The sequence below is a fragment of the Gossypium arboreum genome, chromosome 10, assembly GCF_025698485.1.
Source record: "Gossypium arboreum isolate Shixiya-1 chromosome 10, ASM2569848v2, whole genome shotgun sequence".
Taxonomy (NCBI): Eukaryota; Viridiplantae; Streptophyta; class Magnoliopsida; order Malvales; family Malvaceae; genus Gossypium; species Gossypium arboreum.
Window position 1 is genome coordinate 124061377 of NC_069079.1, and position 72089 is coordinate 124133465.

The 72089-nt window shown below is 33.1% G+C and overlaps 4 protein-coding genes, 1 long non-coding RNA gene and 1 pseudogene across 6 annotated transcripts; 5 read left to right on the forward strand and 1 right to left on the reverse strand.

Annotated features, from left to right (window-relative positions):
• The window catches only part of LOC128282171 (uncharacterized), a 3332-nt pseudogene extending 1867 nt beyond the window's left edge, over positions 1-1465 (forward strand).
• A 14014-nt stretch (positions 1466-15479) lies between these two features.
• On the forward strand, positions 15480-16340 carry LOC128282469 (uncharacterized). The gene is made up of 2 exons (XR_008272748.1): positions 15480-15669; positions 16026-16340. It is a non-coding gene; the product is annotated as an uncharacterized LOC128282469 (long non-coding RNA).
• Positions 16341-25853: 9513 nt separating this feature from the next.
• Positions 25854-27621, forward strand: LOC108488188 (3-ketoacyl-CoA synthase 19-like). Its single transcript, XM_053019812.1, has one exon. It carries the CDS (start codon positions 25986-25988, stop codon positions 27366-27368), a length of 1383 nt encoding a protein of 460 aa, XP_052875772.1. The 5' UTR covers positions 25854-25985; the 3' UTR covers positions 27369-27621.
• A 9038-nt stretch (positions 27622-36659) lies between these two features.
• Positions 36660-38644, forward strand: LOC108487067 (60S ribosomal protein L23a). Its single transcript, XM_017791292.2, has 4 exons — positions 36660-36770; positions 36876-36915; positions 37697-38060; positions 38342-38644. The coding sequence occupies exons 2-4, from the start codon at positions 36900-36902 to the stop codon at positions 38424-38426; spliced, it is 465 nt and encodes a 154-aa protein (XP_017646781.1). The 5' UTR covers positions 36660-36770; positions 36876-36899; the 3' UTR covers positions 38427-38644.
• A 13056-nt stretch (positions 38645-51700) lies between these two features.
• On the reverse strand, positions 51701-53583 carry LOC108488643 (ankyrin repeat-containing protein BDA1-like). 2 transcript variants are annotated; one of them, XM_017792935.2, is made up of 3 exons: positions 53065-53583; positions 52796-52974; positions 51701-52682 (listed from the first exon to the last, which is right to left on the reverse strand). In XM_017792935.2, the coding sequence occupies exons 1-3, from the start codon at positions 53375-53377 to the stop codon at positions 51750-51752; spliced, it is 1425 nt and encodes a 474-aa protein (XP_017648424.1). In that variant the 5' UTR covers positions 53378-53583; the 3' UTR covers positions 51701-51749. The 2 variants fall into 2 exon arrangements, with proteins under 2 accessions (XP_017648424.1, XP_017648423.1); XM_017792934.2 differs by having other exon boundaries at positions 52796-53583.
• A 16008-nt stretch (positions 53584-69591) lies between these two features.
• LOC128282172 (uncharacterized) lies at positions 69592-71148 on the forward strand. Its single transcript, XM_053020337.1, has one exon. The coding sequence runs from the start codon at positions 69592-69594 to the stop codon at positions 71146-71148; it is 1557 nt and encodes a 518-aa protein (XP_052876297.1).
• Positions 71149-72089: the final 941 nt, after the last annotated feature.

Genomic DNA, 72089 nt, shown 5'->3' on the forward strand with positions numbered 1-72089 from the left:
TAAATACAGTGACCTAGTGGCAGAATTGATTAAAGAATTCGAAGAAATAACTTTTAATTACTTCCCACGAGAAGAAAACCAGTTAGCTGATGCCCTGGCCACGTTGGCTTCAATGTTCAAAGTGAGCAGAGAAACTGAAATAATGCCTCTTCAAATGAGCATATATGAAGTCCCTGCCCATTGTTTCAGCATTGAAAAGGAGCCAGACGGACGGCCATGGTTCCATGATAACTTAGAATATATCAAGAATCAAAAGTATCCTGAACAAGCAAACGAGAACGACAAAAGAACAATCAGAAGAATGGCAGCGAGATTTGTTCTTGATGGGGACATCCTGTACAAAAGAGGAAAAGATCAGGTGCTCTTGAGATGCGTAGATGCTGTTGAGGCTAGAAAAATACTTGAAGACATCCATGAGGGAATTTGCGGGACACATGCCAATAGTTTCACTATGGCCAGGAAGATTATGAGACTCGGATATTACTGGCTGACGATGGAAAGCGACTATATTAATTTCACACGAAAATGCCACAAATGTCAAATTTATGGTGATAAAATTCATGTAGCCCCTTTGCCTCTTCACGTCATGACTTTTCCGTGGCCTTTTTCTATGTGGGGCATAGATGTTATAGGGCCAATTTCCCCAAAAGCTTCTAATGGACACCGATTCATTTTTGTGGTTATTGATTACTTCACAAAATGGATAGAAGCTGCATCGTTTGCCAATGTGACGAAGACCTTAGTTTGCAGGTTTTTGAAAAAGGAAATCATTTGTCGATATGGTTTGCCTGAAAGAATCATCTCAGATAACGCCTTGAATTTGAACAACAAGATGATGAAAGAAGTGTGTGAGCAATTCTAAATAAAACATCATAACTCCTTACCCTATCGCCCAAAGATGAACGGAGCTGTTGAAGCAGCCAATAAGAATATTAAAAAGATTATTGGGAAAATGATCGAGACATATAAAGACTGGCACGAGAAGCTACCATTTGCTTTGTATGCATATCATACATCTGTGCGGACATCTACGGGAGCAACTCCTTTCTCTCTGGTCTATGGAATGGAAGCTGTGCTACCCATCGAAGTTCAGATCCCCTCTCTACGAGTCTTAATAGAATCAAAACTAGAAGAAGCAGAATGGGTTCGAGCTCGATATGACCAGTTAAACCTTATTGAAGAAAAATGTCTGCAGGCAGTCTGCCATGGACAGATATACCAGAAGAGAATGATCGCAGCCCATGACAAGAAGGTATGACCAAGAGAATTCCACGAAGGAGAACTCGTGCTGAGGAAGATTCTCCTAATACAAAAAGATTTTCGAGGAAAATGGGCGCCAAATTGGGAAGGTCCATACGTCGTAAAGAAGGCATTTTCGGGCGGAGCTTTGATCCTCACCGAGATGGATGGGAAAGAGTTACCGAGTCCAGTAAATTCAGATGCTGTAAAGAAATATTATGCTTGAAAAAGGAAACCAAGATGAAAACCCAAAAAGAGCATATAAAAAAAAAAGAAAGAAAAAAGGGTGATCAAGGTGAAAAGGGCGCCTTGATTAAACACAAAAGATTAGGATGAAAACCTGAAAGGGCATTCTAATGAAGCAAACCCGGGCTTAAAGAACAAGGCGTTTTGAACGGTGGGTCAAATAGTGAGACTACCGTATTTGAAGCATTTCTGAAAGCTCGAAATCTTTTACGCAAGAAGCATGCTCGAAAAGATTCTTGATTGAGGAATGTGGAAGAGTTCATGCATTGAATATCTAGAGCATTTGTATTCGTTGAATGCAATCCCTTTTCTCTTTATGACACTCTTTTACTATCATTGGTTAATTTTATTTGTTTGCTACATTTGAAATGAATAAATGTGAGGTATCCTTTTGTCCCTACCTGACCATTTTCACGCATCTCATTATGTGATTCATTTACATGATAAATAGTGAAATTACATACTCTAAACAAAAGAAATGTTAAGCATTACCTGGATGAAAATTTGATAAGCACAAGAGTCTCAAAGTAAGAACAAAGTTCAATCGGGGGCAGAAGAATGATGTCTGAGAAACGTTGAAAGCTTGAAGACAGGTATAAGGCCTGAAGAGAAAGTCGAGAATCAAAGCAATGAACACAGATCCTCAACAATCGTGGCTAAATGGACATACGACAAACATGCTTAAGGAGCACTGCATAATCATGTAGGCATAAAAGCATTTAAGACAAACATGTGCATATCATGATAACATCATACATGGCATATATAGGTACTCCAACAGAGCAAGAAATCTTGAATGAGAGTCACACTGAATCAAAGGAAAAGACACCCGAATTCTACCAAAGGACAGGTTTTGGTATTTTGATGTTTTTAATTCATGTTTTTCAAGGAAACTCAACTCATATTGCGAGAGATGAGTTGAGCCTCAAGACACGTTGAGGTATTTTTAATTGTTGTTTTCAAAATCAACTCATATTGCGAGAAGTGAGTTGAGCCTCGGGGCACGCTGAGGTATTTTTAGTTTTAAATTGACTCATATTATGAGAAATGAGTTAAGCCTTTTTATTTTGTTTTTCAAAATCAACTCATATTGCTAGAGGTGAGTCGAGCCTCGAGTCACGCCGAGGTATTTTCAATTTTGTGTTTTAATTTCAACTCATATTATGAGAGGTGAGTTGAGCCTCGGGACACGATGAGGTAATTTCAATTTCGCTTGTCAAGAATCAACTCATATTAAGAGAGGTGGGTTGAACCTTTTAATTTCTACTTTTTCAAAATCAACTCATATTGCGAGAAATGAGTTGAGCCTCGGGACACGCTGAGGTAATTTCGATTTCTGTTTTTAAAATTCAACTCATATTGCGAGAAATGAGTTGAGTCTCAAGACATGCTGAGGTAATTTCAATTTCTATTTTCAAAATTCAACTCATATTGCGAGAAATGAGTTGAACCTCAAGACACATTGAGGTAATTTCAATTTCTGTTTTCAAAATTCAACTCATATTGCGAGAAATGATTGAGCCTTGAGACACGTTGAGGTATTTTCAATTTCTGTTTTCAAAAAATCAACTTATATTGCGAGAGGTGAGTTGAGCCTCGGTTCACATGCTGAGGTATTTTCAATTTCTGTCTTTCAAAAAAATCAACTCATATTGCGAGAGGTGAGTTGAGCCTCAGATCACACGCCGAGGTATTTTCAATTTTCGTTTTTCAATTTCTGCCTTTCAAAAAAAAATCGACTCGTATTGCGAGAGGTGAGTTGAGCCTTGGCTCACGTGCTGAGCTATTTTCAATTTCTGTCTTTCAAAAAAATCAACTCATATTGCGAGAGGTGAGTTGAGCTTCAGATCACACACTGAGGTATTTTTTTTTTTCAATTTATATTTTTCAAAAATCAACTCATATTGCGAGAGGTGAGTTGAGCCTCGGGACACGCTGAGGTAATTTCAATTTTTGTTTTCAAAAATCAACTCATATTGCCAGAGGTGAGTTGAACCTCGGGACACGCTGAGGTAATTTCAATCTGTTTTCAAAATTCAACTCATATTGCGAGAAATGAGTTGAGCCTCAAGACACGCTGAGGTAATTTCAATTTCTGTTTTCAAAATTCAACTCATATTGCGAGAAATGAGTTGAGCCTCAAGACATGTTGAAGTATTTTCAATTTCTGTTTTCAAAAAAATCAACTTATATTGCAAGAGGTGAGTTGAGCCTCGGTTCACATGCCGAGGTATTTTCAATTTCATCTTTCAAAAAATCAACTCATATTATGAGAGGTGAGTTGAGCTTGATCACACACTGTGGTATTTTTCAATTTATATTGCGAAAGGTGAGTTGAGCTTTTTAATTTCTGCGAGAGGTGAGTTGAGCCTCGAGTCACATGTCGAGGTATTTTCAAAATCTGCTTTTCAAGATAAGTTTCAAAAATCAACTCATATTGCGAGAGGTGAGTTGAGCCTTGGCTCACACGCTGAGCTATTTTCAATTTCTGTTTTTAATGTCTGTTTTAGAGAGTCAATTCATATTGCGAAAAATGAGTTGAGCTCAGGATCACATGCCGAGTAGAGAATAAAGATTGAAGCTGAATGAAGACGTTAGATTCTGTCTCCTTAAAGTTGCAGTAGAGTTGATCGAGGGCATCAGATCTTGCCTTTCTGAAGTCGCAGAAGAAAAGACCACAAACCTTATCTCACTGAAGCGATAGAAGAGAAGATTAAAGTTGTAGATCTCACCTTTCTAAAGTTACAGTGAAGTAGATCGAAGCCATAAATTTCATATCCTTGAAGTTACATTGGAATAGATTGAAGCTACAAGGCGTATATCATAAGATGCAATGGAGTGAACCAAAGCTACAAGATGCGGTGGACTGAAAAGGGACTAACTAAACAAGAAGAGTTCTAAAGCAAGTCAAGACCTAGCAAGACCAGGCAAATTTGGTCTTCCTTGAAAGTCTTTGCTCTATTCCTGTTGCACGACAATGAGCAAAGAGGGGCAGCTGTAGAAGCCCAAATTGCCCGGGCCCGATTTCATCAAAACCCAACCAAACCTCTAAACCCACTAAAACCCTTAACCCATGACCCATTTACATCTACCCAAACCCATTACAAAACCCAAATATTAAACCCAATTCAAAAGCCCATTAAGCCCCCCCAAAAAAAAAACCTAACCAAAAAAAAAAGAAAAAAGAAAAACCTAACCCAAAAAAAAAAAACCTAACCCAAAAAAAAAACCAAGAAACCCTAGCCACCTAGCCACTTTCCCACTTGCCCCATTTTTCCTCCCATTTTTGATATCCATTGTCTACCACCACCACCTACAAAATAGAAAAAGAAATAATAGAAAATCATGTAAAAGATGGCTATAAAAAGCCATTCAAAAATCATGTAAGGAGAGGGGATTTTTACAAAGATTGAAAAAAAAAAACACAAAAATCCCTTCAAATTTTGAACACAAAAGAAACATCAATAAAAAGGTTGCATCTTTTTCTTTTTTCCTCTCCTTTCGAATCTTTCTTTTTTCTTTTTTTATGTTGTTTTTTTTCTTTCTTTATATATACATATATTGTTAAAAAAAAATTTACCTTTTCCGCCACCGTATGCGGTGGTAAGAATCAAGCAAGACGACCGACGATCGATCGGTGACCGCCCCCCTGGCGGATTTCCTTTCCCCTCCTTCTCTCTTCTTTCCCCTTCTTTTTTTAGGTATTTTATATATATTATGTATATATTTTTAATGCCATTAGTTATATATTTCTTATGTATATATTCTTAAATACTATTATATACATATATATATATTTTAAATACCATATTGTGTATATATTATTATTACAAATTATTACTATTGCTAGTATTATTATAACTATTATTATATTAGTGTATATTTTATGTACATATATATATATATATATATATATTTGCACATATCATTATTTTATATTATTGTTGTAAATTTTTATGTATATATTTTATGTACGCTTTCCTAATATTTTCTTTTATTGTAGATATTATTATTATTATTACATACTTTTATTATATGCATATATATATATATATATGTATTTTTATGTACATATTATTATTTTATATTATTATTACCAAATATATCATTTTTCCTATTTTATTATTAGTACATGATTTGTTTTTATTTTGTAAATATCATTATTATTGTTATTCTAATATTCTAGTATTCCATGTTAATATTTTTCATTAATGATATCATTTTTTAAGTCCTTTATCTATTTTTAATTTCTCACTTTAGGAATATTTTTCTCATGTTTTAATTAATTTCAAAAATAAGGCAATGTACCGATTTAATATTAAGCCATCGATTTCATCGCTATGTTGGGTGAAATTAAATTGGCTTGTGTTAAAAAACAGGACACCCTTTCTAAAATCGAAAACTAAAATTATCATTTTCAATCGGATCACGATTAAATATTATATTGAACTCGTATTTTTGAAAATCAAGTCAACACATGTTTATGAGATACCAATTTTGGGCGTCGCGAGGTGCTAATACCTTCCTCGCAGAATCGACTCCGAACCCCAATTTTTCTTTGGACTTTCACGTAGACCTAAATTTGGCCTTCTTTTTGTTTTAAAATAATTTTATTAGGTGTCCGATCACACCTATAAAAAAGGATCGGTGGCGACTCCCTTTGTTAATAAAATCGAAAGTTGGTTTTCAAATGTTTAATAAATCGCCACAATTAGCGACCAAGCGAAACTAAAAAATTTTTTTTTACGTCGCTACACATATGTAATGAAAATATACGCTAATATATAAAAATAACAATAATAAGTAACAATAATACAATAATAATAGCAAAATTAATATTACAAATTTCATTTGAGAGAAAGCGACAAAAGGATGAAATTGAGATCGAAATAGAATTTTTGGGGCGAAATTAGAAATAAAATAGGACATAGGGCCAAATTGCAACGCGTGTATGACTTAGAGGGATCAAGAGCGCAATATTCCCAGTTATTAAAACGCTGCGAAGTAAAAGGGACTCAATTGTAAAGTGTAACAAATTTTAAGGTCAAATTAAAAAATCAAAATAAACTTGATTGAAGAACAAGAAAATGCGGAAGGGCCAGAAGCGCAATTAGCCCTTCCGCTATAAAAACACGCGGATCCTAGCGGGTAGGGTCGGGTCGACCCGATCCAGGGCAAAACGACGTCGTTTTATGCCTTGGATCCCAAGGTCAAAACGGCACCGTTTCACTAATAGTATAAAAGTCAAGTTTTTTTTTTATTTTCATTTCAGCTGTGTTTTAAAAAAAGAAAGGGGAAAGGGTTTAGAGGGCTCTGGGCATGGACGATTTTGGACGATCGGACCGCCATCCGTCTGTCACCGGCGACCGCCGTATACGACGGCCGCAAGTGCAAAACCGACCCCTTTTTAAACCCTTTTGTTTCCCCCACCCTAGATCTGTAGTTAAAGTGTCCAAAAACCTCAACAAAGCCGACGGAAATCAGGAGAAACCTTTCAGTTCTACTCTCTGATCGCCCCAAACGAGGTAAGATTTGATATCTTTTGTTTATCTATTTAAGGATAATAGAAATAAAGAGGAAAAGGAACAAAGAAATCACCTTTCCGTTCTATTGCTTCTCAATATTAGTTGCTTTTGTATTGATTTGCTTTTTTTTGAATATTCAAAAAAAAAAAGAGAGAGACTGTTACAATCGTTTTCATTCATCTTTATAGTCGATTTTGTCACACTGTCTGCTTTCTTTTTGTTGCTGTTGCGTGTCCTTCTTGTTTTGCAGGTGGAGCAGGCGGTGGATGTGGGCAGGTGACCGGTGTTGGAGAGTTGGTGGCCATGGCAGACGGCAGAAGGCTAAAGACCCTAGGTGCGGCACACCTAGGGTTTGGTTGCTAATTTGATTGGGATGGGCTAGGGTTTGTGATGGCTGTTGGGCTAGGCTTAGTGGGCTTTTGAATTGGGTTATTGTTGTTTGGGTTAGGGTCGGTTAGTTGTAATGTATTTGGCTGATGGGTTATTTTGTTTTGGGTTTTATTGGGTTTAATGTAAATGGGTCATGGGTAAAATTGGGCTATAACATATTCGAATTAGAAATTTCAGTTATTGAACTAGAAGTCTTAAATTTTGATTTGATCAAAAAAATAATAATTTGAATTCAAACCCGAATTCATCCTAAGCTAAATTGTTTATTTACTCGAATTAATTTAAAATAATTTGAACTCGAAGAGATTAGAATCCAAAATACTTCAAATCCATATGACCTGATTTGTAAAATCCAAACTCAAAACAGTTCAAACCGAAAATGCTCCGAAAATTTTAAAACTTTAATTAATTTGATTCAAATTCATCCACCCAATTGAAGACAAATCTACTTGAATCTACTAGTTTTTTCTTATCTATGAAAGACTTTAAAATTGAAAATAACGGATTAGGTATTGTTAAGTGTTTTTCCGTTGTGTCTCATTGAAGGGGACAATCAAGTATTTATACACATTGTTACTGTTCATGGAATTGACGTTCTTAGTAGGTTCTATACATGTTGGACACATGTACTTTTGGTTTGTCTGATGGACTTCGTGGCCCCCACATGTAAACTCTTTGGGTCTATGCAAACTAGAACCGTGGACTCCCCGTGTGAGCACTCCTTGACATATGCGAATTGAGATTGCGAATTTCCCTTGCTAAGCCCCCATTATAAGGCCTGCACACATTCATCTAGTAGAGCCCAGCCGAGTCACAGGTAGACAACTTTAGACTTTATCTACATTTTAGGTTGGTGATCATAAAAACATAACAGGTCTAGACTTACTCATGAGTTTAATAACCCACTCAATTAAGATAAATGTGAGCATGACATTTTTCATCTTGGTCAGGTACGTCCGGCGTGAATTAAAGATTAATGACAAAAATATATAAAGGTTAATAAAAGATTATATATTTTTAATAGTTTATTATTTTATGAATAGCAAAATGGGTTGCTGGGTCGAACTGAATGTTGCCTCAACTTAGAGTTTTTTTTTCAATTAGGCCCTATTTTTTTTAAATCAGGCTCAATCCAGCTAGCCCATGCACATGTCCACAACATTTAAAGGAAATATGTGGAATAGTTGGCAAAATTTTCATCCACCATTAAATCATCAACCACGGTTGACCAATTGAAACTAGTAGTTTCTTTTGAAGTGTCTCCTTAAAATTAATTGAGTATTAATTTGTTGCTGCATTACTTGAAATTTACGAGTTTGAAATGTATAATGTTCCCTCAATGATTTGGGTAATATATGGACATAATTTTTTACCATTACTAGATAAGTGTGAAATCGAAACCAAAAAGAAAATCCAAAAGTCGTTGAAAATAAATGTTAATTGTAAGCTGCAACTTGAAAAACAGACTTAAATTTCAATGGATGAAAACGAAAAGTTTAGGGAGTGTGGGGGTTGGCATTTAAAATTCAATGAGAAGCTGAAAAGTCAGATGAAAATTAGGTGATGGGATAAATGTATGGCGGCTTTGGTTAACCACTGACTGAACTGTGACATTTTAGTGCATAAACCTCAGCCTGAACGTATGAATCCACAATGCCTTGAGCATGAAGTAATCTCTATTTTCTTTCGTATTTTATTGAAACAATGAATTTGTTTTCCTTAAAAATCTGGGTATACTATATAGCAATTAGTCAAATCAAGTCTTTTATTAACAGTTGACTGAATATCTTTTAATGGAAAAGCAGTGGAAATTAGCCAAAGAACTGTCACATGATCTAGTTGAGTAGTCATTAATGATGTCTTCAAACAGAAACGAAAGGAGGGGAATTCGCTAAAAAGACAGTATAATTCAAAGCAGAAAATAAATGACAAAATGAACAATATGGCTATGGGTTTGCGTACGTTGATAGTACTGCAAGCACTGTTTTTGTGTGTTTAAAATCAAACATAGCGTGATCGTCATTAAATGTGTGTTGGCCAAGCAACTGTTCTCTGTAATCATTTACAACCATTTATATATATCCAAAACTTTCTCTATGAACCATTGAATTGTTATCAACTAATCTATAACCCATATTGATGGATGAATATTGAAGATTTCGGATATTGAAAACACAACCACAACACTATAATCTCAAACTAACAAATCACTACATTTTATGCATGTAAATCTGTAAAAATATCGTGAAAGTAGTTGTATTTAAAGTTTGATTGCATTTTAGTGTTTTTTTTTTCCTAAAAGGAAGGTTCTATGTGTTTGATAAGTATACTTTCTTTTTTTTTTTTTACATTACTGGTTAAATTTTAATTTTGGTTCTTCTATTTTTTATATTATATAGAAAAGGCTAAATTTTAATTTCAATCCTTATACTATATTCAAATTTGAGATTTAATTTTATAAATTAATTTTAACATAATTTGACATATCAACATTTATAATGTCATTAGTTAACCTAAATATTTTATTCTAATTAAAATGCTAACATAAATTTTAATAAATTTTAAAACATTAAATATTTTTGTTAAATCCATGTCTATTATAATGTTATTTTTTGTTACATGATTATCGAGTGAGTATTTTTAAATTCTAAAATGTTACGCCAATAAAATTGATATAAGAATTTTAACGATGTTAACAATTGAACTTGAAATTTTAATTTCTAAACACAAAGGACTAAATTATTAAAAATAAAAATATAGTAATTAAATTTCAAATATACACAGAGTTTAAAAAGTAGAAGCATATTATAAACTTTAAATTTTAATTATTTAGTTCAAAAACAATTAATACAACACAAAACTGGATAAGAAACCATACTAATGTTAAAGAAAAGATCCTACTTATCTTAATTATCTCATGTCAAAAAGTCAATTAAGTTCATATATTAAATTCACACCCAATTAAGCTATTGTCGTTAATTAAAATAATTAATTAAATCTCTCCATTAAGAGTGCTTATCATTAACCATGTTGACCGTTAAAATAAATTGGGGACTAATCAAACGGTTACATGTAGTTGCTTTTGGTTTAGTCTATTATTTTTCTCATACAAAATGATTAAAAAATCATAAAAATTATAAAAAAAGAAAATATTAAAATTAATTTAAAATTATTAAAATATAAAAATATAAAAACTTATGAATATTATAAAATATAAAAATAATAATAAATTATAAAAGGAAATTCATAAAATTAATAAAGTTTATTTAAAATATTTAAAGTTAAAAAATGTATTAGAATTCTTTTTTGATATAATGCTTAGAACTACCTGTAGCCCCTCCCTAACCCATAAATAGGAGGATAATGTGCTTCAATGCACTCAAACTCACATCCTCTTGTATTGAAAACAATGGTCATGCTAATTGAACTAAGACTCAATTAACTCGTATTAGAATTCTTTAAAAATAATAATAATATTGTTACAATTTATTAAAAAATATTAAAAATGATATAAAGTTATAAAAATTATAAAATAAATCATAAAAAAACTTGAATTGGATCGGTTATTCCCAAATTGACAAGGGTATTGGACTAGGGAAAGCCATTAGATCGGTTGACCTAGGAATTGGGTAGTTAAATTGATTTTTTTATTTTTAAATGCTTTTTTCAAACCAAAATTTCATTATCCAACTATTAGCATATGTCAAAATGAAATATTCTAACCAAGGTTTTTAGTACCAGACGGTGGTCAAACCGATCAAGCCACCCGTTTTTCAGTTCAATTGATCTGCCTAGTTCAATTAAATAAAAATTAAAAAAATAAAAAGAATAAAAAATTGGTTCAACCGTCCGGTTCCCAATTCAATCGATCTAATGGCTTTCTCTAGATTGATACCCTTGTTGATTTCGATCTAATTGGTCCAACTGACTAATTCGATCTAGTTCAAATTTTTATGATTTTTTTATAACTTTTGTAATTTTATATAAATTTTAATACCTTTTATGATTTTTATAAAATTATAAAATATTTTTATAAAAATTTTAAATATATTTTATTAATTTCATAATTTTTTTATAAATTTTTATAAGTTTATATGAATTAATTGATGTTGATCAATTTTGCTTTCATCTCATAAAAGACATTGATGTGAACAAGTACTTTATATCCGAAAAAAAGTCCACATTAATCTAATAGGTAATGTGACATTTAAAGACGTCTCTTACTTTTTATAGGATTGATTGTGATAATGATATTATTAGGTGCAATTTAATAAGTGTTGAGCAAGTTGGGAAAAAATAGTCGAAGGGTTAAAATACCTTCTTAGCCCTAATACTTCGGCAAAATTAGAAATTTAAAATCTCTACATTTAAAAAGTTACAAAATTATTATCATAAGTTTTTTTCAATCAATATTTGTTTAACTTAGCATGTTGATTAGGTTACCATCATATAATTTAGTATGTGATTGACGGAAAATAATCATGTTAAGTTGACAATTTTTTACCGAAATTATTAATGATGTTAAATAATTAGAGTAAGGTTCTAAATTGGAAAAGTAATAAAATTTGTTTTTTTAACTTTTAAAGTATAAGGATTAGATCTCAAAATTCGTAACGATACACGTTAAAAAAAAACAACTTGTTTCAGCCAAACCAAAATAAAGTCAATTTGAGAAGATTTCGAGTAATTAATCCAATTAATTCAATAGATAAGTTGAATCAAAAATAATTTTTTTTAAGGATCTTACAAGTATATTAGGAATGATTACCTCAATCAAATTAGTATAAAACATAAATGGATTGAAATTTAAAATACATTTTAGATAGAGTTACACGTTGTGGGATTTAGATTTAAAATAAATTCAGGTGAGAAAATATTGTAACACCTCGTTACTTGACTTGATTGTCAGGTCTGAGTTATAAGGTGTCACATTCGTTACCGAAGCAATTATGATTAAATTACATTCATTTTCAAACCGTTAAACATTGAAATGTAACTGAAACAAGTGTATTAAACAATACATAATCATTTTAGGGTCTTATACGAGCTTACGAAAGATCTTTTACTAACCTGAGCTCGAAATAGGACCAAATAATAAGGATTCTAAAATTTTGGGTTGACGTTGCGACACTGAGGGTTTCTTGTCACGATGCAACTCTCTATTTGGTGCTCATCGCGACCTTGAAGCAACGACATCTCCACAAGGACTTTGTTCTATTTCTCGTCGCAACATCAATGGTTCATCGTTGTAATGTGACTCATTGTTTCCAAAAAGGATCAATTTGAAACAAGTTTTAAAAACCTGTATTAACATGAATAATCTCAATCACAATCAAACAACATATTTACAATTGCATATGAGACAAAACATACCAAAACTGTACTTCAAAATTACATTACGCAGCTGTAGCGACGTAAAATTTTAGCTTGGTCGCTAATTGAGGCGATTTACTGAAAATTTGAAAACTGAAGTTTGATTTCGAAATAAAGAGGGAGTCGCCACCGATCTTTTTCCTAGGTGTGATCGGACACCTTATAAATCATCTTTTAGAAAAGAAAATTTATTCTTGAACAACAATGAAGGTCGGGTTTAAGTCTACGTTAAAATTCAGAGAAAAATAGGGTTCAGGAGTCGGTTACGCACGAGGAAGGTATTAGCACCCCCGTGACGCCCAAAATTGGTATCTTTATTAAACTCGTGTTGTCTTGATTTTCAAAAGTACGAATTCAATTTGACATCTAATCATGATCCGATTAAAAAGTGAGAATTTTTAGTTTTCCGTTTTTTTAGAAGGGTATTCCGTTTTTTACACGAGTCGACGAATTTCACCCAACATAGCGATGAAATCGAAGACTTAATGTTAAATCGGTACATTGCCTTATTTATTGAAATTAATAAAATGAATCAAATATATATTTTTTAAAATAAAATAAATAAATAAAAAGAAATCATAAGTGAATAAATGGTACAAATGATGATATGAGGAGTGACGAATATGAACATATAATAGAAGAATGCTATGATAAAGATAAAATAAAAACAATATTTATAATAAAATATAAATAATGATATGCTAATAATATAATAAGAAAAACAAGCCAATACAGAATGGGTAAGAACCGAATTGGAAATACATCAAGCAAATAATAAATACGACAATAATATTAAAAACAATGACAATATATGTGATATTAAACATGGTAATAATATTATTAAACACGAAATAGAGACTAACATATATATATAAACATATAATAATAATAAGTGAAGTGACGGAAACATAATATTAAAACACTAATAATGTTGCCTATATACATACGTATATATTATTATATATATAATAATAGGTATTAAAGGTGCATTAATAGTACTGAAAATATGTACATACTACATATAGAAAAGATAATATTAAAAGTATATACATAATATAAAGTTAAAAATAATATAAACAAATATATAAATAATATCTATTAAAAGAATATACACATAATATATGCATGTATTAAAATAATAATAATAATATTTAAAAATAATTATTAATAATGTTACATAAAAGTATATATATATAAATATATATGCACGTTAAAATATTAATTGAAATTAAAACTAATACTAATAATAGAAAAAATATAATATAATATAATATAAAATAAAAAACAATAGTAATAATACTAAGATCAGTAATAGTAATAATTATAATGAAAGTAAAAGTAATACTAAATACGACAATAATAATAACAATAATAATCAATAAATTAAGTCAATTAGTAATAGAGTAATAGATAAATAATCCTGAAAAGGAAAGTGTATAATATAATAATATTAAAATAAGATAGTTAAAAATACTACTATATGAATACATATATATACATATATAATAAAAATATATATATACTAATAATAATAATAATAATAATAATAATAATAATAATAATAATAATAAGAGTAATAATATTGAAATCCAAAAAGTAAATATAATATATAAAAATATTAAAATAAAATAATTAGAAACAATACTATACATAAATAGCATATATATACACGTATAATAAAATATATACTAATATTAATAATAAATATAATAGGGTAAAAATAGGTATAAAATAATAATAGTAAAAATAATAATAATAAAAATAATAATATGTGAAGGTTGAGAGAAATAATAACATAATAATAAAATCCAAGTTTTAAAATTATAAAGGGATATAAATAAATGGCAAAACAAAGTAAAATAAATGTATGTAAGGAAAAAGAATAGATAAATAAATATAAAAGAAATATAATAGTAATAGTAATAATAATGCAAAGCTAATTAATTTAATAATATGATAATAATAATAGTAAAGTAAAAGAAAAATAATGAAAGGAAATACGGGAAATATATATAAAGAAATGAATAATAGATGGATAGACAAATAAATAAATACTAGTAGCTTAAAAGTGATAAAATAACAAATATTTAATTGAAGATATTAAAACAACAAATATTTAGAAAGTAAGTATTAAAATCCTTAATATATATGTGAGGGATATAATATAACAAATAGATGAAGAAATAATATGATAATAATAACTATAATAACCGATGGAAAAAACAAAGAAAATAAAAATAAAAAATAAAATTAAAGGCATAAAATACAGAATGCAAATAAAGTGAAAATAATAACCATTTAAAAATTAAAGGAAGATAAATAAATAAATAAACTAGACAAAACAAACATACATATAAAATAAGCTTTAAATTAAATAAAGGATTAGATTGGGATTAAAATAAAACTCAGAGTCTAAAACATAAGAAAATAGATGAATAAACAAAAAAGGGACCAAAATGAAATACGTGCAAAAGTGGAGGACCGAATTGGCAATATTCCCCCATCATTAAAACGGTGCCATTCTAATAAGTACTAAAATGTAATTAAAGTAATATTTTAGGCGAAATTTAAAAGTAACAATGAGTTGATTTGAAAGGACTAGAAAGGAGGAGGGACTCTTTGCGCAATTTATCTCAAAAGCAGAAACATGCTTGGCCTAGGGTTTGTGACCCCGTTTTATTAGCTATTAAAACAAAAAAAAAAATCATTTTGAATGGCCATCCATTTTCTACAAAAAATCAAAACAAATCCCCAACCCCCATTCTTCTATCCTTCATTTGGAAGCCAGATAATCTTAACCCACGATTGGAAGAGGAAGTTCTTCCTTTGTTCCCTTTTGGCTCAGTCCCGGCGATGGAGAAGGAGACTCCGGCGACGTAACCGTAAGGCGATTTAGGTAAGTTTCTTTTCTTCTTCCTTTTATTTTAATATATATAAAAAAAGAAGAAACAAAATAAATAATGCTTTAAAAACCGAAAATAAAAGAGTCACCTTTAGAAAATTTATTTCTCTTTTTCGATTGATCGTCTCTGTTTTTGTATTTTCTTTGTATTTGACTGCCTTTTTTATTTTTCCTTCGATCTCTGCTCTCTTTTTTGTTAAAAATCTTGTTGTTTTTTTATTATTGCAATACAATGTTTTCTTTTTATTCCCAAAAAACCTCCTCTCTTTACATTGATTTTTAGTGGCTTTATAGTCGATTTTACATTGCTTTGGCTACTGTTTATTACGTGTTCGTCCTTCTTTTTGCAGGTGATGGAACAAGAGTAGGGCTGGTAGAGGCAGGTGGTGTCAGAGAAGCATGGAGGTTGGCGATGGCGTGTAGGCAACGGTGGCAGAGTTGGTGGCCGGTGCAAGTGGGAAGGTGGCTAGATTTTTTTGTTCTGACTAGCTTTGTGTTTTTTCTTTTGGGCTAGGGTTTAGGTTTAGATTGGGTTTGGGCTTGTTTAATTAATGTTGGGTTTGGGTTGGTTTGTAATGGGTTGTTGGGCTAATTTGGGCTCCTACAGCAGCTAAGTTTCAAGTTTGACCATTTTCGATACAAAACCTACTTAAACCTTAGATAAATGCCATTTACAATTGAAAGGGTACTTTAACCAACCTATTTAACATTATTCATATATGTTCAATTTCCAACTTGATCTCTAATGATCATATCATATAATACAATTAAGATTTAAACACAAATATTTATATAATCATGCCATTCAATTCAATTTTGGAGTCTACCGACTCATCCATATTTGTTTTGACCCCCATGCCTCGTTTCGATGAACTTACAAGTTGGAACACAAACTTTTTTCAAAATACAAACCATATTCGATTATACCATTAATTTCATAACATTACTAATTCCATTTTCAGCATTATAATCATATTTATAGTTTATAACCCTTATTAGCCTGACTCAGAATGGGACGAAACACACTAGACTGGCATCAAAGTGCATTATCATATAAGTTGAAATAAAGGAATCTAGCACATAAAGTGCATACTGGTGCACAAAGCGTATATTAGCACATGAAGTGCATCCTACCACGTAAGTGCATAAACTCGTACACAATCCAATCCTATGGCTTGCCAACTATAAATGTACTACTGAGTCTATTGTTTAGTGTACGGTTTGGCTAATTTAAGCTCTCATAATCTCAAATCTATAAAAATTACAAGAAAAGACCTTGATTGCACTTATAGTTTTATAGCTGAAATCTTTAGGGCACAAAAATGACGGTTTCTCTTTTATTTTTCTTCTTTGGCCGGTTGGAGAAAATGAATATTTCATCTCTCCTTCCACCAATTTCTATTTATATTATGTTTTACTTTAATTAAACTAGTTTAATTAAGTTGAGCCTTAATTATTTAAGCTTAATCATTAATTAAGTTAAGTAAATGGCATCATCCATCATCTCCCACTAACATATATTTAAAATAGTATATTTTCTATTTTAGTCCTTTGGTTAATTGCTATTTAAGTCCCCAAGTCTTAAACTAATTAAAATTATAGTGATTAAACTTTTACAATTTAGTCATTGAACCTTAATTTCTCACAAATTTGGCTAGATTACTTAACCAAATTTTAATTCAGTAATACACTAACTCTATAAATATCCCTATTTAATATTTACGAATTCAGTTTATAGAAATGAGATTTTGAAATTGCCTTTTCTGATACCACTGAAAACCGGGTCATTACAAATACAAACTTCATACATAATAGAACTCAAATCTAAAACATCAAAATTTCAATTTTATCATTTTAGACAAAACTTCATCTGAAAATTAAAACAAAATTTAAATATTAAATATAATACTTAACAAAAAATTACATTTTGTCACATCCATGATGTTAGTGGAAGAAAATATTTTAAATTTTTTTCTTTAAAGATGATTTGAAGCTTGGAAAAACAAAACGTCATCATAAGAATATTAATTAAAATTGAAAATAAGAGGTATTTCTATAATTTCATAATTGATTTAGTGATTGATTAAGAGTGACATCAACTCACTAAAGTATTTAAATATAAGTATTAAATAAGTATTTCGCTAAGTGATATGGTTACAACTAAGAAATTATATGAATCATATCTCATCACACTACACCAAAATAGACTTTTCATGACATTTTAAAAATGTCATGAAACAACACCAAGATGTCACTAAAAAGAATTTGAATTTTCATGACGTTTTTGGTAAAACGCAAAAAATGTCACGCATTTACTGTAAAGAATGTATTTGTGATGTTTTCACAACACTTCTTCTTTCGTGACAATTGTAAACGTCACGAAAAGTCACAAAACGTAATGAAAAACTACATATTTCCTTACATTTCAAAATGCCATGTTGACTAATGAAAATGTAACAATAGGTGTAACGCCCCAATTTTCGGGAATCCTGTGAATGTTGGCATAGGTTTAATTATGTTAGTGGGCCTCTAGAAAGCCCAAGCTTAAGATAAAACCCGGCAATTTTAGTTAATTTTTGTTCTATAAGAAAAAGGGGGTGAAATTATGAAATAGGACCTATGTGAAAATGTTTGAAAATGCTATAGGCTAAATTGAAGTGACCAAATAAATAGGAGTGCAAAATAGGAGGATTTGCATGACAAACCTCCCATTTTACGTGAAGTGGCCAGCCATCATGTTGTTGTAGACAAAATGTACACTTGATATCCATAATTTATGGTACAAATTGATACAAATTGATAATAGGTTAGGTAAATATTCCATGATAATGGGTTAGGTAAATGTTTCATGATAATGGGTTAGGTAAATGTTTTATGATAAGAATTTTATATCTTTTGTATTAAAGAATTAAATGGATGAAATATGAAGTTTTATTAAAAGAAAAAGGGGTGAAAAGAACAAAGCTTTGTCCATCTTTGTTCATCATAGCTGAAAGTTAGAGAAGAGAAAGGAGAGGAGAAAGCTCTTGAGTATTCGGTCATTAGGAGGAGGAAAATTGAAGGTAAGTTCTTGGTACCTTGCTTCTATTTTGAGGTTCATGAGTTCTTCTTGATTTTACCTTAACTCTTGAAGTATATTTTGATTTTTAGTTGTGTTGTGAGCATTTAGTCATGAATTAAAATGAAGGAAATGGTTGTTGTTTCATGTTCTTTTGATGAAAAATAGAAGATAGGTGAAGTTGAGCCAAACAAATGAGCATGCATGTGCCTTAGATGTTAAAGGGAAAAATCAGCTAACATGTTGTGCTTTAAAATGATGAAATGGAGATTATACTTAAGTAAAATCATAGATATGTGATGATTGATTGGTGATATACATGTTTAAATAACAAGCATGCAAGTTAGGTGTGAAAGAGTGATTTGGTAATAAATCTGCTTGGGACAGCAGCAGTAACGTGACTTTGGAAAATCACCATAAATTGTGGGAGAAGAATTAGAAGCTGAATAAATTATGTAATTAAAGCTTATTGAGTCTAGTTTTAAATAGAATAAACGAGAACATATTTCGAATTCTGTAAAATGAGAAATTTGATTCGTAATGAAGAGTGGTCAGATTAGTCAAACTGTGAAACATGGGAAACTTTAAGAAAAATCTGGTATTGATTGGCCATACCAAAAATTCTGAAAATTTTATGGATAGAAGATATATGAGTCTATTTTCAGGGAAAATTAACGACACTTGATTTGGAGTTTCGTAGCTCCAGTTATAAATAATTTAGTGACTGTTGCTCAGGAAGACAGCTTGCAGTGAAATTATGATTATGTGGTAAACATTGACAAAAATTTGTTAATGAGTTGCTTATTGTTTTCTTATAAGCTTACTATGATCTGTAGGTGTGGTTGGCCGAATATGGTATGGGGTTAATACGTAGTTTGTGTTTGAATAGTTAGATTAACGTGTTAGTAATCCAATTGTAGGCGGTCCATGTGTGGATCTCACAAGATATCGTCATAAACAATGTGTGTAACTAACACCCTTTTCTTAGTCTAGATCGGCAAAAGTCGAAAAGCGAAATGCCGAAAACCGTATTTTGTAGATTTGCGAAAAGCGAATGCTCGTGAGGTAAATCGATTAATGTTTTGGTAAGTTACAATGTTTGGACCGCAAAGTGCATGATTTACGTGCCCTCGATATTTTTGGGCCTAATGGGCCAAAATTAGAATGATGAATAATCAGCCCAATTCGTAAGAACCCTCGACGTGATTCGTAGTACGTGAAAGGTAGGAATATGCATAAAACCTTAAAATAGATAAATTACTGAAATACCTTTAAAAGTGAAAATTTACGCTTTACCCCTAGAAGATAAATTACCAAATACCCCTAGGGTTAAATTGACTTAAATGAATGTTTGATTTGTTGTTATTTATGCATGCCATGTTGTTATTATCGATGCATGGATGGGATATTGACGAGGAAGTCTTGAAAGTGACTTGTCCACATCTTGGAGGCTTTGCCTCAATTTATCGTTAATAATCGAAAGCGAGAATGTTTAATCTGTGGAGTGTTAAATTGGGTGGGTTGAGCTATCCCACATGGAGTGTATGGTGGTACGGGTGGAGTGTAGTGGTTGGTGGGTTGAGTAGTCTCCCAAATGGGCTTGCATATGTTATTGATGTTGCATGTATTTTGAAATGGGCCTATGGGCCATACTTATTATCTGAATAAGGGCTAAGGCCCGGTTATTGTAATCTGAAAAGGGCTCGGTCCAGACCACTTATTACTGAATGGGCTTAGGCCCAATAGGCTTGAGCTGACTTGGGCTTTGAATGGGTTTTCCTTACACACCGAGTTTCCCCAAACTCACCCCTTTTATTTTCATCCACGCAGAAATCCCCAACCATAGTAGGCTTGGAGTGTGAGGGAATTGAGTGGCCACCCGCTCAAAGTTTGATTTTCTTCCGTGAACTGGACATCCTTTTAATTATGTTTGAGGTTTTGAGCTTTTAAATGTAATAAGGCCGCTTATTTATTTTTTGATGGTTTTTATATGTTTTATTAAGATAGGTAACATTTAAATTTAACTGTTGAAATTGGATAGCTTTAGGGCGCGTTTTCAAAAACAGTAACTGATTTCAAAACAACACGAAAATCAGCAAAGCTTCCACAATGAAGATGTTTTCCAAAATTAATCTTTTTTCCTAAAATGGGCTTAATCAAATTGGTTGCCTGAAAACATACATGACGTTAAGGTGTGGCAATGGCGGTGTGCATGTCTAGGATTGGATCCGAAGAGAGCATGGTACTTAAGTAGTCCGATGGACTCACCTCCTCTTTTTCCAGCTTCCTACCTGGTGCACAACTTCCATTCACCTTAACCCTTAATGAATTAATCTTTTGAACATCAAGTACGATTTTCTGGACTTAGAATGGAATTTTTTTTTACGTTTTTGATGTGGCATGCCGGATTCGGCGATAACTTCTGGGCCGGGTTTGGGGTGCTACAATAGGTTTGTACATATAGTAAATCGCCATGGAAAATTAGGGTGAAACATCATAAAAAGTTTCCATTTTGTGACTTTTCGTTACGTCCCTAAGCGCCACAAAAAATGGAGAGAAACTAACATATTTTTGTCTACTTGTGACATTTAAAAATGTCACCAAAATTTTCAAACAAAAACTTTCGTTTTTTTTTATCAAAGGTAACTATAGTTACAAAAGTGTCATGAAAACTGTTACTTTCTGCGACACTTATTTTTTGAATAAAAGGGAATGAAAAGAAAAGAAAATGTCACAGAAAATATTCAGAATATAACTATCAAAAGTCCCCAAAAGTCATAATGCAAATAAAATAATGAAATGAGCACAAATACATAAAGTCCACCTTACAAAAATTAAAATCAAGTACTAAGGTTCAAATACTAAAACATAAAGCTAAAATAAAAATGAAACTTTTAGTTGAAATTAAGATAAAATCATACATGTGATGTAGCACCCCAAACCCGGCCCAGAAGTTATGGTCGGATCCGGCATGCCACATCAAAAAGGTTAAAAAAAAGTTTTCCATTCTAAGTCCAGAAAATCGTACTTGATGTTCAAAAGATTAATTCATTAAGGGTTAAAGTGAATGGAAGTCATGCACCAAGTAGGAAACCGGAAAGAGGTGGTGAGTCCATCGGATCGCTAAGTACCAAGCTCCTTCGGATCCAATCCTAGACATGCATACCGCCATTGCCACACCTTAACGTCATGGATATTTCTAGAAATCGATTCGATTAAGTCATTTTAGGAAAAGTGATTAATTTTGGAAAATACTTTCATTGCGGAAGCTTTGCTTGTTGTCGTGTTATTTTGAAATCAACTGTTGTTTTTGAAAACGCGCCTAAAGCTATCCAATTTCAATAGTTAAAATAAGTATTACATATCTTAGTAATACATATTAAAAACCATCAAAAATAAATAAGCGGCCTTATTACATTTAAAAGCCCAAAACCTCAAACGTGATTAAAAGGATGTCCAGTTCACGTAAGAAAATCAAACTTTCGAACGGGTGGCCACTCCAATTCCCTCACGACTCAAGCCCACTATGGTTGGGGATTTCTGCATGGATGAAAATAAAAGGGTGAGTTTGGGGAAATTCAGTGTAAGGAAAACCCATTCAAAGTCCAAGTCACTCAAGCCCATTGGGCCTAAGCCCATTCAGTAATAAAGTGATATCGGGCGAGCCCTTTTCAGACATAATAAACGGGCATTAGCCCTTATTCAGATAATAACAAGATGGCCCATAGGCCCATTTCAAAATACATGCAACATCAATAAACATATGCAAGCCCATTTGGGAGACTACTCAACCCACCAACCACTACACTCCACCGTACCATCCATACACTCCATGTGGGAATAGCTCAACCCACCCAAATTTAACACTCCACGATTGCAGCCTTTTTCAGCTCGCTTATCATAGAATTGAGGCGAAGCCTCCAAAGATGTGGACAAGCCACTTTCAGACTTCCTCCGTCAATATCCCAATTCCATGCATCGATAATAACAACATGGTATGCAAGAAATAACAACAGCTTAAACATGCATTTAGGTCAATTTAACCCTAAGGGTATTTCGGTAATTTATCTCCTAGGGGTAAAACTGTAAATTTTTCACTTTTAAAGGTATTTCAGTAATTTATCTATTTTAGGGTTTTTCATGCATATTCCTACCTTTCACGTACTAACGTAATTACGCATCGAGGGTTCTTACGAATTGGGCCCGTTGGCCTATCATTCCAATTTTGGCCCATTAAGCCCAAAAATATCGAGGGCACGTAAATCATGCACTTTGCAGTCCAAATTTTGCAGCTTACCAAAACATTAATCGATTTACGTCACGAGCATTCGCTTTTCGCAAATTTACAAAATACCGGTTTTCGCATTTCGCTTTTCGACTTTTGCCGATCCGCATTAAGAAAGAGGGTGTTAGTTACACACATTTTGCGACGATATGCCGACGAGATCCACACACGAACCGCCTACAATTGGATTACTAACACGTTAATCTAACTATTCAAATACAAATTACGATTAACCCCTTACAATATTCGCCAACCACACCTACAGATCATAGTAAGCTTATAAGAAATCAATAAGCAACTCATTAACAAATTTTTGTCAATGTTTACCACATAATCATAATTTCACTGCAAGCTGTCTTCCTGAGCAACAGTCACTAAATTATTTATAACTGGAGCTACGAAACTCCAAATCAAGTGCCGTTAATTTTCCCTGAAAATAGACTCATATATCTTTTATTCATAAAATTTTCAGAATTTTTGGTATGGCCAATCAATACCAGATTTTTCTTAAAGTTTCCCATGTTTCACTGTTTGACTAATCTGACCACCCTTCATTACGAATCAAATTTCTCATTGTACAGAATTCAAAATATGTTCTTGTTTATTTAATTTGAAACTAGACTCAATAAGCTTTAATTACATAATTTATTCAGCTTCTAATTCTTCTCCCACAATTTATGGTGATTTTCCAAAGTCACGTTACTGCTGCTGTCCCAAGCAGATTTATTACCAAATCACTCTTTCACACATACCTTGCATGCATGTTATTTAAACATGTATATCACTAATCAATCATCACATATCTATGATTTTACTTAAGTATAATCTCCATTTCATCATTTTAAAGCACAACATGTTAGCTGATTTTTCCCTTTAGCATCTAAGGCACATGCATGCTCATTTGTTTGGCTCAACTTCACCTATCTTCCATTTTTCATCAAAAGAACATGAAACAACAACCATTTCCTTCATTTTAATTCATGACTAAATGCTCACAACACAACTAAAAATCAAAATATACTTCAAGAGTTAAGGTAGAATCAAGAAGAACTCATGAACCTCAAAATAGAAGCAAGGTACCAAGAACTTACCTTCAATTTTCCTCCTCTTAATGACCGAATACTCAAGAGCTTTCTCCTCTCCTTTCTCTTCTCTAACTTTCAACTATGATGAACAAAGATGGACAAAACTTTGTTCTTTTCACCTCTTTTTCTTTTAATAAAACTTCATATTTCATCCATTTAATTCTTTAATACAAAAGACATGATATTCTTATCATGAAACATTTACCTAACCCATTATCATGAAACATTTACCTAACCCATTATCATGGAACATTTACCTAACCTATTATCATGGAACATTTACCTAACCTATTATCAATTTGTATCAATTTGTACCATAAATTATGGATATCAAGTGTACATTTTGTCTACAACAACATGATGACTAGCCACTACATGTAAAATGGGAGGTTTGTCATGCAAATCCTCCTATTTTGCACTCCTATTTATTTGGCTACTTCAATTTAGCCTATAGCATTTTCAAACATTTTCACATAGGTACTATTTCATAATTTCACCCCCTTTTTCTTATGGAACAAAAATTAACTAAAATTGCCGAGTTCTATCTTAAGCTTGGGCTTTCTAGAGGCCCACTAACATAATTAAACCTATGCCAACATTCACAGGATTCCCGAAAATTGGGGCGTTACATGTGATCATGAAGATTGAAGGGTAAAATCATGAAAATTATCAACCAGATTGCAATCTAGAGTCGCGTCAGTAACTCAAACATTAGATTGATGAGATGAGTGATCATCATCGTGTTGTGATGGTAGAAGGGTAATTGTTCCTGATGACATTTGTGTAGTAACCTTGGCTTGGAGATCACAAAACTTTAGCCACAAAATTGGTGGAGGGGGAGTCTCTTTTGTGTAATCAACTTCTAAAATCAATTTTTATTAGTATTTATTATGACTAAGATATCTTTTATGTCCATTTTATGATTCATGAAAATTAATCTTTTGGGGAAAACAATTTTCATTAACGATCATAATTATAGTACAAACACAAATAAATATATGAGTAACCATAACATATAATTGAATAATTAATATAAAGCATAATGGATGGAGAATAAGAAAGAATTGAGCAATATCCATCCATGGGCATACACACATGTTGGGACTAGAGATCCACATATCGTGAACATGAGTGCTTAATAATCTAAGATATTTGCCCTAATCAACAACACAAAGGCATTATTGGCCATATATATATTGATTTAACTAATTCACAAATGTCATGTTTAAGCAGGAGTGAAGTTAGAATTTTTTTGAGGGGGTCTTAGGTTAAGTTATACATTTTTATAAGAGTTAAAATGTGATTTCACATTTGTATTGGTTTATATCTTTACGTTTTTTGAAAGAACTAAATCAAAATTTAACATTTTTTAGAGGTCACACTATAATTTTACCATATATTATGATTTTATGAATTTGGGGGTCTAATTTGGATGTCTAAAGCATAAATTCTTTTTTTTTGGGGGGGGGGCATAACCTGTGCTCCCTGTCCTTTCCCCCTTGGTTCTAAAATACATATTAGACTACCGATTAAGTTTTAATTCAATTACATCAATGCTCTTACAATAATTAAGAGTACTTAGTTTTGAGTGAATTTTAAGTGTTTTTTTCCTCTAATTTAAAGGTGGAAAGGATTATGGATAGAAATAGTATTTATATTAAAAAAATTACATAGGACCAAAGTGTTTTTGTTTTAATTGAACTGGTTTCCCAGCCAGGTCAGATTTGGATATCGTTTTCTTTTTAATATAAATAGACATATATCCAAGACATATATCCAATCCACCAAGAGTATACCAACTAGTATATTTCTCTCAATTTCTTCACATTTCTGGATTTTATACATAAACATCCCATCTCCATCACATTCTCAAGCCTTTTCAATGGAGTTTTTAATGGAAATATGTCTCCTTTTCCTTTGTGGCTTCATTTCTCACTTTGTTAACATGATTTTCCAGAAGAGAAATCAGCAATGCTATATGATGGGTTATGAATGTTTCAAGGCTGCCGATGACAGGAAGCTCGACACTGATGCGTGCGTGAAAGTTGTGTTGAGGAACAAGAATCTTGGTCTGGACCAATACAGGTTTCTTTTAAAAACCATTGTTAGTTCCGGTCTTGGTGAAGAAACTTATGGTCCAAGGAATGTTATTGATGGTAGAGAAGAGTTTCCTTCGGAAAACGATGCACATGCCGAGATGGACGAGATCATGTTCAGCACTCTAGACACTCTGTTCGAGAAAACAGGAGTTTCCCCGTCGGACATCGACATACTCGTCGTCGATGTCTCGTTGTTTTCACCAGCACCGTCGTTAACTTCCCGGATTATAAACAGGTACAAGATGAGGGACAACATTAAGTCCTTCAGTCTCTCGGGAATGGGATGTAGTGCAAGCATGGTTGCAATCGATATGGTGCAGCAGTTGTTCAAGACATACGAGAACCAGTTCGCCATCGTTGTGAGCACCGAATCAATCGCTAGGCATTGGTACTGCGGCAAAGAGAAGTCAATGATGTTATCGAATTGCCTGTTCCGTAACGGTGGGTGTTCAATCCTCTTAACAAACAAAAGGAACTTGAGGGATCGATGCTTGTTGAAGTTAAAGTGTGCCGTAAGAACCAATATCGGATACGATAACGAAGCATACGGATGTTGCATACAGGTTGAAGATCCAAAAGGTTACCAAGGTTTCCTCCTTACAAAAAACTTAACAAAAGCTGCTGCTAAAGCTTTTACAGGGAATCTCAAGCTCCTATTGCCCAAAATATTACCAGTTTGGGAACTGCTTCGATATGCAATATCAACTCTCCGGAAAAAATCAACCAAAGGCCAAAATTTAAATTTCAATTTAAATCTCAAGTCTGGGGTTGACCATTTTTGTCTCCATCCCGGTGGAAGGGCAGTGATTGATGGGCTTGGGAAGAGTTTGGGACTTAGTGAATATGACTTAGAGCCAACTAGAATGGCACTATACAGATTTGGAAACACATCAGCAGGTGGTTTATGGTATGTTTTGAGTTACATGGAAGCTAAGAAGAGGTTGAAGAAAGGTGATAAGATTTTCATGGTGAGCCTTGGAGCTGGGTTCATGTGCAACAACTGTGTGTGGGAGGTAATGAAGGATGGTTTGGAAGATACTAGGGTTTGGGAAGATTGCATTGATGAGTACCCTAGAAAAAACCTGGTCAATCCCTTCACTGAGAAGTATAGTTGGATCAATGATGAGTGCTTGAACTTTGTCAGGCTTGACGATCAGTTCAATTAAGGAAATTGCAGTTCATGTTTTTCTTTAAGGAATTTTAAGCAAGTTGCAATTATTTGTGTGGATATTTGACAGGCAAATCTGAAAGATATCCCTGGTGCTTACAAATTCATGTTTGGTTTTCTACCTTTCGTACTTTTTTTTTATAGTTGCTGATCAGTTGTTCTATCAAGCTAGCTATTAGGTCGGTCTATGTATTCTCCAAAAGTAAAAATATTGTTCTCCTTAAATAAATAAAATGATTTTACCTATACAATTGCATAAAATTAAAATTAATATCAGATTTTTAACCCATTAAAAAAGAGTGAGAATATATATGCCACCAATTTGCTTCCACGTGAACTTGGAACTTGGAACTTGGAACTTGGAACCAGCTTTCCATTGATTATTCAACTTGAGCCAACTTTACTCGTTTTATACAACTTTTAGACTAATCGTTGAGCAATAAATTTATGAAGCTTAAAAGGCCGGCAGGCAAAATTTTTAATTTATTTTTTATATTTATAAATTAATATTATAATAAAATAACACTTTGAATTAAATGAAAAATTTTCAATTAGCTTTTTATATAAATAAATAAATTATGAATTAATAGTAAAATTATAATTTAACTCCTTAAAAACAAAAAAATTATGTTTAATTTCTTCAAAAATGATGAAATTATAAATAGATATTGTCGTAACCATTTTTTTGAAAAAACGGAAATCGACTTGGGTTTTGGAAACGAAAATGAAAAATGGGGAGTCGCCACCAATCTTTTTGATGAGGTGTGATCGGATCACCTTAAATTAATCATTTTAATAAAAGTCAAGATTTACTAAAACGATAATTTTTGGTCTACGAAAAATCAGGAAACGAGTTCGGGAGTCGGTTACGCACGAGGAAGGATTAGCACCCTCGATACGCCCAAAATTGGTACCTAGTTGATTAATTAATGTCTTAGTGTTGAAAATTTGAAAACTTGAAAAAATTTAAAATACGATCCCTCTTTGTAAAAAAGGCTCAAATGTTAAAGACCTTCTCGTCTCAAAGTAATAAATATCATGTCCAGTAAGTTAGGACACGACATATCGAACTTTGAGAATGAGCTTGCCTTTATTTAAAAAAAAAAATTCGTATATTTTAACCCCCTTTTAAAAGGATATTCTGTTGGTTAGGGTAAACGAGGAAAATCGAAACCCAGTAAGTTAGGGCGCATTTCCTCGAATTTTCAAACACCGAATATTGCTTTTACTTGTGAAAATCTTATTTCGAGCTAACAAAATGTCATACCCGATAAGTTAGGGCACGACACCTCGTATCCCCGAGGATAAGTATTTTTCAAAACTCGTATTGCGATTTAAAAGAGTATTTCGTATTTAGGTTAAATGAGAGAAGTCGAAACCCAGTAAGTTGGGGCACGATTGTCTCGAATTACCAAAAACGGAATATTTACTTTTACGAAAGAATTTTTATTGGGTTGGATAAAACCTAAATTCGTGATGGAACGAGAAAAAAATGCATAATAAATAAAAATCGATAATCATAACAAGATAAACATGAGCACAAAGGTGAACGACAACGATAAAAACAAAGATAAAATAAATGCGTCAAACGAATAATAAGTAAATGAAATAGTAAATAAGCTAAAAAAAATTTGAAATTAAGAAAGAACTAGTAGTAAACGAATAAATATTAAGCAGAACTATTTAAGGAATGATAGTAATGATAATAATATTAATGGTTATAATGCAAGGAATAAAATCTTTAAATTTGAAATGATGTAAAATAAATAAATGAATAAATAAATGATATGCAATGAATGAGGAATAAAAATAAAATGAGATAATTTGAAGAGTAATAGGTAAGGATAATACAATAATATAATAGTAATAATAACAATATAAAATGGCAATGATAGTAATAATAAATAGTATATTAAATAATAGCAAATAAAAATAGTGCTAATAGTAATAATAGTGATAATAATAATAGTATGAAAAATATAACAATAGTAAAATAATGATATTAATACCTAAATATAAATATAGATATAATATCTAAAATATAATAATAATGAAAATATAAATACATAAGAAATATAAATAGATGAGTAATAGGAAAATAAACATAGATGAAAATATAATAGTCATAATACAATAGTAATAGTAATTACAAAATGATAAAATAAGATAATAATAATAATAGTTGTAGTAGTAGTAAAAATATAATAATAATAATGATATATTAAATAACAAATAATATAATAGTAACAATAATTTAAAAAATGATAATAGTAATAAAAATAAAAATGATGTTGATAATAAAAAACTAAAGTTTAAAAACTATATAAAAGTATATAAATAAATAAAATAATAACGAGAGAAAAAATAAAATACGATTATATAAAGAAAAATAATGAAAATAATATAATAAATGGAAATATAACAACAATAGGAATAGATAAAAAGATTAGATAAATAATAGTAGTTTTAGAATAGGAAAATAAATATAAATAGGAATGTAGTAATAATATATCGATTAGTCTAATAATAATAACCAGAAGTAAATAAAAAGGAAAATAATAGTGGCAATAATAATATTAAATTGGTTAATACAATAATAACAATACCACATAAGTAAAAAGAAGATATAATAATAATAATAATAATAATAATAATAATAATAATAATAATAATAATAATAATAATAATAATGTGAGTAGATACGAAAAGAAAATATATGATGTAATAATAATAATATAGAATTAATTTGTCTAATAATATGATAATAATAATGATACAACTAATTAAAAGGCTGAAACTAAATGAATAAAAGATTTAATTGAAATTAAAGTGAACTAAAAACGTATAAATTGCAAGTAATAAAAGGAAATAGGCTGATAAGGACCATAATATCATGCTCTGAAAATAATGGGGACTAATCGGGTAAATATCCCTGGTCCCTATGTGCGCAATGGTTGCAATGGACCAAAATGAAACACAATTAAAAACACGGGGTGAATTTAAGAAGACAAAAAGGCTAGATTAAAGCAACTCAAAATGCGGAGGGATCAAAAGGATAAATAACCCTTTTTAAACAAAAAAGCGCAGATCCTGAGTGGAGCGGGTTGAATCGGGTCGGGTCGCCTCAAAACGACGTCGTTTTGGGGTGTTTTGCAGCTAAATGAAACGGCGTCGTTTTGGTAGTATTATAAAAGGCCAAGTTTTTGCAAAAAACTTCATTTTCCTTCTCTTTTCTTCAAAAAACCTGAGAGCATCCTTTGGCCCTCTCTCCTTCCCCTCTGGTCCGGTCACCGGATCGTCCCCATCTGCCACGCCGGCCATCGTCGCCGGCCACCATGCACGGTGGCCAGAAATCCAAAAAAGGGTATATTTTTTATTTTTTTATATATTCGTGTATGCTGTTTTTTTAAAATATAAAATAGAGAAAGATATGTATGAATGGGTCCGAAATAAGGAAAAATAAAAAGAAGATGGATAAACCTTCGGCTCGAAATCTTTGGACTGCCTTCTCTGTTTTTCGCTGCGACTTTATGCTTATCTTTGGATCTGTTTTTGTGTTCTGTATTTAAAACCAAAATGTTGTTCTTATTTCACTAATGCTGAATGTTACAAATGGTAATGGATTCAGCCTTTTATAGGCGTTTTTTCTACAACTTGCTTCTTGCTTTCTGTCTTGTCTCGTTAATGCATTGCAGGTGTTTGTGGCGGTGGACTTGATGGGACGGTGCTGCAGCAAAGACGGTGGATGGGATGGGGAGCATGTGCTGAACGGCTAGGGTTTCCTTAGCTTTTTCTTTTGTTGTGTGTGTGGGCATGGGTAGGTTTGGGTTTAGTAAGTTTAGGAGTTTTGGGCCCAAAATTGGGCTTGTACAGATATATAATAAATTTATATTTTGATCTATGAAAAAATTATAATTAAATTTTAGCCATGTTCAAAAAATTTTAAATTCATCCCTAATGCGATAACGACATTTGAAATTTTTTTTTATAACTTTCATATTTTTATTTGTTTTACTATTTAAGTTTAATTCTATTCAAGTCGAGAGGAATATTTAGATAAAATCTTTCAACAATGGTAATTCTAAATTTTAAACTTAATCTAAATAGGCGAAGACAAAATCTATTATTACTTTTTTCAAACTATTTAGTTGAAACTTTAATGAAAAAAATAATAGCAATCGATTAAAATTTAAGAGCCCCATGTGTTTCATTTACGTGTTCTCCATGCCATATCAACTATTTGGCTTGTTTGTGTCACTTTTCTTCTATTTTTGGTACATTAATTGTCACTATTCTAATTATTATAATGATATTATTAATCCATAGACAATGAAACCATTTTTAATGTTTAAGCATTCGAGTTTTTCAACCATGCTGTCATACACATTCATAACAATCATGCAAACAGCCACCGCCATTTAAAATTATGGTTTCCAATTATTCTCATATCTAACATGAAAATGAAAACATAATTTAGGAATCGGAAAACAAATTATAAATGCATTTTTTAATCTAAAATCAGTTGGATATTATATTTATGTTATAATTATGAATTTTATCTTTTATTTTATGAAAATTAAGGAGTTAGTTCTTTTACTTTTGTTAAAATATGATTTTTGTTTTTATGAAAATTTAAAAGTTAATCTAATGAGGTAACATTGTTAAATCTTACCATTAAATTGTTTATCTAGAAATTAACAATTCAACAATATATACGTAAAGAATTAGCATAATCAACAATTAACAAATTATATACAACAAGTTAGCAAAATCAACAACTTAAATTCATGTGTTTAACATCAATTTGGATTAACTTGTCAATTATCATAAAGTAAGAGGATCAAATTTTGAAAAATTAAAGTAAAGGGTTTAGTATTTTCAGGTTTTTTTGTAAATGGATGAAATTTATAATTACACCTATGTTTTTATGAATCAAATTAAGTTAAATTTTATATTCACATAGTAGCTTGATGATTTAATAAACTCAAATTTTTTTCTTTTTTTACTAATGAAGCCATGGTTAAAATGACAAGGTTAGGGCTCTAGATGTTGGTGCCTAGGTTTGAATTTCACCTATGTCTATATTAATCAATTAAGTTTGAAATTTATATTTGCAAGTTAGTTTAACAATTTGATAAAACCAAATTATTCCTTCATATATATTCTTTTTCCTTTTTTTCGTCTTGGTGAATGAAACATTGGTTGAAATGAAAAGGTTAAGGCTTTAGATTTATGTAAGCTATGTGTGAATGTGTTAGTTTGAGTTTGTTGATATAAAGAAGTGGCTTAGAAGTTACGGATGGTGCACTCGATTGACTGAGAGTCATAAGGTGATTAAAGTAGTTCTTAAATGAAGTAGTAAGAGAGGTCTTGGGGCGTAAAGGGAATCCACCATCCTTCGAACCCGTGCGAGTGTTCCTTGCTAGCCTTAAAAGAGCTTCATTTGGATTGAAAGGATGTTGATCCATGGGATATTGTCTCACCAACAAAAATAGGTGCGATTTGGAGTTCAAACATTTGGTGTTAAACCCAACAAACTTTTTCCTTTTATCCTATTAGCTCAAACTAGTAGTAGCAAAACTTTATAAATGCTTTAGTAGCCTTAATAGATGATGCAATAGATATAATAGTAGGAAATTGCCTCATTTCTACTACTAGCATCACTGGCATGGTTAAGGAAGTGGTGGTAGAATTGCAAGGAAAGGAAACAAAGGAAGACAAAAAAGAAGAAATTGTAGAAATGAAAATTGACGTGAGAACAATAGTAGCGGCAATGGGAGGAAGATCCTGCACAACACGTGAGGCCTTGGATCTATGAGTCTCAATTGCCTCATCAGTACTTAAGTGAAGCCCTCCCTAGCCTTCCTTATCCCTACTAGTAAAAGTCTTATTTTTCTTAACAACTCATTGCCTGTTAGGGATCGACCCGTATTAATAATAAGATAGTAAAAGTGAAGAAGAATAAACACAAATTTTAAATGGAAAACTCCTCTAAAGAGGATAAACACACGGGCAAAGGAGATATATGCTTTTCACTAAATGAGTGAACAAACTAGAGTACAATATGGAGAAAATAAACCTAAATGTACAACCTGTACATTACCATATTCAAAGTGATAGATTACCATGGTGAATACCTCTTTTTGAACATATAGATACATATATCATTTCAAGAACTTCCTTGATAACTTATTCAATTACTTTACAAATCTAATTCAACCAAATTAAATTCAAACATATCACGACCTTATCTTAGCAATACCTATCACAGATCAATTAGAATTTATCTAGAACTTACCATAAGGGCGGATAAGCACATTATACCAAATAGACTTATCAAAGTACACCACAAGGGCCAAAGAGAATAAGCCTTAAAGGCACATACAAAATCATGTGTTTACTGTCCTGACAAACTTTCACAAAAGGTGCCATGGGTTTCTCCTTCATGGACTTACACATAAATTTCATGTATCGTGATCTGCCAATTCGATCTACACAATATCGAAGGCTACACCATAAACATTCACACTGATGTATCTTGCCATGGGTCCTAGCTACATGGACTTACACACATTCATGTATCGTGATTTGCTAGTCCGGTCTTTATTTTACTAGAGGCTACACCATGAGTGTTTTCATATCATACGATGTTATGAGTCTCAACCTCATGGTTTTACACTTATTTTCATATTGTGATATGCCAGTTTGGTTAGCAATATATCTGCCCTACCAAAGGCATCAAAGAGGGACAATGCTCAGCATTCATTTACCTAGGTTTGTTCGTATTCTTGACCGATTCATACTTTTTGTATAACAAACTTTACCTACATGCTTACCAATTCTCATTATTCTTTTCAACAGAACTTTATACATATTTTTACAGCACAATCTCATCTTTACTACACTCATACACCTACCAATTATCATGAATATCATCATCTTTTATATATATACTTTTACTTAAACATTTCACTTATAAGACTTAGGGTAGAAACTCACCTGAGACTCACCTACTGAAGTTTGAAACTCTAGACTCAAACATCCTTCTTGAACCAATAGCAACAACTAGAGACGGAATAACCATTCAATAACTAAGAACCATAACTTCCAGCTTAATGGGAAAGAGATACAATTTGACTTAAGAAAAGAATGAGAGAGTAACAATTTAGGAAAAAGAAGAATCTTTTCTAGAACTTTTCTCACACATATAAATATGACCCATGTTTCTTAGTGGAACTTAACTAGTGTCACACATTTTCAGAATTTGCTTTCTTAATAGTCTACAGTTTCCAAGAGAAACATAAATGAGAATCTTGCATAATAGATATTAGGCCAGTCTATCCAGTTGGTTCCTAACCAGGTTACTTTACAACCTAACTAGCACAGTACTTCAGACAAACAAGGTGTCTATATCTTTGGCATTAACTCATACCATAATTACCTTTTTACTTAACAAAACATCTCCCTTTAAATAGTAGAATAATCTGAAATGAAATCTTCACTAACTTATATGGCGGTTACTATACGCCCACATTTATGCGCCAAAAGAAACATATGGGTAAATTACACTTCGCCAAACATGTTATTTTACTAGAATACGCCTAAATATTGGACCCACCGATATTAATATATATTTAACGATTGAATTTTTTTTACATAAAACAAATAGTTAAATTTTTTTCTTTACTCCAAACTTGATTTGCATGGTCTACATAAATGAAACATGTACTATGACAGTTGAATTATTGAAATATCGATTGTAGAAAATATTACGAAAGATTGTAAAACCATGTTAGATTTCCAACAATGAAAGTGAATTCCTCCCTAATCCCGATATATATCATATGATTAAATTTTTATTTTATTTCATATACATGTTAAATATAAAAATCAAATTTATAGAAATAATTTTTTATCATAAAATTTATGTCACTATAATAAATTAAATGTATGTAATTGACAATACAATATGGAAATCTTTCCAATTTTTATTTATTGCAGCTGCACTCATTTTAATTTAGGCTAAAAAGAATATAATAATCATATGTCTATCACCTTCGACTCAAATAACATGTTATATCAGCCACTTCAATAATTTGATTATATAAAAAGGTAGTGGTTAAGGATATTCAATTATAAAATTTACTCAAGTTTTAGAGTAAATAGAAAGTTTTTATTGAAAATATAATTATTTTATTTATTTTAGTAAAAAATTTTACAAACAAATTTAGATTATTATAGGTTCGATTATATCTCGTTCTTTTTAATACAATGATTAGAATTATTCATAACCCCTGTCCAATCTATAAATAGAAGGATAATGCGGTTCAACACACTTGAACCCACGTCCTCTTGCATTGATAGCAATATCCATTCCAATCAAGTAAAAATTCAATCGACAATTTTATTTAGTTAAAATATATTTAATAAAAAACATTTTAACTCTTCTCAAAATTTAACAATTTAATTTAGAATATTTTAATATATATTTATTTGCTTTAATTCTTACCATTTTATAATTTTATCTTGTATCTTCTAACACAAAATTCTTACCTTCACATTTGGTTCAAAGATAAAACAAAAAATGAAAGTTTATTGAACATAATTCAAACTATATAAAACTCAAAAACGCAATCGTCTGGGTTAAATTCCACTATTAAACATAATTTATTTATTTTAATTTTTATATTTTTGAATTAGTCAATTTTAGTTTTTGTACTTTTCAGTTTTTAAAATTTGAGTTTTAACCAAATGATACTAGTTGAATCTGTTTGGTTAAATTCATTATTAATCCTGTACTACTTGTAAAGTTTTTGATTTAATCTATAAACTCCAATTTGATCATTCTTAGTTGTTATATATTCTTTTAATTTTAAAATTTCATTCTTGATTTAAATAATAGTCATTAAATCCATTAATTGATTTTTTTATGAGTAATATGTGAAAATAACAAGTTGACACGATATTACAATATGATAGTATGTTTGCCACATCGATTTTGAAAATAACATAATTTAATAAATTTAATGACTACAATTTGATCAAGATTGAAATTTTGAAATATGAAAATTACATGGACAAAAAATGATCAAATTAAAATACATGAAACATTATATAAAAACTAATAACAGAATTTAACCAATATCTTGTGTATATTCCTAAGTAATACAACTAGCCTAACCCATTAGTTAATAATTTAATGGGCCTAAATAAACCCAATTTCGCCCAAATTTTAAGCTAAAAATTTAGAATTGATCCTTTGACGGGCTTTGTAAATTAGGCCCATAAAATCCAGCTTACTGCAGGAATTTTTATTTTTACTAAATATAAAGCCGCCGTATCTTCTTCTTCACTTGGGAAAGAAAACCCTAAACTCTCAAGCAGCCGCGGCTAGAAAAGGGTATCTTAATTTCTTTATATTAAGTTGATTGATTGTCTTTTTAATTCTCTAATTTGGGTATCTTAGGTTGTTTTAAATATTCTTCTTTTTAATTTTTCTAACCAGGTTATTGAAGTAAGAAATTTAGCAATGTCTCCTGCTAAAGGTAAGGAATTTTTTTGGTTTAGTTTTAGTTTTGAGCTTTTTGGATTTTGGGTTTTCTGTTAAATGAAGGTAATTTTTGTATAGAAGATTGAAAGTTTGTTTCTTTGGGTATTTTAGATAATGTTTCTTTTAAGATTTTATATAGAAATGTAAAAAGTCAATTTCCTTGAAGACATTTACTATTTTAATTTTTAGATAGGAGTTCCTTTTTGAGGAAAATAATGTAAGTTGGAAATGTGTTTTGTGTAAGTGCTTTGGGGATGATAAATAAAGAAAAAAATGGTTTCTTCTTTGTATCAATGAGTTGGTTCTAACAGGAAAGGGACTGCGAATGTGAGGATTTGAATCCGAGTTGTGAATATAATGCCTTTTAAGGATGACTATATGAACAGATTGGGCTAACCCCCCTTTTTGTGTTCTTTGATTAGCGTGTGCAAATGTTGATTCAGGGTAATTGCTGGAATTGGAAGGTGGTTCTTTTAGTTGGATCCAAGTGGATTCTTGTGTTGAATTCGATATCTGTGCTGTTTTTGCTGTTTAATGTTATGTGTCAAATGATGATTTTTCGGTTAAACTTGCCAATTTGTAATTTGTTCTTACATCGCGATCTGGTGGTTTTAGTTTGCTCCAAGGTGTAAGCATGGTTGACCTGAGTTAGCTTTTGTAATCATTAGCCAATATAGTCTACATTACCTTCATGCATTTGGGATGAAATAACTAGTATATAATGCATTTTAAGTATTGTGGTGCTTTTAGATTAATATTTTTTAAACGTTTGGCAGTTGACAGCAAGAAAAAGGCCGATCCGAAGGCTCAAGCAGTGAAGGCTGCTAAGGCTGTAAAATCGGGCGTGGCATTTAAGAAGAAGTCCAAGAAGATCAGGACAAAGGTTACCTTTCATCGGCCAAGGACTTTGAAGAAGGACCGTAACCCTAAGTATCCTCGCATCAGTGCACCACCAAGAAATAAGTTGGATCAATATCAAATTCTCAAGTATCCTTTAACTACTGAGTCTGCAATGAAGAAAATCGAGGACAACAACACCTTGGTTTTCATTGTTGACATCCGTGCTGACAAGAAGAAGATTAAAGATGCTGTGAAGAAGATGTATGACATTCAGACAAAGAAAGTGAATACGTTGATCAGGTAGATTTCATTATCTTAGTCGTGTATGATTGGATTTTCATGTTTAGAATCTTCAGATTGTTAGTTTTGATTACACATGCAATACTTATGGTATTACCATAGGCCTTGGATTGAAATCTGATACATCAAGTTTAATATAGACCTATGATTTATTATTTTGAACTGCCCCTTGTAGCCCAACTAGCTACTTGATCGTGTTGTCATGAATCCCCACATTGTGTAATTGTTTAGTGGAATGAAAACATCTACATGGTTGTTAAACTCTTGTTATCTTTATGCAGGCCTGATGGAACCAAGAAGGCGTATGTTAGGTTGACTCCGGATTATGATGCTTTGGATGTGGCAAACAAGATTGGAATTATCTAAGCAGATCAACCAATGTCTTCCTTGCTTTCAACAGTTTTGTTAGAACGATTAACTATGTTAGGACTCTTTATTTTCGTGTCTGCATTATATGTGTAAGGAACTATGTTTTTCCTACTTAAAGTCTGCATGGGATTTGGTTTAGGATTTTACACACGATGTCCTGAATGAATGGATTTTACTTTTTGGTTTTAATCGAGTCAAGGTTCAAGTAGTAAGAAGGTTGAGTTTATTATAAGACAAAATCTCAAAAAACAGAGACACAAACAAAGCTAAAGCACCAATTATTGGTAAAATCACAAGACAGACAAAGACCGGTACATCATAGGACTAACTAAAAACTAACCAATCTAAAACAGAGCTTCGAAATCCCATAAACCATGGGTATCACTTATGGTTTCTTTAGCGAATGTCTTTTGTTTATGTAATTGTTATATCGTCTTACAAAACTGTGATAAAGATTATTACGTACATGAGGGGAACAAGGATATAGGCAAGGGTATAGACATACTGATACATTGATAGCAGCGAACCCTGAATTTGGTGATATGACCAGCGCTGAAGATGCTAGGAGCCAAAACAATAACGTGGGTAGGGCAACAACGAGGGTGAACCAGAAGAAACTAGGAAGAATACTGATACGGACAAAACGTGTGAAGATGAAAGAGATACAGAAGGCTACAATATTTGAAATGAAGAACCAGAGAAATGGTGTTGTACTTAGTATTGATGCTCCTACATTGGATGGACCCCTTTTTAGTAGTTTGTCCACTAGTCCCATACTCATACCTAAATGGAGATCCATGGCGGCGGGTGTGTTGTTGTCTTTGGGTTGAGCTTCTGCCTGAAAAACACTGCCTAGGGGGACTTAAGGCGGCTTGGTAAGTGGTTGTGAGAATCAACGTGGTTACTACTAGCAAAGCGCTGCTTTTGTTGCTCGACATGTTCCTAGCTTGGTAAACCCAAATGACTCACAAGGTAAAAAATACTCCATATAATTGAAAAATGAATATTGCGATTCTGAGCACATCGTGGAATGTTCAAGCATTCTTTGTTCTCTTGTTTATTCTTGGCTCGTAATAAGATATCTGTCGCAGTTAAATTCTTTGAATTGGTAGCTCATAAGTTGATCCTGAATCTTGTTAATAGCTTGAGAATCTGCATTGGAAAATCAAGCAAAATACATTACACATGGCACATGGAAGAATAAGTGGCTGAGCTAAGAGAGATTTTTACACTTTTAGTTATTTGTTAGATGTTGCAATGTGTTACACGGTGTCGCCATCCCTGTTCTTGAAATTGAGAAAATTTTTAATCTGCTAATCATACTCCCTGCTCCATAGGCATGGCAGTAAAACTTGAAAAGCTTTCAACTTGCCAGGTCGTGCTGCGAGATGGAGGGCAGTGTCATTCCGATTTGTCACATCATGGATACATTCAGGGCAATCATTGTTGACCGTAAACAGTGACAGCGCAGTCTCCTTATTCTCATTCAACAAAGCAAGGTGTAGGGGGTTCAACCCGTTTTGGTTTAGCTTTATGGCGAATGATGGCCTGTTTAAGGTTGGCAGCATGCAACACCAAGGAGCTGGCCAATCGCGCCGAGCCATGCAAAACAGCAGAACCAGGTGAAGCTGCTGTCATTTAGTTCTTTTTGATTCATTTTATTGGTGTAATGTAATCTTGTTCATTTTGAACTATGTTAGTTTGATGATTGATGTAATTAGGTAGTGATTGAGCTGAAAATCAGCTTTGTTTTGTTGTACAAGTTAATTTAACAAGTTTCAATGTGTTTTAGTGGAGTTAGGTAGATGTTTAGGTGAATTTGACTTGTAATGACTAGCTTATGTCTGGTATATGTAATGGCATTATGGCAATATTCATTTTGAATGAAATCATTAGATTTTCCTTCCATATTCTCCATTGTTTGTTGTTTTGTTTTTGTTCTTGAATTCTGCTTGTTTGTTCACCAAGCATCGAGCCTTGCTGCTAAAGTTTTTTAGTTCAAAACTTGTTTACTCTTTGCTCTCAACACCAACAATTGGTATCTAGAGCTATAATCTCAGTGGACCTATAGTAATTTAACCTCAAATCGATGGCTTCATCAGGCTTCTCACCAGCAACACCACCAGTCTTCAATGGAGAGGGCTATCACATTTGGGTGGTCAAAATGAGGACCTAACTGTAGGTATTCGACCTATGGGAGGTGGTCAACTCAGATGCTGAAAAGCCAGTCCAACAGTGGCTTAGATCAGGCAACATGCTGATGAAAGGACCAAGAGGCACAAAGCCATGTCCTGCATTCAGAACTGTATGTCAGATGTGATCTTCACAAGGATCATGGCCTGTGAGACACCAAAATAGGCCTGGGACAGACTGAAGGAGGATTTTCAAGGGACTGAGAGAACAAGGCAGCAACAGCTATTGAACTTGAGAAGGGACTTCGAGAATTTAAAGATGAAAGAGGAAGAAACTGTTAAGCAGTATTCAGATAGAATTATGACTGTGGTTAACAGCATAAGGCTCCTTGGAGAGCAGTTCAATGAAGCAAGGATAGTGGAGAAGGTGCTCTCAACCTTACCTGAGAGGTATGAGGTAAAAATATCTTCTCTTGAAGACTCAAGGGATCTGACCAGCATCACATTAACTGAGCTGATCAATGCTTTTTATGCACAAAAGCAAAGAAGAGCCAGTAGACTAGAGGAGCACCAAGAGGGTGCCTTCCAAGGCAAAACCAAGCCTGACTCGAGTACCACTACCTATAAAGGTAAGAAGACTTGGAAAGACAAACCTAAGTCAGATGCTCTAAGAAGATGAGATAGACCCTACAGGCATTGCAAAAGGCCTAGTCATCCACAGGCCAAATGCTGGTGTAACACCCCAAACCCGGCCTAGACGTTATGACCGAATCTGATGCGCCACATCGAAGCGTTCAAAACATTTCGTATTACTTAGTTTGGAAAAAAATTTAGTTGGTGTTGTAAAGGTACTTTTAAAAGTAGGTTAAAGTGAATGGAAGTCATGCACCGTGTAGGAAACCAGGAAAAAGAGGAGGTGAGTCCATCGGACTGCTTAAGTACCAAGCTCTTCCCGGATCCAATCCTAGACATGTACACCGCCATTGCCACACTCTAACATCTCGTATAATTTTGAGAAAACCGTTTGATTATGTCCATCTTAAGAAAATGATTAAGGTTGAAAAACGTTTGCTTAAAATATTTATTTTCTTGGAAAACATTTACTTTGCGGAAACTTTGCGCGTCATCGTGATCTTTTAAAACAATTAGTTTTTATAAAATGAACCCTAGTGCTAACCAGTTTAATAATCCCCAAAATAAAATTAATTAAAAAGAGCGGCCTTATTACAACTTAAACCAGAAAATAATCAAAATAATAAATGCGAAACTTATTTTAAAGAAAACAGAAACTTAATCTTCGTGGCCACTCTGAATCCCGCCCAGCTCCAAGTCCATCGATCTAAGGCTCACCGCAAAGATGGGAAAAGGGGGTGAGTTTGGAAAACTCGATGTGTAAAGTATCCCAACCAGAGCCCAAATCGCAAGCTTTATCGGGCCTAAGCCCTATTCAAATCGGTGTTAACTAGGCCTTAGCCCATATCAAGATTAATCGGGCCATAGCCCTTACAATAACAGAGTATCTGGGCCTAGCCCATATCAAGATCAATCGGGCCGTAACCCTATTACAAGTCGAGATATATTGGGCCTTGCCCATATTAACATAGTTGGGCCCTTTTAATACAGCTTGACCCATAATAAAACAGGTCTCATATGATTAATGCATGATAACCCCATCCAACCTCGCACTTCCTCCGTCCATCCTACACTTCCTGGGGAATAAATCACCCACGCCATCCCTACACTTACAAGTGTTAGCACCGATTATGCACTAACTATAATCCGCAAAGAAAGTCGCTTATATCGAAATATGTGGCACGACCACCGTAACAGGTTCTTCCTCCATAACAAAACCCAACCCCATGCAATGATATACATGTCATGGCATATAATAAATGTAATCGAATATCATGTATTTCATCAAAATTAACCCTAGGGGTATAACGGTCATTTAGCACCTAGGGGTAAAACGGTAATTTTCATACTTAGGGTAGTTTAATAAAATTTACTATTCTAGAGTTTACATACATATTCTAACCATTAACACATTAATGTAAGCACTTACCGAAGCGTTTTTTCGAATCGGACTGTTATTCCACTAACCTATTTTCGCCCATTAAACCCAAATATACCGAAGTGCACGAATTACGACTCTACAATCATACTGCTTGCGATTATCAAAATTAACAACCAAACCACCTCACAAGTGCTCGCACGCTCGCAAGTTCATAAATGCCGGCTTTTTGGCTTTTCGGCTTTTACCGATCTAGTCTATGAGTGGGTATCGTTTACACACCTGTTTGTGACGAAACGCTGACGAGTTCCACACACGAACTGCCTACAATCAATTACTAATACGTTAACTATGAATCCATAGCAACTTATCTGCAAAACTCCTTACTAAAAATCGACCATTAACACTTTAGGCACTAGTGTTCTTACCTTTGCTTAAAAATGGACTAGATCTAACTCGTCGCTCCAAATATCCAAGCCCTCGATTAGTAGCCTTTAATCCACACTATAGGAAAACAAATCAGATATCACCACTAAACCCTTTGAGTACAACCAACAGCACCCTTTGCATATAGGGGTTTTTCGCTTTACCTTAATTCATGAATAACGAAAGAAAGATTCGAGCGTTTACCTATATTGTTATGACACTACTCCCAATCGATTGTAGATCCAACTACCGCACAAGAAGGAAAAATACTCAACCAAGGGTTCGCCTTTGTAGTACCTCAAAGTAGTAAGATTTCAGTTTTGAAAGAAAAGATACGAGGTTTGGCTTCAATGGAAATTGCTAACCGGTTTGTTGAGGATTTAAGAGAGAAAAGAGGAAGAATATTAAGGATTTAGGTTCAGCAAAAAGATAGGATGAGAATTAAGAGGAGAAAGAAAAGAGAAGAGGGGAAGAGATGAGAGAAAGATAGAAAAGAATAAAAAATAGAAGAAGGAAAAAAAAATAAATCCTAAAGGCCTACAATATTCGGCACTCTTTAGGTATGGCCGAATGAGTGCATTTCGGCATAGGAATTCTTTTTAAATTCCAATTCCCTAATTTGCTCCTTGATTTTTGGCCAAATTTGAAGTTTGAATTTCATTCAAACTCCCCAACCGATCAGCAACCTTATCCACCGCTTGCACCGCTTCAAAGACGCTGCTAGGAGTCCCGGTCGACTCAACTCCTTCCCCATGCGTGTCGCAAAACCCAACCACTCCTGCATGAGATGAGGCTCGAACTCTAGACCTCGTCGCCCATGCGCCCACACCTGAGCTGCTGGCCACTGCACCACGCTTCTCCTTTAGTAATATATGGTTACAATTAATTATAAACCTTACTGCTGAAGCTCTAGGTTACTTATGAAATAAAAAGAAATTTTTGCTGTTGTACATCTCCAACTCGCGACCTCTTTAACACACACATACGTTGCTTGTCATCGCGCCACAGTGCTCTCTTTGTGTCAAACTTCATTCAGAAATTCCTTTAAGGGCTATTCCAACCGCAACTCAGTATACTAAAAAACCCAATTTACGCTGCGCGTGCCTTGAACCTGTGCACTTCCACGCCCTCCTAGCGTGCTTTGCCATGGGCCGATACTTGCTTCGACATGAATTAGCCTAAACAATTAATAAGGCCTACCAGGACAGCCCTTGGTTTTTCTAAAATAAAACTCACATTTGCGCACGCAGGAATCGAACCCTGCTCCCTTCCTATCGCTTAACACGCCTAACCACTAGGCCGATTCCTCCTTATGTCCGCTTTTAGCCTAACTTATTAATAAACCTTAATACCCAGATCCCTAAAGGAACAAAAATAATTATTTTTGCTAGAGTCTTGGATCAATTTTTCCCATACTTTAAATACTTCTAAATTTATTTAAAACTAAAATAATAATAATAATAACCATAATAATGAAGATTTCAAATACGATAATATATATATATTTTTCCTAATAATAATAATTATAATTTCCATAAATCAATAAAAATAGATACAGTAAAATTTTCTAATAATATGTTAATTTAAACACTAAATTAACAACAATAATTTTATAAATATATTTTTATCTAATAATTATAATGATAATAATTTTCATAAAATTAAAATATTAGTAATAACATAAATATTTTATCAATATATATATATTTAAACACTAGTAATATTTAAAACTTCTCAATATTCAGGTTTTCTTCTATCCGAATCCCAGACTCAAAGCCCAACTCTTCTAGGCCCAATTTTTGGGGCGTTACAGCTGGTTTAGACCAGATGCTCAATGTCAATATTGCAAGAAGATGGGGCATGTTGAAAGAGTTTGCAAAAGCAGACTAAGACAGAACCAACCACAGCAGCAAAAGGCTGAGGCTCAAGTAGCTGAAGAGGATAGTGACCATGAGGAGCAGGTTTTTGCAGTCTCCTGCTCAGCTGCTCAAAAGAAAGTGTCAAAAGGATGGCTCTTAGACAGTGGCTGCACTAATTACATGTCACCAGATGTTGCCATTTTCAAGTCATTAGAAAAAAGCTGCAAGACCAAAGTAAATGTTGGCAATGGGCACTTTATCAAGGTAGAGAGCAAATGAGATGTGTTGACATGCATTCCCACAAGTAACAAACTCATTTTAAATGTGTTGTTTGTACCTGAGATTGACAAAAACTTGCTCAGCATTGCTCATTTTCTTGAGAAGGGCTACGCTGTGGTGTTTAAAGGTAGTGAGTGCAAAATTTGTGATCCGAGTGGATCCATGCTCATGATAGTAGCCATGATAGATAAAAGTTTCATTTTTTATTGGAATAAGGCCTCAAACTCAGCTTATATAGCTTTTATTAATGAATCCAAGCTTTGGCACCAAAGGCTTGGTCATGCCAACTACAGATCCATGGACCAGCTAAACAAAGAGAATCTGGTTGAAAACTTCATCAACTCAGTTGAGAAGGAGGATTTTTGTGAGACATGTCAACTTGGGAAGCAGGCCAGACTGCCATTTTCTTCAAACAAGGCCTGGAGAGCCTCTGAAAGGCTGCAGCTAGTGCACACTAATGTGTGTGGCCCTATGAAGACTGAATCACTAAATGGAAGCAGATACTTCATCTTGTTTATTGATGATCACACCAGATTTTGCTAGATTTTCTTCTTGAAGAAGAAATCAGAGGTAGCCTCAGTGTTTTGAAAGTTCAAGGCTGTTGCAGAGACTGAAACAGGCTGCAAACTAAAGACCCTAAGGTCTGACAATGGAACTGAGTATACCTCAGCTCAATTTCAAGCATTTTGTGAAGATGCAGGCATCAAACATCAGCTCACCAACACCTATACACCTCAACAGAATGATGTTAGTGAAAGAAAGAATAGAAGCCTAATGGATATGGCTAGGTGCCTACTGTTTGAGAAGAATTTGCCTAAAAGCTTGTGGGCAGAGGCAGTTAACACTGCAGTGTACATCCAAAAGAGGCTCCCAACTAAGGCTTTGGCTCACAAAACACCATTTGAAGCCTGGTTCGAGTTTAAACCTTCATTGGCTCACTTGAGAGTCTTTGGTTGCATGTGTTATGTACAAGTACCTGCTGTAAAGAGAGGCAAGCTGGATAAAAAAGCTCAAGCAGGCATTCTGGTAGGCTATAGCTCAGTCAAAAAAGGCAATAAGATCCTGGATCCTTCAATAAATAAGGTGCTTGTAAGCAGATATGTAGTGTTCAATAAGAAAGTAAGCTGGAATTGGGACAAGAATGAGCCAGAGGCAGTTTCTGAGGATCTTATGACTGATAAGACTGAGGCTGATCAAAATGGTCCTGAAATAGACATTGATGATGAACCAGTCAGATGCATAAAGACATTGACTAAGATTTATGAAAGGGCTCAGGTAGCTATGTAGAACCAAGCTATTTTGAAGATGCTGAAGCTCATGAAGGCTGGAGACAGGCAATGGCTGATGAGATTGCCATGATTGAGAAGAACCAGACATGGGAATTGGTTGAAAAACCAGCCAACAGAAAGGTTATTGGGGTGAAATGGGTCTATCGAGCAAAACAGAACGCTAATGGGAGTCTGAACAAGCTGAAAGCAAGGTTAGTTGTAAAAGGGTTCAGTCAGAAGTATGGAATAGATTACCTGGAGACCTTTGCACCAGTGGCCAAGCTAGACACCATTAGGTTGCTGGTTGTTTTAGCAGTACAGATGCAGTAGAAGATCTACCAGCTTGATGTAAAGTCAGCTTTTCTAAATGGCTTTCTTAAAGAAGATATTTATGTTGAGCAACCTCAAGGTTTCAAAGTGCCTGATAAAGAATACATGGTCTACAAACTGAACAAAGCCTTGTATGGCTTGAAATAAGCACCAAGGGCCTAGTATAGCAGAATTGATGAGTACTTGGTCAACTTGGGATTTGAGAGGAGCATTAGCGAGCCAAAATTGTATGTTAAGAAGAAAGGAGCTGAAACTCAGCTTATAGTGTCCTTATATGTTAATGATCTGCTAGTGACAGGAGGAGATCAAGCAATGCTGGCAGATTTCAAGGCTAAAATGGAACTGAAGTTTGAAATGTCTGATCTGGGATAAATGTTATATTTTCTTAGCATGGAGGTGTCACAAACTCAAGAGGGATTCTTTCTAAGCCAGAAAAACATTTTCTATGAAGATTTTGAACAAGTTCTCAATACAGAATTGCAAAGCAACAAGTACACCAGTTGTTGTTGGAGAGAAATTAACAAGCTAAAGCAATTCTGACGAGGTTTGTGAGACAACCTGTAGAAGTCTAGTTGGATGTTTGTTGTATTTAACTGCCACCAGACCAGATATTATGTTTGCTGTGAGTTTGCTCTTAAGATTCATGTATTGTTCTAATCAGGAGCATTTTCGAGCAGCAAAAAGAGTGCTTAGGTACATCAAAGGTACCTTGAGTTATGGAATGCTATATAGCAAGACTGAAAAGTTAAGATTAGTTGGATATACTAATAGTGACTGGGCTGGTTCAAAAGATGACATGAAGAGTACTTCAGGGTATGCCTTCACCCTTGGTTCTGCCATTTTCTGTTGGAATTCGAAGAAACAAAGTGTGGTTGCTTAGTCAACTGCTAAAGCTGAATATGTAGCAGCTGGTGGGGCTGTGAATTAAGCCATATAGCTAAGGAAAATACTAGTTGATTTGAACCTACATCAAAGGGAAGCAACAGAGATTTATTGCGATAACCAATCTGCTGTTGCAATTGCAAAGAATCCAGTTTTTCATGGTAGGACAAAACATTTCAACATTAATTTTCATGTTGTGAAAGAAATGGAGCAAGCACATGAGGTGAAACTGATTCATTGCAGTTCAGAGGAGTAATTTGCTGATATTTTTACAAAAGCCCTTAATGTGACTCGATTCCTTCATTTGAGAACTGAAATGAGAGTATGCAACATGCTAACCAAGGAGGAGTGTTGAAGGTTGGTCAGTATGTAACACCAAGGAGTTGGCCAAGCGCACCGAGCCATGTAGAACAGTAGAATCAAGTGAAGCTGCTGTCATTTAGTTCTTTTTGATTCATTTTATTGGTGTAATGTAATCTTGTTCATTTTGAACTATGTTAGTTTGATGATTGATGTAATTAGGTAGTGATTGAGCTGAAAATCAGCTTTATTTTGTTGTACAAGTTAATTTAACAAGTTTCAATGTGTTTTAGTGGAGTTAGGTAGATGTTTAGGTGAATTTGACTTGCAATGACCAGCTTATGTCTGGTATATGTAATGGCATTATGGCAATATTCATTTTGAATGAAATCATCAGATTTTCCTTCTATATTCTCCATTGTTTGTTGTTTTGTTTTTGTTCTTGAATTCTGCTTGTTTGTTCACCAAGCATCGAGCCTTGCTGCTCAAGTTTTTTAGTTCAAAACTTGTTTGCTCTTTGCTCTCAACACCAATATGGCTTCAACAACATCAATTCCATCTCAGACTTTATTTGTCCGCCCGCAGCTGCTACTCGTAATGGTGTATCAAAGAACTCCTTCCCTGCCATCTCACTCAAAACGTCTGTTTTGTCCCGAATAAGTTCGTACATTGCCTCGATATCACTAATTTGAACGGCTTCCCTAGCTCTCTCTTCCATCATCGGTGGAGCAACTACGATGCTAAAACTCTCTTCCAGTGAAAAAAGGAAAAGAAAGATTTTCAAACCTTGCCAACAATTTTACTTCACTTGAAGAGAATTGCATTTGCTTTATATAAGAATTACCATTGCACGAGATTTTTTTAGACGTTGTATGGTGCTTATCTTGGTCTTCAATTAAGAGATCCTCATAAATTTGCATGCAGGTGCAGCAATGTACACTTTGTGTAAAACGTGGGAGAGGTTTTCATCCCTTTTCTTTTATTTTGTATTTTATTCATCTATATATTTATATTACGTTAGAATTTATTATACTATCTGTTGCAATTGAATTTAGATATATGATATAAAGAAAAAAGTGGAGATGGAATTTCCCTTTCATTGTTCTTCCCTCGCACCATCTATTTTGTTTGAAAACCTTTTAACTTTTGTCCTTTTTTCTTTATTCAATAAGAAGATTTAAATAAACACAAAAAGCGCAACTTTAGTTATTTCTTTTTCCTGAAATACGCAAAGAACAATTTTTTTGCTTTGATCTCTGGAGGTAATATTGGGTCTTGACTAAATTCAAAGTTGAATTAGATCGGATATTTGAATGAGAGACAAAGCTTCTCTAGTGTTATTTTCACCATCCGTGAGATTCAATCTTAAGATATTTGAATTAAGAACATTGAGATCCTTATTACTTAATCCAGTAGACATTAATCAAAGAAGAGGTTGATATAAATTTTAGGACTAGGTTCAATTTAATACTTGGATTTTTTTTTCCGACTTTGGTGCCTCAATTTGGCAACCATGTTTATTTTGGTATTTAAACTTGGATACCATCAAGATTTAATGATGTGACACTCTGATTTTATACCATTTCATTACCTAAAAATTTTCAAAAATAATTTTTAAAAATTTAGGTGATGGCATGACGTTTTGAGATTATGCAACATTATCAAACTTTTAATATTGTCCAAGTACCAAAATGAATTTAATTAATAGTGACAAAAATTAACCCACCAAAGAAATTAATTCTATTTCATTCAATGTCTACCCATAAAAAAAATTTGAATTATGAAAGTCTCAAATTGGTTGTTGGCATTTTTATTTTAAGGATAAAGCATTGTTATTAGTTATTACTGCATAGAGTAAAGAACAAAGAAAATTGGAGAGTAAAAGGATTGTATTTTATTGATCAATTGTAATATTTATAAAGTTTCTCTAAAGTCTCTATTTATAGACATAAGAAGTATAAATGAAATAGAGATCTACTTCTAATAATTATTAAAATTTAAAGTATATCAAAACTTATCTTGATCTTGATGGACATCCACTAAGATATTTATAACAATTACCATATTATTCCTATAAGTTAACTGCAATACTAGGAATCGATGTTTTCCAAACCAGTTAATCTTAATTTAATCGAAATTTATGTAAATTATGTGAAATTTGGTTATATTATAGTATATTATGTGTTTGTGAAGTAAATTGAATAATGAATGAAAAATACAAGGATAACTAATAAAAAAGAACAAGCAAAGATTATACGTTGCCAATTACAAGTAATTACAAGTATCCTTGGACTTGGCTTAATTGCCTATTAGACAATTTAGGATGTTACACCATTAAATCCACAATTTAGAGCTAAGATTATACATTGCTTGTATACTTAGATACACTTTTAGTTCAATCCATTTGTATCTAATGTGAAATAAACCTATTCAAAGAATAACGGAAAAAAATTAGAAGAAAATAAAGGAGATAATGTCACATTGAGTGCACTGCATTATGCGCATAATCGACATAGACTAAGTAATAGCCCAAATCTTATTCATCCAACAGGGTATCTCAGGGTATTACCATCACTAATGAAAGCATTAATACCTACAAATAAACTATAGCATACAGCTAAACTGGTTCCTTTTCGGAATTCATCATATAAAAAAAGAAATAACAACAATCCTTGAGCTACACCTATACTTATTTCACTGCTAAACATATATATAAGATTGAAGGGAATATCCAACATCCCACATTCCCGCTATTGAAACACTAAGTTTTTACACTTGATATACAACACACATGAACACCATTAAACTGAAAAGGATTCCTGAAAATATATTAATAATTACTTATGTTGAATGGGTGGGCGGCTATGACAGATATTGATTCATCGAAGCACACTGCAAGGAACGCAAGTAGTATTTTAAGTGCAGTCCTGAAACCATAGCGGAAAGTTTTACGTAGAGCTAGTGTTAGGAAAAATGTTAAGAGGAACACATCATAGTTTTGAATGTAGGAAGAAAGAAAATCCATTTGATCCATGACTGATTTTCCTGGTACCGTTGCATCATATGATCCTTTGGACCTTGACGTATTTTCACCTTGCCAAACGCCACCTGGTGGACTCAAAGTGGCTTGGTAGGTTGCAGTTTGAAGCAATCCTGAAATTACAAGCAAAGCATTGCGGTCATCGCTTGATATATTGTCCACATTGTGAAAAATTAGTGATGATGTGTGACAAAAGCATCCAATTTACGTTTAAAGTTTGAAACTGCTGGAATAAAGCAACCTCGGAGAATAGTAATGCTTTCTCTGTTATTATGTTGTTGTGCATTGCTTATCGGCCTTGCAGTTTAATAGTATTTTAAGCATCTGTTTAATTGATAGTTTAGGATGTAAAAAAAGCTTCAATCAGTTAACCATCAAGGGTTTAGAATTGTAAAACAAAATTTGATATAAACTTAAAACTATAAATCAGGATCTATTATATCAAATCATCAAGAACAAAACTAGATATGGAAACGCATACTAAATTAAATCGATTAAATTTTTTTATAGAAATTATTTTTAAAAAGAAAAATATAAAAATTAAATAAAAATATAAATGTCTCACTTGTTGGTAAATTAAATTGTTTATGTATTATAACAAAGTATCTCAGTATTAGACCCTGTAGCATATATGATATATATATAAAAAAAATTGATATACTTTATGTGAAATATATATGGATGAAGTTTTAATCCATTTGTATATTTAATTAAATTGTGTTAAATAAATCCAAAGAATAAGAATAAAATAAAGGAGATGTACATTTACATATTACAAACGGGTGTTACAAAATTAAGTGCACCGCATTATGCATAATCGACCTAAACTAAGGAATAGCCAGCATCCTATTAATGTAACAATGTCTAGAAAGTAATAGAGGTCAATTCCAGCACCTAAGAAAGCATCAACCCGTACAAATAAACAATAGCATACAATTAAAATAGTTCCTTTCCAGAATTCATCATATAAAATAAGGAATAACAACAATCCTTGACCTACACTTACACCTATGTCACTTCCTAAACATAAATATAAAATTGAAGGGAATATCCAACATCCCACTATTGAAACACTAATTTTTGACACTCGATGTACGATACACATGTAGACCATTAAAAGGAAAAGAATTCCTGAAAATATATTAAGAATTGTGTATGTTAAAGTGGTGGGTGCTAAGTCAGATATTGATTGATCGAAGGAAGCTGCAAGAAACGCTAATAATACTTGAAGTGCACTACTAAAATCACAGGGAAAAGTTTTGAGTAGAGCTAGTGTAAGGAATAATGTTACGAGGAACACAAGATAGGTTGGAATATAGAAGAGAAGAAAATTCAATGGATCCATAACTGATTTCCCTAGTACCATTGCATCATATGATCCTTTGGACTTTGAGGTATTTTCACCTTGCCAAACACCACCAGGTGGGCTTAGAGTGGCTTGGTAGGTTGCAGTTAGAAGCAGTCCTAAAATTACTAGCAAGGCATTGCGGTCATCGGCTGATATATTGTCCATATTTTGAAAAATTAGTAGTGATGCTTTTGTCACGTACTTGACAACTTGTTTCTCCAACTTGCGTTTAAAGTTTGAAGCTACTGGAATAAAGCAGTCTTTCAGAATAGCAATGTTTTCTCTGTTATTATGTTGTTGTGCAACACCCAGTGCGGTCAAACCAACTTGATTGGTAGCATGCTTATCAGCCTTGCAATTTAATAGTAGTTTAAGCACCTGTTCAATTGATAGTTTAGGATATAAAAAGGCTAGAATAAATTAATCATGTCTATGAAGTAAAAAGAAGAATCTATGTAATATGAATTACTATCAAAGCAGTTGAGTCGAACCTTGGGTTGATTGTGGATAGCGGCTATGTGAAGTGCAGTGTTGCCATCTTTGTCTTTCCGGTTCACCACTTCCCAATAATAGTCTTTCCTCTTAAGCGTTCGAATTAGGAGTTGGAGAACGTCTAGTCTATTGTTTTGGATTGCAATATGCAAAGCTGTGCGATTCTCAGTTGTAACATCTTGGATACAATCAGGAGAAGCTTCAAGAAATGGATCCAACAGACCAAACTGGTTTCCAACTTTACATAAGTAGTGCAATGGAGTCTTACCTTTCTTTCCTCTGACACGAACAAGATGTTTATCAATCTCCAAGAAGCGGAGTGCCATCTCTTTATGCCCTTTTCTAACAGCAATGTGAAGTGGGCTCAAACCTTGGTGGTTCAGCTTTCGAGCAAATGATGGCTTTAAGTTCATCATGTCCATTGCAAACTCGATGCACCCTTCTTCTGCAGCTATATGTAATGGAGTCTCGATAAACTCCACCTCATCAAAATGCCTCGAAACATTTCCATTGCTTTGAATTACTCTATATAATTCGTTAACCTTTCCTGTACGAGTAGCCTTTCTTAAATTTTCGTCCATGTCAGGAGGAAGGATCAATGAACAATGGGAAGAGAGAAAATGAAAGGAAACAATTGCTGCTGTATGGTCTGTTAATTGCAGCCAACAAGGAAACAATAAAAAGCTAGAAAAAAGGCAGACGAATTATGTATATCTTTCTGGGTTTCGCCTTTAGTAGAGGATTATTATGAAATTTTGATAGTGTATGTTTAAAGTTTAAAGAAATGAAAGGCACTAGTGCGAACAAAAAGCCACTTTAAAAAGAAAAGAAGCGATGCTGTTCTCTTTCTTTTATGAGAATTATTGGGAAACATTTTTCTTTTTGAAAAGCTTGGAGGTTCCACCATGTCAAAAGAATTTTATCATTTAGAGCTGGGAAGCTTTTTTTTGTATTTCTTTTTGAAGAATTCATTGGAAAGCTTTTTCCTTTTGAAGGATGGTTGGAAAGATTTATTATAAATTTAGTTTGATGTCATGATTATAAAATAAGGATTTGCTTAAATATTATTTTTGCACTTATTCAACATTACTTATTTATTATCTTAATATTTGATGGTGCAATTCATTTTTATTTCAACCAAGGTTTACTTGAATTTAAACAAATTATTAATTAATTAAATGTTTTTGCTTTTTAAAACCCTATTTATTCATCTGATAAGATATTGATTAACATGTTCTGTTCAAACTACACTATTATCTAATTATTATTACATTTCTGCTTTGTTATTAAACTAGGAAAATTATCATTAACATTATCGATTTATAAAATTTTAATCATTTATCCATTAACTGTTGTTAACCTCATAATAGAATATTAATGTAATCTCTAAAAATTAAGTGGTTATAATCCACCAAAGAAATTAATACCAATTCAATACTTGCAACTATTCCTCAGTCTACCAGTAAAAAGATTTTGAATTATGAAAGTCTCGAATTTGTTGTTGACATTTTGTTTAAGGATAAAGCATTGTTATTAGTTATTACCATTTTCCGATAATTTAACTGCGATGTCAGGAATTGATGTTTTCTTTAATTTCATATGATAGGAATGTAGTAATGAAAAACATTATAAAATTCCTAAATAATTTTAGATATTCTTCACCTATTCAAACAATTAATAATAATGAAAAACATTTCTTCATTAAGTTTTAAATATCGTCTAAATTCTCACCTTTATTATTGTTAAAGAAGCCGTCATACTATTACCTTGCCAATAAACAAATATAAAGTTAATTGAATAATACAACGATCAATACCTATTAAAAGATTCTTTAATTTAATCGAAATTTATATAAATTATGTGAAAACAAATAATATTATAGTATTATTTGAATTATGTATGAAAATTACAAATAATTTAAAGGATAACTAATAAAAAAGAGAGCCAAGATCATTCATTGCTTGTACACTTAAAATACATATAAAATAAGAAACAAAAAGCAATGTACACTTTTTATGTAAAACGTGGGATAGGTTTCAATCCATTTATACATCAAATTATAAGTGAAATAAACCCATCCAAATGATAAAACCCCCAAAAAAAAAAGTTAGAAGAAATTACAGGAGATGTTACATTCACATGCTTCAAATAGATAAGAAATAAATGCATAATAACTTATTTGATATTTTAACTTTATAAATTATTTTAATCATTTATTTATTTTTTCGTTTTTAGCATTCTAACTTGTATTATTTGTCAAATCACCTTAAAATAAATACAAAAGTTTACTAATATGACATGAATATAGATTGCCACATGAATGCTACGTTAGCAAGTAATTAATTTTAAATATAAAAAATTTAAAATAAAAGATATATAAAAGTTATAAAATGTATTAAAAAGTATGATTTTTAAAAATAATTAATTGCTAAATGCCATATGAACTTCCATGTGGATGCCATATCAAAAAGTTAAAAGATGTTAAATTTTCATCTATTTTGAAATGATTTGATAAACAATACAAGTTTAATGGCTAAAAGACAAAAATTAAATAGATAAATAAAATAATTTTTTTTTGTAAAGCTGGAAGATCAAATAAACCATTATGTCTAAAATAAACAAAATCAACAACTAAAACCACATTGCCAATTAGATAACTGAGGATGTTACAACATTGATGCTTAATCAACAATTGCCAATTAGATAACTGAGGATGTTACAACATTGATGCTTAATCAACAATTTAGAGCTAAGATTATACATTACTTGTATACTTAAATACACTTTTAGTTAATTAATCAAATTATAAGTGAAATAAACCTATTCAAAGAATCACTCACAAAAAAATTTAAAAGATAATGTTGACATACTAGAAATAAATGTTACAACACTGAGTGTACTGTTTTATGTATAATCGACATAAACTAAGTAATAGCCAACACTCTATTCATCTAACAGGGTATCCCAATGTTTTACCATCACTAATGAAAGCATTAATACCTATAAATAAACTATAGCATACAACTAAAATGGTTTCTTTCCAGAAGTCATCATATAAAAAAAGGGAATAACAACAATTCTTGAGCTACGCCTATACTTATTTTATTGCCTAAACATAAATATAAAATTGAAGGGAATATCCAACATCCCACTATTGAAACACTAAGTTCGACATTTGATATACGACACACATGAACACCATTAAAATGAAAAGAATTCCTGAAAATATATTGATAATTATGTATGTTGAATGGGGGCTATGACAGATATTGATTCATTGAAGCACACTGCAAGCAACACAAGTAGTATTTGAAATACAAGAGTGAAGGCATAGGTGCTCAGTCAAATGAAGTAGGTCTTGGAAATTATAGGTTGCAAATTTAATTATTGATGAGTATTTATTTAAATTTAGAAAGTGATAATTTATTATTCAATGGATACATTTCCATGGGATATATTTCTTCTAAGAAGTATGCCTAACATGAAGGGTTGTGATTCTTTAAAATAGTATCCTTTTAAGTCCATATAAATAGAGGGTCTATGGTGCTCACAAATCACAATTACAGTCAATCATATTTTCAAAAATTAAAGTAAGAGTTAGGGAATTCCTCGATTTTGCTAATAAAAGGAAATTCAAAAGCTTCGTTGTATCCTGAGAGAACATTTGTCTTAACCCTCTAGCAACTTTGTATGGGGGCTGTTAGAATTGAGTGACCTGAATCCTTGTTAAAATAAAACACAATGGTAAAATAAAATAAAAGTAAAATCCATATAAAACTTAACTTCTTTTATTTTATTTTAAAATAAGGTTTTTTCAACATTATTACCAATCGTTTATTTGATATTGATTAGAATAAAGTGTTTCAACCTTACTACACTCCTTTCATTAAAATATAGTTTTTCAAGCCTATAAATAGACATAGTTTGCTCCTCTTGTAATTATTCAAATTCGACATAGTTAATTATCTTCTCCTCTGCCTATTGTTTTTCCCGAAAGGGTTTCCACGTAAAATTTGTGTGTTTATTTTCTTTCTCTTTTCTTTGTGATACAGTGTCATTATCGATGTTCTATTTTTCACAAATTGGTATTAGAGGTTCAGGGTTATTCATCTCAATCACAGTAATGGTGTGTTTGAAGTATGAAATTTCATTGTTGGATCACAACACCAGATTTGCGTTGTGGCAGATAAAGATGCAAGCAGTTATTGCGTAGATAGACTTAGAGGATGCCCTGTTAGGGATAGATAAGATGCCTTTGACCATGAAAGAGGAAGAGAAGAAGATCGAAAGGCATTAACCAGATATAAATTTCGTGTCTCTAACGAAATTTTGCAGGATGTGATGAAGGAAAAGACCGCCGCTGCATTATGGAAGAGGCTGGAAGAAATATGTATGTCGAAAACTCTAACCAGCAAGTTGCATATGAAGTAGCATCTTTATGCTCATCATTTGGAGAAAGGTGCGTATGTGCACGAACACTTAACAGTGTTTAAAGAAATTCTCTCAAGCTTGGAGGCCATGGAGGTTCAGTATGATAAGGAAGATCTAAGGTTAATTCTACTTTACTCATGGCCCACGTCTTATTCAACCTTTAGAGACATAATTTTATATAGCTGCGAGTCTCTCATAGTTGATGAGGATTATGATTCTTTAACCTCGTATGATAAGATGAAGCATCTTGTGGTTAAACCCGACTCTTAGGGAGAGAGTCTCATTTTTCATGGGAGACAAGATCGGAATGTTGATGATAATCGTGGAATGACACAAGAACAAAATCCTCACGATAAATCTAAGGGTAGATCAAAGTTTTCAAACATAGGTAAAACTTGTAACTTCTGCAAGAAGAAATGACACATTAAATCTGAGTGCTATAAGCTACAGAATAATGTAACAACTCGTTTTCAATAAAATCGGAATAATGGTTTTGGGACCACAAATTTGAGGTTGAAAATTTTATTTTAATATTATTTTGTGATCTACAGTATGATAGTATTACTGTATAAAAAAATCGTTAAGAAATTTTACCGTTTGTATGCTCAATTTGATGAAAAGGACTAAATCGCGTAAAGTGTGGAAGTTGTGTTCTAATAGCTAAATGTATTAAATAGCTATAGAAATTTAAAGTGGAGGTCCTTATATGGTAATTAGACAATTAAATGAGTTAGTGGATGTGCATGGCTTGGTAATTATGAAAATTTTAAAGTTAAGTGAGGGTAATTTGGTAATTAGGTAAATAAATGATAAAATAAACGAAATTAAAGCTATCATCTTCCCCATTTCCCTTATGCTAGTCGAATTTACCATAGGAGAAGAGGAGAATTTTTTTTCAAGCTCTTCCTTTGCATGTAAGTGATATATTGTTCCATTTTTGTTGATTTTTATGTTTTCGTGATCGTTGTAGCTTAACCTAGATAACTAGGGGACTATTTGATGCAGACGTTAAGAGCACTAAAAATATCCTATTCCCTACAAAATAATGAAAAAGAATAGTAAAAGGGAAGTGGGGACGAATCCTTAGGGACCGGATTGCATAAATGCTTGTTTCTCGAAATCTTGGGTAGAATCGTGCCTAAGAAAACTTGCGTTCCTAAAAAAAAATAGAATTTTAAAGTTTTGATCTGAGAGTAAAATAAAAAAAATGAAATTAAAAGTTGAATTGAAATTTCAGAAATTAAAAGTAAAAATAAAGTTGAGAAAAAGATTTCTTATGGTGATTTTCCAGCCTCCGGTTGTCTTGATTCGCCTTAGGTTCAATCCTTAGCTTTTAAGTGACCCTTCTCAAGCAGAATAAGTTAGTTATAGTAGAAGAGGACGCCTACAACCACCAGCTCCAAGAATTTAGACTTAAGATTTGGTGGAACCTGACTCTAGCCAATAATCGCTTTTGTGGGACTATCTTCTACTAGATCATCACTTCCCAACAGCGAATACCACGCCATTTTGTTTCTTGGAATTGCCAACCTTTGACACAGAAAGCCAACGAACTGACTGTGCAACCTTCCCAAAACGTATAAAATGGTTGTTCCTTGCACAAGTTGAAAAGATCACCAATTAAGGGATATGGACGGAAGCGTCAATCTCTGTAACGCCCCAATTTTCGAGAATTCTGTGAATGTTGGCATAGGTTTAATTATGTTGTGGGCCTCTAGAAAGCCCAAACTTAAGATAGAACCCGGCAATTTTAGTTAATTTTTGTTCCATAAGAAAAAGGGGGTGAAATTATGAAAGAGGACCTATGTGAAAATGTTTGAAAATGCTATAGGCTAAATTGAAGTGGCCAAATAAATAGGAGTGCAAAATAGGAGGATTTGCATGACAAACCTCCCATTTTACATGAAGTGGCCAGCCATCATGTTGTTGTAGACAAAATGTACACTTGATATCCATAATTTATGGTACAAATTGATACAAATTGATAATAGATTAGGTAAATGTTCCATGATAATGGGTTAGGTAAATGTTTCATGATAATAGGTTAGGTAAATGTTCCATGATAATGGGTTAGGTAAATGTTTCATGATAATGGGTTAGGTAAATGTTTCATGATAAGAATATCATGTCTTTTGTATTAAAGAATTAAATGGATGAAATATGAAGTTTTATTAAAAGAAAAAGGGGTGAAAAGAACAAAGTTTTGTTCATCTTTGTTCATCATAGCTGAAAGTTAGAGAAGAGAAAGGAGAGGAGAAAGCTCTTGAGTATTCGGTCATTAGAAGGAGGAAAATTGAAGGTAAGTTCTTGGTACCTTGCTTCTATTTTGAGGTTCATGAGTTCTTCTTGATTCTACCTTAACTCTTGAAGTATATTTTGATTTTTAGTTGTGTTGTGAGCATTTAGTCATGAATTAAAATGAAGGAAATGGTTGTTGTTTCATGTTCTTTTGATGAAAAATAGAAGATAGGTGAAGTTGAGCCAAACAAATGAACATGCATGTGCCTTAGATGCTAAAGGGAAAAATCGGCTAACATGTTGTGCTTTAAAATGATGAAATGGAGATTATACTTAAGTAAAATCATAGATATGTGATGATTGATTGGTGATATACATGTTTAAATAACAAGCATGCAAGTTAGGTGTGAAAGAGTGATTTGGTAATAAATCTGCTTGGGACAGCAGCAGTAATGTGACTTTGGAAAATCACCATAAATTGTGGGAGATGAGTTAGAAGCTGAATAAATTATGTAATTAAAGCTTATTGAGTCTAGTTTCTAATGAAATAAACAAGAACATATTTTGAATTCTGTACAATGAGAAATTTGATTCGAAATGAAGAGTGGTCAGATTAGTTAAACAGTGAAACATGGGAAACTTTAAGAAAAATCTGGTATTGATTGGCCATACCAAAAATTCTGAAAATTTTATGGATAAAAGATATATGAGTCTATTTTCAGGGAAAATTAACGGCACTTGATTTGGAGTTTCGTAGCTCCAGTTATAAATAATTTAGTGACCGTTGCTCAGGAAGACAACTTGCAGTGAAATTATGATTATGTGGTAAACATTGACAAAAATTTGTTAATGAGTTGCTTATTGATTTCTTATAAGCTTACTATGATCTGTATAGGTGTGGTTGGCCTAATATTGTAAGGGGGGTTAATACGTAGTTTGTATTTGAATAGTTAGATTAACGTGTTAGTAATCCAATTGTAGGCGGTTCGTGTGTGGATCTCGTCAGCATATCGTCGCAAACAGGTGTGTAACTGACACCCTTTTATAGACTAGATTGGCAAAAGCGAAAAGTCGAAATGCCGAAAAGTCGATATTTTGGGAATTTGCGAGTGTCTAATGCTCGTAAGATAGTTGGGTTTGTATATTTGGTAATCTAAAGTAATAAACTGCAGACGCGCGATTTAGTACATTTTGATAATTTGGGCTTAATGGGCCAAAGATCGGGTTCATGGGCCAACTGCCCAATTCAATAAGTATGTGCGGTAAGTGTTCGATAGTACGTAAATAGTTAGGATATGCATGAAAACCCTAAAAGTAGCTAAATTACTATAATACCCCTATGTATGGAAAATTATCATTATACCCCTAGGTGCAAAATTACCGTTATACCCCTAGGGTTAATTTTGACTGAAAAGCATGACGATCTAATTCTGTATGATGTATGCCATGATTATATATCTGTTGCATGGGGACATGGGTTATATTATGGAGGAAGCGTTCGGTGGCTATGCCACAAATATCTTGATCTGGTGGCTCTGCCACAAATATCTGATCTGGTGGCTCTGCCACATATATCTGCTCCGTGGCTCGCACGATTATCAGATCTGGTGACTCTGTCACATTATCTGTTCTGGCAGCTATGCTTCAAATTCTGTGGTGTGTAGCGGTTGGGTGGGTCGAGTTGTCTCCCCACACAGTGTAAGGTTGGTACGGGGGTGTATACGATTGGATATGGTTGGGTTTCTGCATAAACATGTAATATCTGTTCTGTTCTGTTATGGGCCTATGGGCTTTATTCTGAATTCTGTTCTGGGCTAAGGCCAACTTATTCTATTTCGTGGTTTGAGCTGATATAGGCTATGGTTGGGTTATTTTACACATCGAGTTTCCCCAAACTCACCCCTTTTATTTTCATCCACGCAGAAATCCCCAACCATAGTGGGCTTGGAGTCGTGAGGGAATTTGAGTGGCCACCGCTCGAAAGTTTGATTTTCTTCGGTGAACTGGACATCCTTTTATTTACGTTTGAAGTTTTGGGTTTTAAATGTAATAAGGCCGCTTAATTATTTTTGATGGTTTTAATATGTATTACTAAGATAGGTATTACTTATTTTAAATGTTGAATTTGGATAGCTTTAGGGCGCGTTTTCAAAAACAACAATTGATTTCAAAATAACACGACAACAAGCAAAGCTTCCGCAATGAAAGTATTTTCCAAAATTAATTACTTTTCCTAAAAATGACTTAATCAAATCGGTTTCCTAGAAATATCCATGACGTTAAGGTGTGGCAATGGCGGTATGCATGTCTAGGATTGGATCCGAAGGGAGCTTGGTACTTAAGTAGTCCGATGGACTCACCACCTCTTTTCCGGTTTCCTACCTGGTGCACAACTTCCATTCACTTTAACCCTTAATGAATTAATCTTTTGAACATCAAGTACGATTTTCTGGACTTAGAATGGAAATTTTTTTTTTTACGTTTTTGATGTGGCATGCCGGATCTGGCCATAACTTCTGGGCCGGGTTTGGGGTGCTACAATCTCGTAATGCAGAGAAGCGATGAATACCCTGTTCAGAAGACTAAGTGCAGATTCTAAGCCTCGTGAACCCTTTTTGGGGAATTTTGACAACCTTTGGCTAGATGGATTTAGTGGCTCATGATTTTTGAGAATGAAATAAATATAATGGAAATGGAAATTTTATTGAAGAAAATATGGAGAGAACAAAAACTAAGCTTTTTGGGAGAGAGTGTATTTACGGAAAAAAATGTGTCCAATTTGTGGCACTCCATCCGCTATTTATAGTACTAGAAACCTAGTCTATTCCTAATTAAATTCTAAAAGATAAATACAAATAATTAAAGATAATTAAAGATAATAAAAGATAAATGAAAATAAATCCTAAAATTAAATCTAAATAATAATCCTTAATAATTTTCCTAATATAATTGGAATTAAAATAGACACACTTTGCATTTTCAGCACCACTTCTCTGCTACTTCGTATGCTGGCCCAATTCATCTTTAATTTCATGTTTTTTTCCCATAAATTTTCTTTTGCCTTCAATTTAGTCCCTACAAGACAAAGAACCATAAATAGCCCAAATTAGTAGGATCATGCTCAAAATAAACATGTAATTAGCACATAAAAATTATGACGTTCTAGAGTATTATCAAATTCTCCCTACTTAGCCCATGCTTGCCCTCAAGTATGGTTCCTATCCACTGTGGAAATTGGATCCTACCATGAAAGAAATACTACTCTAAATTTTTATAAAAATTAGTCAAAATGCATACGAAAAATAAAGAGAACCCTTAGCTTGATTTAAGTAAAATTGAAAAAATGTTCCAATTAACACACACAAAAATTAAGATCAACTTGAATTATTTCATGAAAATTAGGTAATGTACCAAACCTATCAATACACCCTATTTGTTTCTACCTTTAGTCCCCACATTTTATTAATACATCTCTTTTTTCTTCTTTTTTTAATTAATTTTTAATTAATTAATTAATTTATTTTTGCTTAGGAATATATTAAACCTTTTGACGCTAAGAGAGATGACCAAGCACCTCACCTCGGTTACTCAGCCCAACACATTCTTAAAAATTAATTCCGGTTAGCGGAGTTTTACCTAACACGTCACACAACCTTTTGACGCGAAATAGGATGACAACCCAAACACCCTACCCCGATTACTCAGCTAGTCACGTCTTAAGCTACACTCATAACCACGAAAACATTATTATTATTAAAAGAAATTTTAATTTTGGAGGACTTAGGAGCAACAATCAAGTGTCAAAAATAAGTTTCAGCAACCACCTTAATAGTCATGAACATATTTTAAGCATGCAATTGTATTAAGTGACCTCTATGTATTTAGACTTAATCAAATTTACTAAAAGAAAAATAGGGTTAACTCCATTAATCATAATTATTTTAACATAATATAAATAAAACAGTGGAGATGAAATTAATTATAGCAAAATCATAATTTTCTCAGAAGACAAAAATCATGCTTGTAAGTCAAACAGTGAGCAATTCCTGGTAAAAATCTTTAGCATGAAAAGAGACAGAATATTCTTAAAAAAATAAATGTGGGCAGAAACGAGCACAAGACAGCAACAACAATAACACAACAGTAAAATCAACAGATAAAATGATAGAAATAATGAGGAATACCTTCCCCCTACTTAAAACACATTGTCCTCGATGTGAAAAATAATATTAATAAATATGCTGAAAATAAAGAGTTTAAAACACTCCCCATGTTGTCACTATAGTGTATGCATAGATGTAAGGAGGTGAAGGTTTGGTGTCGTGTGGAGGAGGGGAAGGTGTTCATCAGTTAAGTTAACGTATTGGGGTGCCGAGAATTGACGCCGATAGTTGTTCACAGTGAAGGATGGTTCGGCAGTAGCTCGGCTTCAAGTTCTTACCATGGTGTTGGAGAAATCGGTGGTGGAGGGGGTAGAAGGAAGGTGCGGTGGCTGGTGCGAGTTTGGTTGAAAAATGAGATAAGTTTTTAGGGTTTGGAGGTGTATAGGTGGAGTGTTTGACTGAAGGGTTGATGTTTGGTTGCAGATTGTGGGTAATCAGGAGCAGGGATGCGCTATTCTTGGTTGGAATAGGGATAGGATAAAGACTATTTCATGCCAATTTTTTTAGTTTTTCTCCTTTTTCTCCCTATTTTCGCGTCGGCGTACCTAGATAAAAGAAGAGAAATTAATTATCACCCAAACAAAATAAAGTAATAAATAATAAAATAAAATAAAATAAATAATAAATAATAAAATAAAATAAAAATAAATAAAAATAAAAATAAAAATTGGGTTGCCTCCTAATTAGGGTTTGTTTAACGTCGCTAGCTTGATGCCTTAACTAGTATTGGGGCTGTTCCAGCTGAATTCTTTCATTCGTATGGGTTTGGAAATTCTCCTTTTTTATCACATCCACCATATTTGGGTTTAATCGTCCTTGTGCCTCTTTCCTTGGTTTCATATTTTCCTCCAAGGTGTTGATCCCTTTTAAGTCGGCAATGGTCTCATCATTCTCCAAAAATGTGAATTTGAGATGCTTAGGAAGTGGTTTTAATTTTAGATTTGGTGCCTGGACAACAGAAGGTAGAAGTTTAGTATTCATAGGAGCCAATAATTTATTAATAAATTCAAAATCATCAAACATCATTTTAGATTTATCTTCATAAGATGACTTAAAAGTTTTTTGTACTAATGAGTCAATTATGTCAACACGGTTTACGTCCAAGACTTCACTTGGGTGACTAATAGTGCCATAAATGTTAAACTTCACGATCTCTCCATCAAACTCCATCATGAGGGTTCCGCTTCGTATGTCAATCTTAGTATTCATAGTACTAAGGAAAGGTCACCCCAGCAAGATGTCTAAAGACCCAGAAGCGTTTTCCTTTTCCATTTTTATCACATAGAAATCTGTAGGGAAGATAAGCCCATTAACTTTGACTAATACGTCCTCGAAGACTCATTCGGGATGCACAATAGACCTGTCTGCCAATTGAATGATAACACCTGACTTTGTCAAAAAACCTGCTTTAAGTGATTCATAAATAGAAAAAGGCATGACATTTATGGAGGCCCCTAAATCACACGAAGCTTTTTTAATTCCTAAATGGCCTATTTTGCATGGTATTGTAAACATGGCCCTATCTTTACATTTCGCTGGCATTTTCCGCTGTAACACTGCAGATACATTCTCACCAACACTTACCTTTTCATTACCTGTTAATTTTTGTTTGTTAGTGCAGTGTTCTTTAAGGGACTTAGCATACCGCGGAATTTGCCTTATGGCATCCAACAGTGGTATATTGATCTTGATATTTCTGAATGTTTCGAGGATCTCCTTGTCTCCTTTGCCCTTTCGACATTGATTTAATCGTTCTGGAAATGGAGGTTAAATTTTCGGTAATGGAGGTTTTGCTTGGACCTGTTCGTCACTTTTTGGATTTTCCTGGGCAATTTCTTGGCTAAGATTCCTACAAGGAATTGGTTCCAGTACCTTTCAACTTCACAACGTCACTGCATTTGTGTGTTGTCCTGGATTAGGTTCTGTTTGTGACGGTAGCTTCCCTTGAGAGTTCAATTTCTCAATTGATATGGTCTGTAATGACCAATTTTGGCCCGGGCCCACTAGAAACCAAGAAAATATAAATATACACAAAATAAATCAAAGTTAATTAAATGTCCAAAGTCTAGATTACATAACTCAAGCCCAATAACTAAATCTAAACCCAAATTTAAAACCTGAACCAAACTTACAAGGCCCGATAGGCCCAAAACATTAAAACGACAGAAACCCTAGCGTTTTACGCTTACGCCAGAAAGCACCTCGGCCTCGTCATCGCCTCCGTTCTCTCGGCACGCGCTCTCGTACACACGCCAACGCACCTGTACCTGCGAAGAAACAGACAAGGCAAACACAGCAGCAAAAAAAAAAGAAAAAGAAAATGTTGTATATTTTTTATTGATTGTCCTTCTTTCTTTTCGGCTATAAAGCCATAGTTTTGAATCTTTGTAAAGGTTACGAACAAACACACGCATACTGAATAGCAAAAAGAAATAAAAAAAGCCATTGAAATGTGATTTCACATTTTTTTTCTCATTTATTTTTGATTTGCTTGTGATTTTTTTAGCATGGAAAACGAAAGGTGTGTTTGAAACAACACCAATGAAAGCCCACATGTCTCGGAAATATAGAGATTCGGGCTAGGGTTGTTTTCTTTATTTATTTTATTATTTTTTTCAGATTTTACTTTGTTTTTTGGTAGAATAGCATAAGATTTTAAGTTTTTCTTTTAAAAAAAAAGAAGAAAATGGAGAAGGAGTGCGCTTACCCGACCTTTGTGGGCATGTCCTCCGTTGACAAGGTCCGGTCGCCATTGGAGCGCCGTCGGCCATCAAATAGATGATGGTTTAGGCGGCTTCATGTTGAATCAAACCCTAGAGGGAGGGGTTAAAGCTTCTGTTTAAAAAAAAATGAAAGGTTTGCTGAGTTTTGAAAAGGAAATAAATGGGAATTAAAGTTTAGCATCAGATTTGGAAATGATGGAGTTTAAATGAGGGGACCCACGCGTGTTGACCCAATCTAGAAGATTGGATCTGCGTTCTTTTGTTTCAAATGGGTTAATGGTGCATTTGATCCTCCTCTTTCGCGCCAATTTTCAATTGGTTTCTGTTTGTACTTTGTTTATTTTTTAAATGTTCCCTAAAATTTATATGTTTTTACATTTTAGCCCATGTCTCAACGCAGTGTTTCGGGATCAAGGATAATTTCAGTCTTGGTCCCTATGAATTCACGCGTGTTATACATGGGTCCTTATTTTATTATTAGTAGTTTATTTTATTTGTAAATTATCCTTTTTATTTTATTTTGATTTCAATTAGGTAATTTGTTTAGATTCATTTTATAGTTTTTTAATTCGGGCTTATTTTACTTGTATATTTTGAGTTACTTTAGTAATTATTTTTCTTTAAAATTTATTTTATCATACCATTGATATCATTTGTAATGTTTGTATTAATTATATTATTTGTATCATTTGCTTACTCACTTATTTTAATTTCGATAATTGTATTTTCACGTTTTGGATAATATTTTATGTAAATGTCTTTATACATTATTATACATACATATATACTTTATAATAAAATTAATTTTATTCTATGTATATTATCAACATTATATTATTTCATACATATAATTGTTTTGAATTATTTTACATATTTTAATAGATATATATTTGTTGTTTGAAAGGAAACCACGTGCTTTATATTTTAGTTGAATTTATTTTTATACATATACATTGGTACGTATATTTGATATAAACATTACTAAATCCGTGTATCTTATACATATAGTTTTCTTTATATATATAAGTATGTTCTTAAATTTATTATATATAATTTATAATAAAATTAATTTAATCTTGTATGTATTTCCATGTTTTTGCAAATAATTATTTTTCAATTTATTTATGTATATATGATTTGTAAATCTATTATGTTTCTAAGATTGTATTTCACTATAAATTTTATAATCTTTTCATATTTTGTACATAATTTAAATTTTTTATATTATATATAAATTGTCAATTTTAAACCAATATTCTTTAATGTTTTGTATGTTATTTGATTAAAATATTCATTTCATAACCTATATTTTAATAATAAAATAAATATCTCTAGGTTGTTTTTACAAATAGTTTTAAATTCAACAATTCGTATATTGTATAAATTATGTGTTCATTTATTCGTCCTTATTTTAAATGTCTTATATCACATTGGCTTCAAATTGCTATTTTATTTTATTTTTTTACATCTTGCATTGATTGTTTTATATTATGCCATATATTTATTATCGCTATGTATTATTTATTCATCTTATTGTTATATCGCTTATTCTCCATACATGCTTGAACATTGAGTTATAATTTTTAAATTAATTATAGTTAATTGTTTTGTTAGTTGATTCAATAAATTATATTATCTTCATTCATCCATTGTCGTATTTTATGCATGCATATATTATCCCATGCTCTTTTTGGTTCACGAAATGTTATTTCATAAGGTCCAACTCTTTAAAATTAATTATACCATCTTATTTCAAGTAAAATTAATGCGTTTTTAGCTAGTTTTATAATTATTCATTTAAAAATTCTTAAAAACGAAGGAAATGTTCGATGTTTGGCAATTCGGGAAATCGTGCCCTATCGTGCTGGGTTGCGATTTCTCGTTCATTCAAAACAATTGATTATTCCTTTGGGATTTCATTCATGTCTTTAAAAATTCTTTAAAACGAAGGAAATGTTCGATGTTTGGCAATTCAGGGAATCGTGCCCTATCGTGCTGGGTTGCGATTTCTCGTTCGTTCAAAACAATCGAATATTCCTTTGGAATTTCAGTCATGTCTTTAAAAATTCTTTAAAATGAAGGAAATGTTCGATATTTGGCAATTCGAGGAATCGTGCCCTACTGTGCTGGGTTTCAATTTTTTGTTGGACTAAACAATTGGGCATCCTTTTGTGATTTTCAACATATGAACTTTTGGAAGTCGAAATTTATCCTGTTTTCGAGGGCATAAAGGATCGTGTCCTATCGTGCTGGATGTGATGTTGTATTCCTCCGAAACAAGAGAATTTCGACGACCAACTTGGATTATTAAAATGTTTTTAAGGTAATCACATTTCTAAAACATTTTTAAATCTCAAACATAAGGACATTATTTAATCGATTTGGTACCAATTTTGGGCGGTGTGAGGGTGCTAATCCTTCCTCATGCGTAACCGACTCCCGAACCCGCTTCCTCAAATTTACGTAGGCCAAAATCAGTTTAAATGGAGTAAAATATTTTATTAAAGTGATCCAATCACATCGAAACAAAAGATTGGTGGCGACTCCACATTTTCATTTTTCAAAAAGTCGATTTCCTGTTTTCTTTAAATTCGAAAAAGATGGGTTCGACCGCTTGGCGACTCTACTGGGGACCGAATCGAGAGAGTCAAGCCATAAAATTGATTGTTTGCTGTCTTTTTGTCAAAAACCAAAAATTTGTTTTAAAAATCATGTGTCTTCCAAATCATTTGTTTGTATGGTTGTTATGGTTCGGGCTTCTAGAATAATGCTGCATTTCATTGCATGACTGCTGTGGTCACACCGTCTAAGTGGGAGTAAGAAACTACGCTTTCGTGAGGTTTTCACCTCCGCATGGGCTAGTGGATTGCTTCCGGGGCATATCCGTACCTATGATTTCGTGAGATTTTCATCTCCGCATGGTCATAGGGAAATGTATCCCCCTGAACCGAACTCGATCTATATGAGCCTAGAATGGGTGAGGATTGAGGAATCTGCTGGTTCAGTACCTTATCTCTAGAACCGAACCACATATAGTGAACTGTAGGAGCTATCCTTGGGTGGAGCTGCGTCAAGCCTTAGTATTTACCCGTATATGCATTGTAATTATTGTTTATGTGCTTGCATTTTATCACTATTATTTGATACTAACCTGTGTTTTGTTTTGATTGTGTTTTTCATGACATTGCATACTAAAGGAGGTGTTGATTCGTATTCAATTACTAAGTTAGAAAGTTTGAAATGGAGAATGAATTTCTTAGTAAATTCGAGGATAATGCGGCCATTTGTGCATGGTCGGAGAAGCTACAATCAGAGAGAGGGGATAGCTTGGCAGAAGGGTATATATCGGAGTTGCAGGATTTCACTCGAGTCAATGTAGTACAGAATGAGCTGCAAGAGTTGAGAGATATTTGGGCTAGTTGGGATGAAAGGATCAAGCAGTTGTTTTATCAAAGCTATGGTGATATATTCTACTTGCTAGACATTAGAGTGGCTAAACATCTATTCCGAGTTATGGTGCAGTTTTGGAATTCTGCTTACAAGTGTTTCACTTTTGGAGAAGTGGATTTGGTACCTACCATGAAGGAATACACTACTCTGCTCAGGTGTCTGAAAATTCAGGTCAGAAAGACCTATGCTCAGGTTTTTAGTGGTCAGAATTTCGTGAAGAAATTGATGAGCATTTCCGGGATGAGCGAGCCTTGGGTCACTACTCGAATTCAACAAAAAAGAGATAGTAAATGTATCCCTTGGAAGAATTTGCGAGACTTGATTTTGACGCATCCAGATGAAAGAAAGAGGGCCGATATCTTCGCCTTAAGCATCTACGGATTGGTAATTTTTCCTAAGGCTTTGAGGTATGTGGATGAGGCAGTCATTGGCTTATTCGATCGCCTTGAGAAGGGAATCACACTGGTACTGGTAATATTGGCTGAGACGTTCAGATCTTTAAGCTCATGTCGGAAGACAGACGAGGGGCGGTTTATTGGATGTGCACAATTATTGATGGTATGGTTTCATGGGCACTTTTGGAATATATACAAGGTTTCTTATCGGGTCTTTTTCGAATGTTATTCCTCATTAAAAGAAGAAGCAGCTATACAAAGGAGAGAGGATATCTCGGAGGAGAAGTGGATGGAAATTCTTCAAAACCTCCATGAGGGGGATATCGAGTGGAGAGCTTATTGGATGGTACTGGATGAGATCATGTATCGATGTGGGAACTTTGATTGGGTGCCACTGTTAGGAATTTGGGGAGCTATCGGGTATACTCCATTGCTTGCGTTGAGGCAATATAAGTCGAGGCAGTTTGTACCCGCGACCTATAGACTTGCTCAGAGTGAATTCTCTTTTAAAGGTGTCCACTATAAAAAGAAAGTACGGGATCTATCGGATGCTTGGAAGCAAACTTGTTGGATGAAGAAGTTGGCCGTCGGTTCCATGGTAACGCCTGAGTATGACGGGTGGTTTAAAAAGAAGGTTAATGATAACGTTCCTAGGCCAAGCTTGGAGAATACTCGACCTATGGTGGAACAATTGCAAGTCGCCCCGTCAAAATTGGAAATTAAAAAGCAAGACTTCGAGAAGAAGAGTTCAGAGCTTGGGAAAAAGATTGAACAATTAGAGGAAGAGAAGATGCACCGAAGGTTAGACGCTGATGTCCAGAGGTCAGAGGCCGAGAAGTGGAGAAAAGGAAAAACTAAGGCCGAAGAAGATCTAGACAGTTTGAAGACTGACTATAAGAAATTACGTCTGTCTATGAGGACTGCGGGACTAGGTAAGGCTTCCGAACAATGACGCCATGAAATTCGAGAAGAGAAGACCAATGTTGACCGATGGGAAAGAAAATTACGAGAAGCTCAAGCATGAAACGAAGGTTTAGAGAAGAGTCTTTCGGAAAGCAGAAATGAGCGAGGGGAATTAAAGGCTAGAGTGGCAGAACTCGGGAAGTCTCTTCATCAGTACTGAAACCGTAACACCGCAATAGAATTGAGGGCAAGCTTGAGCAAGATAGAGGAAATGAAAGGAAAAATAGAAAAGTTAGAGGCGTCACTGTAAAACTGTGAGATGCGGATTCAGTTTTTTGAGGCAAATGAGGACCGTTAGAAAGAACAGCTTCATCATGCACAAGACCAAGCCAGAAACAGAGATTATCTTATGGGGGAAGCCATAACCCAGATTTGGGAGGTAGCTGACTACTTGTAAACTTTAGCGGTACAGGCAGACACACTAAGCATGAAGTATGAGTTGAAGTCGAATCGCGGACAGGAGCTGGCCTCGTTGCTTAGGAAAATTAAGATTTTAAGCATTAGAGCAAAATTTTATCTGTAACTCAACTTTATGTAAAAGAATTTTATTTTCTAGTGAAGTTTTCTAAAGGGAATTGAATCAAAATTGATGCCTCCTTTGCATTCATGCATTTGCATTACATCATATCATTATGCATTAAAGGCAATAAGAGGTTTCTAATTAATTAATTAAAAATCATTTCAGTAACCTGGAAACCAACGAAAACCAACCAACCACACACCCCTACGGTACAAGGAAAAAGTCAATGGATAAAAGACTTCAGAAATTAGAGCAAATGCAAAAGGACATGCAAGAACAAATGCAGTCTCAGATGCAAGAGCAGTTAGCCAAGATTCAACGAGAGATGAAGGAGCAAATGATGGAATCCCAGAGAGAAATGATGAGTCAGTTATCCCAATTGCTGTTGGGAGGAATGGATAAGGGAAAGG

What these genes read in the sequence shown, in the direction of transcription:
- LOC108487067 (XM_017791292.2), top strand. An exon ending in AAAGTGAATACGTTGATCAG is followed by an intron (nt 38,061 to 38,341) that starts GTAGATTTCATT and finishes ATCTTTATGCAG; the next exon opens with GCCTGATGGAACCAAGAAGG.
- LOC108488643 (XM_017792934.2), bottom strand. Translation starts at nt 53,377, where the DNA reads ATGGACGAAAATTTAAGAAAGGCTACTCGTACAGGAAAGGTTAACGAA. An exon ending in CTATCCACAATCAACCCAAG is followed by an intron (nt 52,683 to 52,795) that starts GTTCGACTCAAC and finishes TCAATTGAACAG; the next exon opens with GTGCTTAAACTACTATTAAA.
- LOC128282172 (XM_053020337.1), top strand. Translation starts at nt 69,592, where the DNA reads ATGGAGAATGAATTTCTTAGTAAATTCGAGGATAATGCGGCCATTTGT.
- LOC108488188 (XM_053019812.1), top strand. Translation starts at nt 25,986, where the DNA reads ATGGAGTTTTTAATGGAAATATGTCTCCTTTTCCTTTGTGGCTTCATT.